At 40.7% G+C, this 62,338-nt stretch overlaps 1 protein-coding gene across 10 annotated transcripts; it reads right to left on the reverse strand.

Annotated features, from left to right (window-relative positions):
• Positions 1–4,842: 4,842 nt before the first annotated feature.
• On the reverse strand, positions 4,843–60,392 carry FBXO38 (F-box protein 38). Of its 10 annotated transcripts, none has more exons than XM_084884645.1 (22): positions 60,283–60,392; positions 52,537–52,727; positions 47,467–47,600; positions 44,311–44,474; positions 43,938–44,103; positions 39,831–39,968; positions 38,643–38,780; positions 36,056–36,149; positions 34,932–35,062; positions 31,144–31,314; positions 28,996–29,138; positions 27,961–28,165; positions 24,134–24,253; positions 22,299–22,478; positions 20,298–20,801; positions 13,974–14,074; positions 13,662–13,764; positions 9,619–9,785; positions 8,235–8,380; positions 7,536–7,639; positions 6,974–7,087; positions 4,843–5,400 (listed from the first exon to the last, which is right to left on the reverse strand). In XM_084884645.1, exons 2-22 carry the CDS (start codon positions 52,662–52,664, stop codon positions 5,222–5,224), a joined length of 3,330 nt encoding a protein of 1,109 aa, XP_084740771.1. In that variant the 5' UTR covers positions 52,665–52,727; positions 60,283–60,392; the 3' UTR covers positions 4,843–5,221. The 10 variants fall into 10 exon arrangements, with proteins under 10 accessions (XP_084740771.1, XP_084740767.1, XP_084740772.1 ...); XM_084884641.1 differs by having other exon boundaries at positions 20,073–20,801; XM_084884646.1 differs by having other exon boundaries at positions 13,974–14,071; positions 20,298–20,804.
• Between the last annotated feature and the right edge of the window lie 1,946 nt (positions 60,393–62,338).

Genomic DNA, 62,338 nt, shown 5'->3' on the forward strand with positions numbered 1-62,338 from the left:
GTATCTTGCACTCTCTTTTCTTCTGGCACCCCCATAATTCTGATGTTGATACACTTGAAGTTGTCCCAGAGGCTCCTTACACTATCTTCAACTTTCTGGATTCTCTTCTCTTCTTGCTTCTCCAGAGGAGTGTCCTTTGCCTCTTTGTATTCCAAATCTTTGACTTGATTCTTGTGTTCCTCTAGTCTGCTGTTTGGTCTCTGTAAAATATTTTTTATTTCAGTCGGTGTATGTTTAATTTCTAGTTGGTCCTTTTTCATATCCTCGAGGGTCTCATTAAATTTATTGGCCTTTTCTAGGAAATTCTTAAAAACCTTATAATCGTGGTTTTGAACTCCATATTCAGTCTTTTGTTCTCCATTTCTTTTGTTTGAGATCTATTTCCTTGTCTTGGCATTTTCGCTGCTTCCCTGAGTTGATAGGTTGGCTTTGTGTGTTTGGTTTCTTATATGGCCCGGTGAGTCAGCCTCCCTAATTACCTGAGGTAGACACTCTTGGTGTTTCCCTTTGTGGACTCTATGTACAGCCTTGTTGTAGTTTCCCACTCTGCCAGCTTTCCTGTGGTTTTGGATGATGTCTGTTCTGTCTTTTAGTTGTTGTTTTTGAAATTGTTGTGAGAGGCGGCAGCTTAGGCGCTTACCTAGGCCGCCATCTTGGTTTCTTGGTTCCCTGGCCTTAAGTCTTGATTGTTGTTGGTATCCCTGGGAGGAATTGACCTCCAGGCCAATTGGATGTGAGTATCAGTTGTGTCTACTCCAGGATACCTTATGTTTTGGAGACAATCTTATAGGATCAGACTTGCAAATTTTCAAAAGCCTCTGTGCTCAGTTTGGATGGGGCAGAGTCTCAGGGCTGAGCCGACAGTCTTGGCTTCCTGTCAGCCCTGCCCTTGTGCACAAGCCTCAGACCTCTGCCTTCCGCAGCTCCCCTGAGTGAGTTTCCACCTGATAGTCCAGAATCCCTTGTAAGAGCATGGGTGCCCAAGGGGCTCGCCTGGATTTGGGTTGAGTCTCTTGTAGTCTGGAGCTTCTGACTCCTTCTGCTATGGAGCAGCTGTGGTAATCTGCGATCGGGCCTCTCTGTGCGTACTCACTCATGCGCTGCAGCTCCTGGCTCCCCCGAGTCTCCCGGTCTCTAAGTCTCTGAGTGCCTTTCTCTACATTCCAGATTCCACCTGTATGAGCACAAGGTTTCGGCCGGGGTTGGGGTTTAGTGTAGTTAAAACTGGGGTTCAGTGCTACCGGGGGCTTCCTTTCCCCTCCTGCCAGCCAGGCACTTGGCTGCCCTTCCTCTCTGCACGAAAGTCTCCCTACTTCAGTGCTTTGTGGTTCCCCTGGTCCATGAGCCTCTTCTTCTTCTTTCTAGTTGTAGTTTCCCACTCTGCCAGCTTTCCTGTGGTTTTGGATGATGTCCATTCTGTCTTTTAGTTGATGTTTTGAAATTGTTGTGCGAGGTGGCAGCTTAGGTGCTTACCTAGGCCGCCATCGTGGCTTCTTGAATAAAGCACTTTTGATGCTTCTCTTGAAATTATTGCTTTCTTTGATTACAAAATCTGCATTATTAACTGGTTGTGTTCCATAAGATGAGAAAGGTTGAACATTGCTGAGTTAGATTATTTGGGGACAGTGGAAAACGAGGTTTGGATTTAATCTTAAAATGAAGGTTGGGGATTTGTATTATTTTGAAGTGTTTAAAATGTTCTATATTTTTTTCTAGTCTTCTACTGATCACAGTTCTAACCTGGAGAATAGAACACACTCTTAGTGAAAAGGACGGTTAGCTGAGTTAAAAGCAAGGTACTAAAGAGATGACTGAATGTGGTGTCTAACATTCTTCTTAATGTAATCAGAAGAATTTTAAAAGCCCTGGAAAAGACTCGGCAGAAAGACACTATTTAGTGTTAGGAAAACTTGCTGGCACCCTTCATTTCTGTGGACATTAATGAGATGGAGGCAGCCCTGGGAATCAGGCACCTGATTTTGTGCTACCTGGTCTTACCCAGTTCCTGACCATCAGTGAGCTCTTCCCTCCCTGGCCTTTAGTTATCTCCTGTAAATGAGGGGGTTGGACTACATAAGCTCTCAGGGCTCTTACCCCTCATCCTATATAATAAAAGCCTAATATGCTAAGTGTCTGGTAGTCTGGTCAGCGGTTCAACCAAAGCATAATATGCTAAAGCTGCTCAACCACTTGCTGTGACTGCACTGATAGCCAGAGGGCAGACACTCTGACCAGTAGGTTAGCTTGTGACTGGGGTCTGGCCGATCGGGACTAAACAAGATGGGCTGGATAACCCTAGAGCCCTCCCGAGGACCCTCTCTGGCTGGCCAATCTCCTACCCTCCCTGCCCTGCTGATCATGCACCAGTAGGTCCCTTGGCCTGGCCTGAGCCCTCTCACAATCCGGGACATCTCAGGGGATGCTCGATAGCATGTTTTGGCCCAATCCTGCTTAACGCAGGAGCTGCCCTCTGGTGGTCAGTGCGCTCCCACAGGGAGCACTGCTCAGCCAGAAGCCGGGCTCACAGCTAATGATTGCAGCAAAGGTGGCGGGGGCCTCTCCTGCCTCTGTGGCAGCACTATGGAAGTCCAACTGACAGCTTAGGCCTGCTCCCCCAGTGCAGAATTTCATAGACTGTAATTACATATTCCAGTCACACACCACTTAACGAGGGGCTTATGTTCTGAGAAATGCATCATCTATCACTTATCACTGTGCAAACATCAGAGTGCACTTACACAAATCCACAGGGTACAGCCCTACTACTGCAACTGCAAGGACTAGATTTTCCTAGACTGGCAGCCCAGGGTTGTTTACACCAGCACCACCACACACAATTGTTTTGTGCAAGTTTCAGCCTATCAGTAACGAGTGTTGTGGTTGGACCTGAGCTTGTGGTTCTTGATTGCAGAAATAACCATCAGGTGAACTTGAAGATGAGGTTTATCACAAGGCCCGGATATTACACAGGACACTTGGGGCCACATGGCAAGTCCAAGGGTAGAAAGAAGACGGGGATGGGGTTCTGCTTTAATTGGGCTTGAGGGTGGGGGCCCAGGGTTTTGAGGGCTCATTCTCTATTGGTGAATTTAAACCGTAAGCAGGAATATAGCATGGAAGACACAAATCAAGTAGCCCAAATGGTTCGTTACTGCTCAACGAAGATCTCAAAAACAAAGGCACTTCAGAGTGGGGGATGTGGCCTGGCTCCTAGACCTCATCCCATTTAGGCATCTTTGAGATGGATGCCTCTAGTCAGGGCTTACACTGCGATAACGTATTGGGCTAAGACTTTATTAGATGGCTGACATCAGCAGGGGACAGGAATGTTTTAGCTCCATCATAACCTGATGGGACCACCAGTGCACATGTGGCTCGCTGGGACTGAAACATCATTATGCAGTACATGACTATGTAAAAAGTTTCTAAGATGTCTCCCCCAGACCTTCAGTTTAAAGCACATTCCTTCTCTGCATGGTATTTGCTATTTTTCTTCACAAAGAGGGAGTCAGGTCCAAGGCAAGAAAGGTTTTTAGCAAACTTTTTTTTTTTTTTAGTGAAATATGAACTTTTAAAAAATTTTTTTTACTTTATCGATTAAAGTATTACATGTGTCCTCATCCCTCCATTAACCCCCAAACCCACCCCCTACTCATGTCCTAACCCCACCCCCTGGTGTTCATGTTTATTGGTGAGGCTTATACGCATGCATACAAGTGCTTTGGTTGATCTTTCGCCCATCCTCCCCTAGCTTTCCTCTGAGGTCTGTCAGTCTGATCGATGCTTCTCTGCCTCTGGATCTGTCCTTGTTCGTCAATTTGTGTTGTTCATTATATTCCACAAATGAGTGAGATCATGTGGTATTTGTCTTTCTCAGACTGGCTTATTTCACTTAGCACGATACTCTCGATTTCCATCCATGCTGTTGCAAATGTTAAGAATTCCTTCTTTTTTACTGCAGTGTAGTATTCCATTGTGTATCAGGGGTCCTCAAACTTTTTAAAGTGGGGGCCAGATCACGGTCCCTCAGAGAGCTGGAGGGCCGGACTATATGAACTACTAATTCCTACTGTAACACCTTGGCTGCGCTCACTGCCCAAAAACCCTGGCGGGCAGGATCAGACTCCCCTGGGGGCTGCATGTGGCCCGAGGGCCGTAGTTTGAAGACCCCTGGATAGATGTACCAACGTTTTTTAATCCACTCATCTGCTAATGGGCACTTAGGCTGTTTCCAAATCTTAGCTATGGTGAATTGTGCTATGAACATAGGCTCAAAGTTACTAGTTATCCGAGAGGTGCAAATCAAAACGACAATGCGGTACCACCTCACACCTGTCAGAATGGCTATCATCAACCAACGGCAAATGTTGGCGAGGATGTGGAGAGAAAAAAACTCTATTGCACTGCTGGTGAGAATGCAGACTGGTGCAGCCATTGTGGAGAACAGTATGGAGTTTCCTTAAAAAACTAAAAATGGAACTCCCTTTTGACCCAGTTATCCCACTTCTAAGAATATATCCCAAGAAAATAGAAACACGAATCAGAAAGGATATATGCACCCCTATGTTCATAGTTTTTAGTAAACTTTTATTTTTATATTCAAGATAAAGCATATACACAATTGAATGTGGAAATAAATAACTAGAAATGCTTTGGAAACTTTTCCATTTCTCTCTCCAAACTCAGTTGTTTTATAAACTCATGAGTCTTTTTACTTGATTTTAAAAAATATGGCAACTATAATAGCAAGAAAAAAGGAACCACAATTTTGTACAGAAACGTGTAGCCACTTGACGATAGGGTTTCAGCTTAACAACAAAAAAAAAGCACACCAGACACAAAGACTCTTCAACAGATTTACTCAAACTGTTTCGCTCGAGAAGAAAAGGCACAGATTTAAGGGGGTGACAGTGATTATGAAGGATACGGTAAATGGAGGCTCAGCCAGTGACTTTATAAACTAAGTCAAGAAAATGAACTCCTTCCAATGATCTGCCTTCATTAAAATGAACTTTTAAATTAAGCTGTATAAACATATGATATAAAGTTGGTACTCAGGAAGTGTCGTTGTATAGCTCCTTATGTACAAATCTTTGTATACAACGTCAGTGTTCCTTATGCATTTCCTGTAACACACTGAGCCGCAGTCCCGAGTCTCCGGGCCTCTGGCAGCTGCACGGCCCCTGGCTCTGCTAGATAGCAGGGAAATAGGAGGGCTCAGTCAAATGTAATCATCTTCGACCGGCTCTCCATTGACATCACAGTAGTGGATAAAAATTGCCACCACTCGCTGAAACACCCCCTTCTTCATCTGACGCATCTCTGAAATTTCTTCTCCGATTGTCTCCATACAGATGTCTGCTGACAGCTGCCCTTTCCTGCGAGGAGCATAGATGGTGCCTTGGAAATTAGAAAGAAAAGGGGAAACATTATTATCAGATGCATTTGGAAAGCCGCTCAATTAAGCTGACCCATGAGATGTGCCTCTATATGGTCACGCACTGCCACTGAGAAAGGTACCGCTCATGGACTGGGTCCCCGTCAGTTTAGTTACATGCCCCATTTGATGCTAAGACAGCACGCATGCTTAAAGGCCGGGAATGCCCAGAGAGACTAAGTCAGTCACAGATGTACATGAGTTTTAAAACCCACTTACTTACCAATTAGTTTTTGAAAACATTCTGCAAGTAGATATTCTAGTATGCTTACAACTAGGATCTCTAGAGAGGCCTTCCAGAGACCTTTGGGACAAAGCTGAGGACTTGGCCAGCCTGCAAACCAGCCCCAAAGGGCCCTCAGCCCCACACCCAGGATAGCCACGTCCCTCAGCAGGGAACCCTACCCTGAAGGGTGTGTGGCCAGCTTGAAAACAGCCCTCAGCCCTTAGCCCAGGCTGGCCATGACCCCAGCGGGGACCCTCACCCTGATGGGGGCATAGCCAGCCTGCAAATGGCCCTCAATCCTTTGCCCAGGTCGGCCACAATCCCAGCGGGGACCCTCACCCTGATATGGATGTGGCCAGCCTGCAAATGGCCATCAGCTCCCTCATCCAGGCTAGCTACGCCCCTGAGCAGGGACCCTCACCCCAACGGGGGTGTGGCTAGCCTGCAAAGGGCCCTCAGCCCCTCGCCTAGGCCAGCCATGACCCCAGCAGGGATCCTCACCCCAATGGGGGCACAGCCAACCTGCAAACAGCCATCAGTCCTTGCCCAGGACGGCCCTGCCTCCCAAGGGACCCCATCCTGATCTGGAACCCCCATCCGGCCCCCACCCGTGCACCAGGCCTCTATCTATACTAATAAAAGGGTAATATGCTAATTATATTGGGAGACCTTCTGGACGTCCTTCCAGGCAAAGCCATGGTGGCGGGGCCAAGACAGAGGTGGTTAGGGGCAATTAGGCCACAGGAGGGGAGGCAGTGAGAGCGAGCAGGCTTGGCAGGCAGGTGAACGGTTAGGAGTCAGCAGTTCTGGACTGCGAGAGGGATGTCTGACTGCAGGTATTGGGCCTAAACCAGCAGTTGGACATCGCCTAAGGGGTCCCAGATTGGAGAGGGTGTAGGCCAGGCTGAGGGCCACCCCTCTCCCCTCACCATGCACGACTTTGATGCACTGGGCCACCAGTCTAAATCACAAGTTCCTACATACTACCTAACAAGGAGCTGCTCATAAGTTAGTGTGATGGGAACACATTGGAAACAATATAGTTAACAATAAGGAGTAAAAACATAAACAGGTAATAAAAAAATCTAGGTAGAAAAATCTGCAGGAATCCTTCCTACCAACCTTCAGAGATCCCTAAGATTATTTATTGCTGGGAGAGAACCAAGCAATAACAGAATACTGATGAAAACATTTATATGGGAAGTGATTCAACAGCCACACTGCTCCCAACTCCCAAACAATCTGTAAGTATCTAACACAGCAGGACACGCTCAAGCCAGCGAACACAAATCAAGTCAGGTCATACTTACTCTCTTCATCATCTTCGAAATCGTATCTGGCGAAGCTGTTGGGTTCTGCTGCCCGTAGCGATCTCAACCAGGGGAAGTCAGAAATCATGGAATACGGAGCGCCATCCACAACCCCTGCAAGGAGACAGAGACAGACAGTGCTACTGCTGCGGAGGCAGAACGTGAATGTGCTTCTGTCCCTCCTGGCTGAAAAGCACTGGACCAGTGCTGGTTTTGCTCTAGCTTGGTCACGGGATCTTGCTCACCCTTTGCTGTCATTAAGCCTCAGTATTTTTCTCTCTATATGTCTAAAATAAAGAAGTTGAAACAGGTGCCCTCAAGTCACTTCCAACTCTCAAACTGTAGCAAGTTTCCATTTCTTTCTACTCTTTGTGTCCACACAGTTTCTGATTACCTTAGGGACAGTAAAGACTCAGACGTTTACCTGGTTCCTGCTACCTGCAGACATTCTAAGCCTCATCCTTCTGCCTAACTGTGAGGCTCCCATCCCATCTTCCCTAAGGCGTGTCTCTCCATGCAGTTAGTCAACAGCTCTTCAGCTTCCCAACCATTAACTGCTCACCTTCTAAAGTATAGATATCCCGGCCCCAGGGGTACTTGGGGTGCTTCTTCAAGTCATCTTCAGTTCGTGAGGCTTCGGGGAAGAATTCATACTTAATGAGCTCTCTAGAGGCAACAAGAAAAATCAAACAAGTTATAAAACTGGAAATAATGTTGAGATGTGGGGTAGAAAGGAACTGTCAAAATTGTGCCAGGCCCAGATTCTAATGAACATCTCAAAAATTAAATATTAAATACCTAACGGAAGAAGGGTACACTCAAACTAGAGAATACATATCAAGCCAGGTCAAAAAAAAAACTTTACTATCTTCAAAATTATATCAGGTAAAGAAACCACTCTCCAATCAAATAGCTTGTGTGTGGTACTTAATGTTTATATATCAAATGCCTAAACATCAGTTTTAAGATTTTTAATCTGACCTCTTTTTCCATGCCTTAGGGTTAAAGAAATGAAGTCAAATATTCATGTACAGTCTGTTCTTGGAATTTTTTTTACATTTGAAAATAAAAAGCTGCAGATACACATGCATGCTTTTTAATTTTAAGTCCTCATTTGCTCAGTTGCTCACATTACATTTCATGCTTCAGCACCTAAAAAGCCCCATGAGATCATTTAAAATGAAGAATGACTAGGCCTTGTTCCCATGGCCCTCCCTCGCAACAGGAACGACTGAAGAGACTGAGTGCCATGGTTACTTACTGATTGATGTTTGCTATGGTGTCCATCCAGCTGCGAATGCGCACCTTGTTGCGCACATTGGGAGGGTTACTGAACTCATGGATAATACAGATGTGGTAGGGGTAGGGGCCACTAAATAGCTTCTGCTCCAACGTCAGTGTGTCCACCTATGGAAGAGAGCAGAGTGAGCTGTGGGCCAGGGAACAGAATTCCTTACAACTCTATTTCCTAGAGCTTGGACAATCTTTCCTGGGACCTACATTTTAAATCTCTGGCTGGTTTGAAAATCAAGCATCACATTCAGCCCCGAACATAGCTTGCCATGCTGGGGGTGATGCTTAGCAAATTATTCTGTCTTGCAAGCTAAGCAACTTACATTTCTCTGTTAAATAAATGCCTATTAATCAGAGAATCCAGAATTAGGTAACTGATCCCAGGAACCCACATCTGAATATGTCCTCCACAGGCTCAAGTATTGATTGCATCATAGACTGAGTGTGCGGTACCAGATGCCCTATTCAGTCTGGCTGTGGCCTATTCCAGCTGCCTGCCCCCTCGCAGCCTGTGTTCCCACTGCTTTCTTCTCACGGAACGCCTCCTCCTCACCTCTCCTTATGAAATCCCATCTGCCATCTTAGTGATATTCACGCCCACCTCCTTCTCAGAAAGACCTGAAGGAAGAGTCCTTTTCAGGCCCGGAATATTAGAGACACTCAACAAGCAGTTTGTTCAAATATCTCTTCTGGGGCCAGACTCTGACACTAATGATTCCTTTCAGCTTTCTTTAGGCATTGAGCACAGTCTTACATATAATGTTCACTTTATTTTTTGTTTTACTGAGAAATAATTGGCACACCTCTCTGTATAAATTTCAGGCACACAGCATGTTGGGCTTGGTTTATGATTATTATGAAATGATAGGTTCAGCTAACATCCATAATTTCTTATAGGTACAATAAAAAGCTTACTCTTCATAATAATAAAAATAATAATTGCTACCGTACTACATGCCAGCAACTGCTTAGCATTTCACACGTCTGAAGTCTGAATTAACCATCACAAGAATTAGGTGTTTATTCTACTTTTACAGACCGAACTAAGACAGAAGTTAAGTAATCCGCTACAGGTCAGTGAACCAGGATTTGAATCGGGCAGTCTGAAAACAGTCGTGTTGAGTAATAGCTGCTCTCATCACAGAACTTGCTAAAAATCCACAGAGATCTAGCAGAGAAGCATTAAGTGAAGATTGGCAAAATCTTCTAGCTAGGTTAAAAGAACGCTGCAGAGTCTAAAGAATCATCTCTGTGGGTTGAGCATGTGAACATGCCGAATCCACAAAAGTTGAAGACTAAGAAAAAATGTCGCTGCAATACATGTGTCATCAAAAAGGGGCCGAGCTTGGTACCTGCTGCATTGGGCGTAGGTATATGATGCGGTTTCTCTCAGGAGGCATCCGCAGAATCTGGTCTAGTACCTGATCCATGTTCAGTTTCTTGCATTGTGCATAGTCAAATCGGTTTACAAGTGGTGCACTTTCTACTTTTAAATGTTTCAGCACCCTGCACCTGGTAGCTACAAAATGAAAACAATGGTAAGCTCTACAAATAATTTATGCAAAGTAATAGAGCAATGTATGGCCTACTTGGTATCATCTTTGGAGGATTGGCCCAACTTCCTTAGCATAAAATACCACAGATGTAATAAACATCTTTAACAAAGGTCACGTAATGTCACAAAGTACAACTGACAGTTATCACAATAATTTGAAAATGTGATTCCATCCTGTTTAAAAGAAGGTGGTCATTCATATATATGCTAGAGGGATGTTAAACTCTTTTTCTATTTAAGAGTTTACTGGCAAGTAATCTTAAGACCCACAGAATGAGTTGCATAAACATAGGAATTATTGAGGAAACATTTACGGAAAAGAATGAATGATGGGATTATTAAATTCCAAAATATTATGGGTAATGATCAAACAAACCTGAAATAATTGACATAAATTACCTTACAGTCACCCACAGAAAATGAGAAGAGTTGATTTTAACTCCCACTGCAGGTATAAAAGCAGAACCTTAAAAGACCCAAAAGTATTTGTATGTTGGTCTAAAGCTGGACCACTAGCCACCTGCAGCTATTTAAATTTAAATGAATTAATATGAACAACCCAGTTCCTGCAGCACTAGCCACAGTTCAAGTGTTCCACAGTCACATGTGGCCGTTGGCTATCATATCCAACAGTACAGGGATAAAATAGTATGCCACGTTAAAAAAAAAACAAACAAAAAACAAAAAACAAACAAAAAAAAACTTCTTTTTCCAATCTCAACTTTCAATCTGTTCCATTTTATCCCAGATTTAAACCTGGTCCAACTCAGGAGATGATACTATAAAACTATAAGGGTGATATGCCTCATCTTAACTCTTTTTCTTAATTGATTTTTTTTTTTTTACAGAGAGGAAAGGAGAGGGATAGAGAGTTAGAAACATCAATGAGAAACATCGATCAGCTGCCTCCTGCACACTCTCCACTGGGGATGTGCCCACAACCAAGGTACATGCCCTTGACTGGAATCGAACCCAGGACCCTTCAGTCTGCAGGCTGATGCTCTATCCACTGAGCCAAACTGGTTAGGGCTGATCTTAACTCTTTAAGGGCATCTTCTATAACACCTTTGACCAAAATGTCATCATCGTCCTGAGCAATCTGGCCCTGTCACGAACTTGATGTTTGAACAATGAGCAAGTCTCCAGCCTTTCAGACTCATTTCATCCTTCTGTGACATGGCAGGACAGGAAAGGAGGAAAGAAAGAAAGAGGATAGATGGTGATAAGGGTTCAATGGTCCTCTGCTGTAAACCCAGACAGGGCGGGGTCGGTTCTAATCTCACTTAGTCATCTCCACCACCATAATTTAGCTGGTGTCTAGGGACTGAGCTACTAATCTAAGGTCCTCTGTCCCAGGAGCTGAAGAACTATTTGGTTTAAGGGCAAAAGGCTGAGCCTGAAAGTCACGTGATCCATCTCTACTTCACAGAAGATACAGGGAGAGTCCAGTGAAGAGAAAACCAGTCAGATTCTCAGAGCACTCATAGTAGAAAAAGGAATGAAAAGTCAACCCCCAGAGAAGAAGGGTTAAGAGGTAGATTCTCAGACCTCAGAGATGCAAGCACTGCTACCTTAAACTAGGCTGGGTCCCCCTGCTGTTACGATTGTCTGAGCTTTTAAAGGGCTCCTATCCTATTTCAGGAGGATACCACAATCTATATATATGAAACCAAATACCCAAATAGACTGAACAGAACTGACCGGTTGCTATGACATGCGCTGACCACCAGGGGTAGGGCGCATGGCCCATGGCATGCGTTGGCCACAGTGGAGTGGTAAAGCAGGTGAGGGGAGGGCAGGCATCAGGCCAAGGCAGGCCACCGGTCGCTGTCATTGGGACAAGCCTCTGGGGGTTACTGAAAATTCTTTGCTTCTGTGCGTCACGGTCCTGCCCAGCGCAAGCACCTGCTGCGGGCGCTGGCCCGCTCACACCACTGTCGGCGCCTGGTGCCGGCCCCAATCGCTCTGCACCATGAGCAGGTGCAAGCAGGGCGGTGCTGTCAGTGTGTGAGATTGGCATTGGTGGGAGCAGAGCTGCCAGCAGACGGGATCAGGGGCCATGGTGGGAGGGGCCAGGTAGGGGCACAGAGGATGGGCCAAGACCTGCCCCTGTGCCTACTGCAGCCTGCGGTGCACAGTTCCTTTCAAGGTGCACGAATTAGTGCACTCAGGGGTCCAGGGTGGGGAGAGGACGTCCCTCAACCCAGCCTGGGCCCTCTTGCAGTCCAAGAGCCCTCAGGGGATATGCTACTGCCACAGAGGCAGGAGAGGCTCCCACCACCACTGCTGCGCTTACCAGCCATGAGCCTGGCTTCTGGCGAGCGGCACTCCCTATGTGGGAGCGCACTGACCACCAGAGGGCAGCTCCTGCATTGAGCGTCTCCCCCCTGGGGAGTCAGTGTGCATCATAGCAACCAGTTGTTCTAATGTCAGGCTGAAACCGGCTCTCCAACATCTCCTGAGGGGTCCTAGACTGCGAGAGCGCGCAGGCCAGGCTGAGGGACCCCACTGGTGCATGATCAAGGCCAGGGAGAGACGTGGGAGGTTGGCTAGACAGGGAGGGACCTTAGGAGGGCTCCAGGGTGTGTCCAGCCCATCTTGTTCAGTCCTGATTGCCTGGACCCCAGCAGCAAGCTCACCTACCGGTCGGAGCATCTGCCCCCTGGTAGTCAGTGCACGTCATAGCGAGCGGTCGAGTGGTCTTAGCATATCATTAGCACATTACACTTTGACTGGTTGAATGGCTGACCAGACAACTGGACACTTAGCATATTAGGTTTTTATTATATATGATTAGATGTTTCAAGACCTCATTGGTTGGAACAGAGAAAAGTATCACCTTTTCAGGGTGAAAATGAATCTAGGGTTCCCAGGTCTGGTGTTTTCTAGAATTCAAAAGAGTGGTTAAGAGTTTAAATGTTTTATTTCTCCTTTCTAAGATTCACCTAGCAAATGATAAAATGTTTGGTAAGGATTTTCTTGTTCTGTTTACTACCAGTATTACAGAAGTACAAAGAAAAGAAAGCCCCTAATTATTTTCTTTGCCATACTACTGTAATAGAAATTAACATTTACTAGGCTTTTACTACAGGTCAGACCCTCTACTGTATGTGTATGTGTTATGTACATATACAAACCCACATATCAATCACTGCATTTAACCTTCATAAGTGCTTTATAAGGTAGGCATAATCATGCATACTTCACATACTGGGGGGAAAAAATAACCCACAGAGAATATATAACTGTCCCATGGCAAGAGATGAGTCAGAACCTCATAATTTTGCATGGATAGATATCAAAAATATAATTTTGAGTGCAATGGAAAAAATTGTTTAGATCATGTAAAGGACATATCATGTACCTAGAATTTTAAAAGCCCACACAAAATAAAATCCTATTATTTTTTCAGAGATAAACATGTATACAAGCATATACATGCAAGGATATGTATTAAATTCACAAGCATAAATGGAAGGAGCCGATGGGATGGCAAAGTGGGGCAGGGAGCATGGGACTATAAAAAAAGCGGGGCCTGGAATAATGACAATATGCCAGGAACTGAGGTTATGTTTCATCATGTCAACCAACTCCAGAGCATTAGGCACTCACGGCCCTGTTACCGCTTCCCCACAAACACTTGCACACAAAACATGTCCAACATCACAAAGCTAGCAAATGGCAGAGACAGGCCCCTCACAAATATTACTGAGTAATTATCTGAGAACTACAGAACAAGGACAGAACTAGATATAATCCAACATAACGATTCCTTTATGAGTCCTTAATTCTTTAACCTCCTTCATGATGCTCTTGTATGACATGGGCCCAAATACATACCATGGATGAACATCATCTTGGGACAGTCTTTTAGTACCAGATCTGTGATTCCACAGTTGGTCATAGTGACTCCAACAAGATTTTTGGACTTTAACACAAGGACCTATGGAGGAGAAAATTTTTTAGGTTAGATGTCTTTTTCTATACTTTCTTTGGAAAACGTATATGTTTTCATTGGCACAAGTGAGAAGCCATTGTTACCAATTCCTTCTATTTAGTGTACAAATAGTATATAAAGATGGAAAATTTAGTTCCTTTACATTATTCAGGACCTTGGCTGGCCTGAAAGGTAAGGGAGGGCTTTTTCTTCACCTGCACATGGTCATCCTCAATCACAGGATCACTGGTACTGGTGGACTTATCTGCTGTCCGCTTCCGCTTCATGGTATGCCGTGTCTTTGTTTTAGCAACTTCTAGAGAAAGCAAGAGGAAAATGGTCCCCAAAGGAATACAGTCAGTCCACTACTTCCAACTGACTGTTCCCAAACAAGATCACCTTCATTACCTCAAACAGGGTATCCTTTTCATCCCTGGGGCATTCTGACAATCTAAGGAACATTCCCATTTCTAGTCACTCAAACCATCTGGAATATTATTGGTGGATTAAACATACCAGTTTCCTGCTAGACAACTGTAAGTTCTCGACTACTGCTTAATACATGCATTTCAATGCCTGACATCTGCAGCTATGCTCTGGCTCCACCTGTTCAGTTTTATTCCACACCATTGTCCAAGTCATCTCCCATTGCCAATGCCTCTGACACTATTAACCATTCTAGCTCCATCTGCCCAGAACAACTTTCCAGACTTCACTTTTGAAAATACTACCCTTCCCTGAATAGACCATCTCAAATGCTACCTGCTCTAACATATCACCTGGATTTCCAAACCTGTTTTGTTTCTCTATTTAAACTTAAAGCTCTTTGAAGGCAATATTACTGCCTTATTTCATTTTCGGATTGTCAGCTATTAGCAATGAGCTAAAATGAACATTCATTGAATGAATGGCACTCAGCATTCATTGAATGAATGAATGCATTAGAGCAGCAGTCGCCAACCGGTAGTCCACAGATCACCACCGGTGGTCCGTGAGGGCCGAAAGGTTGGCAACTGCTGCCATTAGATACGGTAGGTGGAATAATAACGACAGCAAATATTTACTGAGCACCTTCTCCATGTCAGACACTTTTTAAAGGGTTTCTTAAACAGCCTTTTGAGATAGATTTATTATTCTCCTTATTTTACAAATTATGAAACTGAGACATAGGAAGCTTGTGAAGGTGTAACTGGTGGAACCAGGAGCAAAACTCAGGTAATCTAGTGTCAATCACTATGTTACAAAAACTTGTAATTCTTTATCTCCCAAACCCTGGTTGGTAAGGCCCTAACTCATTTGCTAGTATTGTTATATTGTTTAACTTGCAAAGCAAGTAAGATCTTAAATACAAGTTCTAAGTTTATTTCTAAAACTTAACAAGCACATATATATTCTAAACAAGACTCAGAAAGTCAGTCCTACTTTTTGATATTCATTCTGTAGCAGAGCAGACACTGATGAAAGACTGAGCTTCAAGAATCAAATCCTACCATATTGCTCTTTCACACACCACTACTAGACTACAACACTCCACTTGGTAATTCTTCAACTTCAGACATGAAAGATTCCTAAGAAAGGTAGGGAAACAAGGTGCAAATGTTGCAAATTCCCAAAGGCTTGGGGTTAGATGGGAACTCTAAAGAGTTGGTCCAAGTGTGTGTTTTTGACATACCAGAACCTTTCCTCCACCATCTGAAACCTTTGGGGAATTTTACCATGCAAAACAACTGAAATCAGCTGCTTTGGAAGAAGCTTAAAAGGGAGCCCAAGAGTTCTTTCTACCCACCAAACTTCCTAAAATGACCCAGAACCCAAGCAAAGCCCAGAGGTTCTGGGAAAACATAAAAACTATTTATCTAGGCAACCCACTGAAGGCTGCTTTCCACAGTATACCTGAAGGCCGCATCCCACAGTATTCCATTCCTTTGTGACAATGGTCAGAGCGAAATCTTCTATTAGCATTCTCCTTTCACAATTTTCAAACTCTCACGTTCCTGGATTGCTCTCTCCCCTCCTCTTTAATTCATTAAAATATGTGGTTCAAAGTTAAATTTCCTGCTCTCTAGAGTGCCCACATTGGCTGCTTATGTTTCCTAAGAAAAGTTATAAAACTAAATCACACTTTATATACCGATTACCTTGAAAAACAAAGGCTTCCCAATGTAAAAGGAAAACAGAGTTCACCCTGTTATTTTCTTATGCCACCTTCTTTGTTTAGGAAAAAATGTTAGTGATTTCATACCTCACAGCGATTTCCAACCTTACTCATCTCATGACACATACAAATATCTAAAATTCTGCAGCATATCAAAAATGTATTTTTGCTGACAAAAAGATGGGTATAATTCTGTATAATTCTGATTCATTCACACTAGATGGCTAGTGTGTTGTTGTCAATTTTAACTTGACAACCTTAGGGAAAAGAGGTCAGTGTCCCTGACCAAATAGGTATTGCTTATTTTAAAAATCCTTGCTACACTGGTTAAAAATCACTGATCCACCTGTACCAACATACTTCAAATGGTGGTTCCTACCACTGATTAAGTTCACAATTATTCACTGAGCCCCATTATTCTAGAAGCTGGACTTATAATAGTGAACAAGCAGACATTGTCCCTGCCCTCATAAAGCTTATAGTCTATTGGAAAGACAGTAAAACACAAAATTACAACATAGTGTAGTTAACATTAGGTTAGAAGGTGCTACAGAAACACAACTGGCTTGCTAAAGCAAACCAATCCAGTGTTAAGTGTCAAAGAAAGAAAGTATTTTATGAGAACCACACCATATCAATCCTAAATGTTATTCTTTGACAATCCAATTAGTCAATTTTGTGGTATTTATTTTATAAAGTATTATACAATGAGGATAAAGAAAACTTAGAGGTTTTTATTATCAAAATAGGAATTCACAAGACAAATAACTATATTAGCTTCTAACATAGTTTTTACACTATATAAGGTCATAAATTGAAAACTAAATAAAAAACTCAAATGTTTTCTTTAAAGTAATTTTTTAAAAATCCATAACACTCAATCAAGTTTGTTCCTTTACCAGTTGGATTTTTTCTCCTTAAAACTTTTAAAGCATGATGACTGACAGACATAAAAAACGTGCTAGATTAAAAATAAGAAGAAAGCCATCTAAAAAAACTAGTTTTCCTCTCCAAAATATCTAGATAATATTAATAGCAGCACTTTGACATTTCTCCAGAAAACTGTTATTGAAAGTAAATAATCAACCAAAGGACTTGTATGCACGTATATAAGCATAACCAATGGACACAGACAGTATGGGGATGAGGGCAGGTGCTGGGGGGTGGAAGCATCTGGAGAGAGATCAAAGGACACATATGTAATACTTTCAACAATTAAGATCTTAAATTAAAAAAAAAGTAAATGGACATTTATATTGTGTGTAAAAAATAATAGAAAATAATTAACCTACTATTTACACATCAACTACATACATGAGAAGTCTTCTCAAATTAAAAAAAAAACACAAGATAACAAATGTAATTTACTTAAAAAAGTAAAAAGCGCTGTAAGAAATCTTTTTTTTTTTTTTTTTAAATTCTTGGGAATTATTTAAGAAAAAGTTCTAGTCACAAATAAGTCAGAAGGAAACAGTAAGAGGGATAGCAGAACACAAAACAAAAAAGAAGCCAAAGTCCCCTATCTCCCTGTAGTTAATATAAAGGATCTATGCTAAAAACAAAAATAAAACAAACCAAAACCTCCAAAATGGTAACTATAAAATTTTACGGGAGACATTATAGGAGAAAATAATAGGACAAAATAGGAGAAAATAAGTTTTGAAATAGGAAATCTCAGTGCTGCAAAAATGACAATAATCTTTTCAGTCAATGTAACAGAAATCCAAACCAAACCAAGATTTGCTTTTAGAGCTTGACAAAATTATTTTAAAATACAACTCTAAAAATTAAATGATAAAATATGACTAGTCAAGGAAATTTTGACAAATAATAATGAAAGAGGATAGAACAATAGAATAGAATTGAATGCCCAGAGACAAACTTAATTGTATCAAAGAGACAAAAGAGCATTTCAAAATAGTGACACGAGAATGGATGTCAATAAATTGTACTGACATAACCTGGTGACAGTTTGAAATAAAATATCTAGTTCCCACAGATTAAAATAATTAAAATAATAAACAAAAAATGAATTAAAAAATGCAGAGATGTGAACAATTATTTGAAATAGTTGTAGGAAAGACCTTCCATACCATAAAAACAAAGGGAAAAAAACATAAAAGTAAACACATAGATCTGACTTTACAAATGAAAAAATTGAACAACAAAAGTGTCCTAAAGGGGAGTTTCTATTTAGTGGGGAGTTGCTGTGTGTGGGAAGTTTCTGTGTATGGGCACAGAATTTCTGTTTCGAATGATGAAAAGTTCAGATGGATGCTGGTGATGGTTGCAAACATATGAACACACTTAATGCCAATGAACTGCATATTTCAATGGTTAAAATGGTAAATTCCATTATTCTTAAAAAAATATCATAAAGCATTTAAAATTCAAGCTTTAAATTCAAGGAAAATTCAAGGAAAAAAGTATTTTCATCATATGACCAAACTAGTTTTTGCAAGGCTTAATGAAATCTTTAAATAAAACTCATATATTGTATATGTTTTAATATGTTTCTGCTACTATGAGAATTAGCACGTAATTAAGTTCTCATATTTATCTTATAAAAGCTTATTTTTGTTATTTTAATTCCATATGAAGCAATCAGGTCTACTTAGAATATAAAAAAAACCCACAATTCTATGTCTTGCGGGCGATTGAAAGATTTTTAAATTGAGGGAAACTTGGGTAAAATTAAAATATATTACTGTGGCCTGGAGCACGAAATTCGTGCATGGACTAACCACTCACCTACCTGCCTGATTGCCCCTAACCCTTCTGCTTGCCTGCCTGATTGCCCCTAACTGCCCTCCCTTGCCGACCTGAACTCGCCCCCAACTGCTCTCCCCTACACGCCTGATCTTGTCCCCAACTGCCCTCCCCTGCAGGCCTGTTTGCCTCCAATGCCCTCCCTGCTGGCCTGATCTTGCCTTCAACTGCCCTCCCCTGCTGGCCTGGTTGCCCCCAACTGCCATCCCCTGCAGGCCTGATCTCCCCCCAATTGCCCTTCCCTGCTGGCCAATTTGGTTCTGATTGGTTGGTTTCTATGCCAGTCAACGTCAAAAGCTCTGCCTCCTAGGTAGCCATTGGCTCCTCACAGTTCACCCAAATTTGGTTCTGACTGGTTGGTTTCTATGCCAGTCAACATCTCCAGGCCTATCTCTGGGCCTGTTTAGAGAGGAGGCGCTGATCAGCAACCCCTGCTGGCAAAGCCCACAGAGAGAGAGAGAGAGGCAACAGCAGATTAGCAGCTGCCATGGAGACTGCAGATCAGACCCTGCCTCTCTCTTCGGGCCTCTCTCTGGGCCTGATCCACAGCCCCCTTGGCAATCAGTGCTGGGTCGCCACACCTGCAGCGGCGGCAACCCAGCACTGACTGCAAGTATGACATCCAGTGTTCAGTGGAGCCTTCAGTTGGTCATTATGGACCCTGGGTTTTTATATATTAGGATTCATTGATGAATGAATTAAGTCATGAGCACATGACTTAATAAAGACAGAGGTAACTTAAAAATAAGAAGGTCTGATATAAATAGAATTATGACTAAGAAATGTGCTCACCCCATCCAACTCAATTCCTTAGTGTTCATATTATAAATATTAATGAAATTATATATATGTTTGAGTATAACTTTACCAAAATAATCCTTAGCTAAATTACTTACCTGCTTATATCCTGGCAAATGTAACTAGAAACAAAACTACACTTCAGAAAAAATTACTAGGTAACTAGTGGCAGATAGAGGGGTATATCCATACATGTTCCCACAGCCCCAGCAACTTCAGGTCCTTACCTTCTGGCTAAGGTTCAAAATTTCACCACAGTAAGATTTCCCTAAGCATGGAATGGCAATAGAGGGTTATCTATTGGGGCTTACACATCGGAATCAGTATTGTGTTTAGGGGAATAAACATGGTAATACTTTTTTTCTTAGAAACAACTTCTTGAGTTTGTCTGGGTTGGCTGCTTTACAAGCTGTTTTACACACCCTCCCCAACCCCCATCACTGCTGAAAATTAGCTCAAATCTGTAGGATCCCAGAACACCAACATAGAATTCATTTGCCCCACTGGATTTATGTAGGAAATCGTGTGGAATGAGCTAACGCCTTTCTCCAGTCCTAACCTGCAGTTGCTAGTCCTGGCAGCATTGTCATACCTGACTCAGATACCAGCGGTACATGAGAGAGTCTGCTCCTGGCCCTTGTTAGGGGCCTCCGAGGGTAGTCTTCATTAGACTGCACGTCACAGCTCTCAGGCTGGGAGCTCCCCCTCCTGTCCTCACCTGTAGCCCCAGAGCCACTCCCATTAGTCCTCTCATCATGTGCTGGGCCTGAAGACCCCCCTTGTAGCAGAGTCCTAAAGGAAAAGGCGGATCTCGTACCATCCGGGCCATTCACAACACAGGCTCGGCTGGTTGAAGGACGTTCCTCATCAGAACACCTGCTAGTTCTCCTTTGGGATTCCTGGGGCCTGTGACAGGAGCATCTGGGGCAGACAGAACTCTCTGCATCTCCCTCCTCCATGGAGTCCTCTGACCCAGCAGGGGAGCAGACACACTGCCTGGACACATCCGCTTCTGCAGGGCTAGGCTCGGAAGAGCCGCTGCTGTTCACCGTCCTTACACAGTCAGGGCTTTGAGAAGCAGTGCTGAGTGAGCTGGAGTTTCCCACTGTGCTGGCGGAGGTGCTGCTGCAGCTGGGATACACATCCTTGTTTTTTTTCTTTTCAGGAATATCCCTAGCTGCTTTCATATCGGCTTTGATCTGCTCACTGGTGACCTGACAGCCTTTCTCACAGCTGCTTTCCTCGAGGGGAAACTGCTTCGATTGGCCCATCTGATGGGAGTTGTACCTCTTTCGAAGTGGAGTCTTGCCTTTTCCACTTACTGCTTATAGAAAAAGAAGAATGGCCCAAGGGAAAAAAAAGATTTCAGTACAAATTCTGGACAAAAGGCAAGAATAAATTTGGAACAGGAAATAATGTACACTAATTTTCCTAAAGTATAATAGTGACATCACTCAGTTACTAAAAAATTCTCTATGGTTCTCTAGTGCTTTCCAGGTTTATATTCCTCAAGGCTCAGTATGATGATTCCATACTTACATTCTATTCTTCTCCCCTCTGTATACATTCTATAACCCAGCCCAAACTTTTCCCCAACTATATCCCTGCCTTACTCCCTCAGGGCCTTTGTTCACATCAATTCTTCAGCCTTGGACCTCTTGTGCCATCTGTTCTGCACCCCCACTCCCATACCACTGTAATACACTCCCTGTGGTATTATTATACATGTTTCAGACCTGACACTTAAACCAGGCTAGAGGTTCCCCAGGGAGATCATGCCTTATTCATTTCTATCCCTCGTGGCATCTAACACGAGCACAGTAAGGCTCAATGAATATATAAAGGGTACATAAAAACAAATCATGTTTTATCAGGCTGGCAGAAGACCTAGTTTCTACATTTAGAAACTGAACTTTCTAGGAAACCTAAGTTAACCAGCTAGTCACATTACTCCTAATTTTGGTTTCCATTAAAGCTCCTTTCAACCACAGTGTAAAGATATCTGATTTTCTTAAAAGGCATAAAATAAGGATTGTGTGATTAGTCAATGGTGAGTAAATTTCCCAAGTCTAAAGAACTGAGCTTTCCATACACAGAAGTGTGTGTGTGTGTGTGTGTGTGTATATATTTATTTATTTATTTCAGGTTTTGGGTTAAATGTATAATGAACTATGCATTCAAACATATAAAGGAGAGAGTACCCGAGAAAAAAATGAGTGGAGAATTTTAAAACCTCATCCTTTGCTGAAAGTGGTAAGCATATGGTTCTGAGAAATAATAGGGAAGGAAAGACAAGGAAGTAAGAACCTAAATATTAAGAAAATTACAGTTTTCTGATGAAGCAAATGGCAGACGGCTGTGGACCAGATTTGAAGAGGCAGGGGATTATAGGAACATACTTAAAAGGATTCCCCAAGCACCAAACCAGCCACCAACATTCACTAAGCACAACTGGACAGGTTATGAGCTGGGGAATGTCTGTGTGTTCATTGCTCTGCATGGTTCATTGACTAAGCCCTCTCTAACCCCACCCCCTGATATCACCACTCCTAAAAGCCTAGCAGTCACAGTCCCCACGTCTGTCTTTTCTTCCCAGAGCCCTGACTCCACAATATTTTTGTTGTGCTCCACTCGCCCTAGATAGCACACCGGGATTGCACTCTCCCTTGGGCTACTGCCTTTCCTGCTCCTGTCACATTTCGTAAGGAAAGGTGAACTGCACCGCAAGCCAGGGTGGGGCACCTTATATAAATAAAGGCCATGTGTGTTGGTTCTCATGACTCTCACTAGTAGGTCAGGGCATGACAAAATTTCTCACCTGACAATTCCCTGGACTGCTCTGACTCTCTCCTTTTTTCTTCCCGCTCAGAGTAACGCCGAGGACCATTCTTAGGAATCCAGACTTCTTGGAGCTCTAGACTATCTTCCTCATCATCACTCTCTGAATCATGAACAGTAATTGGAGTTGGTTTTACTACACGCTGAAGACCACTGGGTCCTAAAACAAAAAGCACAGGTGTAAGTTATTTTTTTGCCCAAGAAAAACTCTCATTCTAAGTATTGTTTCTAGGAACTTGGGCTCACACACATGCTTTGGCTCTATGGAGCCTCCCTTATCACTCATTTTTAAATGGAATATACACTAGCATGAGATACTGTGAAAGTACTTTAACTCTAAAGCATTATATAAACATTAAGTATGATTAATATGTCAACAAACTTTATACATTTCTAAAGACAAATTAAAACAGATTATATGGCCTCTCCCTACAGGATCTTCACTATTTGAAAATGTCACATAAGCCGTCCTCACCATTGTTGCCCAATGGTTACAACATCGGCCCATACACCAAAGGGTCTTGGATTCGATTCCTAGTCAAGGGCACTTACCTGGGTTTCAGGTTCACTCCGACCCACATTTGGGGTGCATGTGGAAGTTAACCAGTCAATGTGTGTCTCTCAGCATTGATGTTTCTCTTTCTTCCCCTCCCTCCCTCCTCCCCTCTCTCCTTATCTCTATGAAAAGCAATGGAAAAAACATCTTCAGGTGAGGATTAATTAGAAAAGAAAAAATAATGTTTAAGTCATGCTAATATAATCAAAATAACAGTCATGATAATCATTTTTAAAATAGGCTGTTTTTCCAATTTTGCAAATGTACAAAGAAGGCAAAGGAAATGAAGATGAACCTCAGACACCTATGGGACTCTCCGCATCCTTAAAGGAATATAGATCTATCTCATTGGATGCACCTAAAGGCTAGCTGCACCGTTACAGTTTGGTTGAATATTTACAAGTATGTAAAGAATGTTTAACCTGCTTAGCACTACACACAGTAAATCCTTAGCTTCTATGAGCCAATTTTCTCTGGAGAGTGACTGATATTCGCTCCATCAATAAAATGTAAGCTCCAAGGAACCTCGCCTATCTTTTTCCTGTTAATATTGTAAAATTCCTAGCAAAGAATAGGCACTCAATATTAGTTAAGTGACTGCATCTGTAAGACACTTAAAATAGGGTAAAACATATTTTCAACTCAAAGACAAGGTAGCCTTCCAATAGATCAGGAGTGAAATAATTTTAGTTATAATATCAATTCTGTCCCTTGCTCATTGGCTGAGTGGTCATGGGCAAAAACTTTCAAACTTGTGGAAGAATATTAGTTTCCCTACTGCAAAATGAAGGATATTAGATCATCTTTAAGGGCCTTTGACTATAGCCTGCCATAGTCAACCAGAGCAAAAGATTAGATCTTGATCTAGTTACTAAACCAGGTCAACTCTCCATTGCTTCCCCTCAACACCAAAATGAAGGGAGAGGAGAAGCAAAATATTTGGTCAGGTCATTTATTTTTCCATCAACAATTTGAGTGCTTTCTTTCTCTACACACACACACACACACACACACACACACGGCATGTACCAATAAAGTTGTTGTCACAGTTACAAAAAATTAAGAGCAAACTTTAGTAAAATATATATACAAGTAGCAAGGACAACCCTAATATAATATAGTCCTCAATAATAATTAACAGGATCATTAGCCGAATGTAAAAAAATAAAATTAAAATTAAATTAACCATTCTTAGTGCTTTACTTCATTCGTCTGGCCCTAGTTTTCACAACCATGACTGTGGGAAGTCACATGGTTACCTGCTTGTTCCTCATCAACATCCACGGGAAGAACTGCCTGACTGTGAGCTGGAGTTTCATGTCCACTCTCAGCCATCACCTCTCCATCTTCTCGCACCATGTCTTCCATCTCATTCAATGCTTAAATAAAAATAAACAAAGTCAAACCAGAAAAGGTCTAAGAAAACCACAAAGGCAGCCCAAACAGGGCACCCCTGAGAAACGAACACGCCCCTGATTATTAGGCCCACTTTGGAAAAATATCATAAAATTGTGCTTCACTATATATATTAACTTTAACAAGAAGTGGCCAACTGTTCTGTAGGAGAGAAGGGATCACTTGGTGAAGAAAGCCCATTACTGTAAGATGAAAGCAGGAACAAAGGCACACAGCTGAGAGAAAACACCATTTTCATTCCTGAAGATGCTATCAGAGATGGCTGTACTAGGCAACTGTTTGTCTCCCTCGATTTGGTATTAGATCATCTATTAGATGCTATTTGCTTAGAGGGAGACAAACAGGTAGGAAGAGCCAGCTAATGGAACACAAACAGGTAGGAAGAGCCACCTACTGGAAGACCTTAGGATCATCTTATAAGCAATTAATTTCATAATACCTGCCAGCTAATCCAGGATGTTCTGGGTAGGCAAGCTGAAACTGTGTTTCCTTTCCTAAGCCCTAGAGCCTCTGGTATCATTTTTGGCTAATATGTGGCAAGGGTTACTAACAAATACACTAAGTACATTATTGACATTTTAATAGTAATCAAATGTTTAATTTGCAACAAAGTCTTCACTACAGCTACTAGAGCCTATCTATATATATAAAAGCCTAAGCAACCGAACAACCGGTTGCTATGACGTGCATTGACCACAAGGGGACAGATGCTCAACACACAGGATTGGGCTCCCTCCTGTCTGGATTGGTCCTGCAGGGATTGGGCTAAAATCAGCTATCCATCCAGATTTCGAGAGGGTGCAGGCCAGGCTGAGGTACTCCACCCAATGCAAGATTCTGTGCACCGGGCCTTTAATCAATAAATAAAAATGTGTACTTTTATATTTTTTTCCAGAGGATAAGCACAGTGAACAATTTCAGAATGCTAAGCTTCAATCAGTTTACTATAACTACTAAAGTTTTAATCAGTTTACCAGTCTTAAGATAAAATGGTCACTTTTCTAAGAGGACCCTAAATAAAAAAATTGCTAGCTTTGCTAGCTTTTTAAAATTAAATCCAAATCCCTCAAGTCAGTATTCAGGGCACTCAATCCAGTACCCCCTTAATCCCTAAATCTGTGTGCCTGATCTCAGTTTGAGTCAAGATAATACCAATACTATCCTACACCTTTACAGCTCAGGCTCAACTCAGAGGACAGCAGATGTCCACCCTGTTCATCACTATATCCTCAATGCTTAAGATGTTCGATAACTACTGCTGAGAAATCAGCCATCCAACCAAAAGAGAATCTGGTTCCTTATAGAATCTCCTTAAGAGACAAGCCAAATGAATACAAGCTGATGAAGCTAAATACAACAGGGTGATAAAGAGTAGATGGCTTCTGGGGTTGGTCCAAAACTCATTAGAGGCCCATGTGTGAAAAGTTTTAAAATTCTACATTAAGAAAAATAAACATGTCAATCCAAATTTTAATCTAACTTTACAAATAATGCTAAATTTGCACCTAGAGTTGAAGCATCAATTTTAGTCATACCAACTAATTCTCATTGATCCCTTTTAATTTTGAATCTTTGTGCTACTTTTTTTTTAATTGCTCAGCCTTTCACAGCACAAGATCTCTGATTTGATAAGACTGTACCTCAAATATTTGGTTTGTGTGTAAGTTCCACACAAACTAAAAGCTTAAGTTTCTATGTTAGTATATTTGAGTTCCATTGTTCTCTCTTAATGTACAGTGTTCTTGCACATATTTTGATCCTTGCTGCCTTAATTAGGGATTCACAATGGAAGGCGTTTTCCATTATGCACTGAGAAACATATGGCCAAGTAAACTTTCCAGTGGAGTCTAGAATCTGTATGGTAAATTAACACCAACCACAACTGGATTCAGAGGGTTTGGGTGGTTCTGTACTACAGCTGCTTTCAGTTTCCCATGGATGGTCTGTGTTCTCTGAATTCCAGATCCTTATGGTGCCGGTGACCAGTATGATGACACTCAGGGACCACAAGACAAAGGAGATGATACCTAATCTCACCTCACTCCCTCTCCTTAGTTCCTAGCACCTTCTGCTCTGTACTTTCTTTCTTTTTTTTTTTTTTGGGGGGGGGGGGGGTGGTGGTGGTGGTGAGGAGGACAGGGGTTGCAGCAGATATTTAACTGTAGGTTTGAAATGCCTAAGAGTAGTTAGGTGGAAATAAAACAAATAAAGCAAGATAAACTGCAATATTTCAAAAAGTAAGAAGATCAAGGCTGGCACAAATGGTTTAGAATTCATTAGTTGATATAGAAGCCATGAGACTGAATGAGCTCATGTAGAAAAAAATATTTAGTGAGATCAAGAAAAAATGTGGAATAGAGCAAATGGTGCAAGGAAAGAAAACTGAGCAGGCATGTCCAATGAGATAGGAGGAAAACCAGAAAAATGGTTTCAGAGATGACAAGAAAATATCTCAGGAAGGTACAAGTGGGCAACAATGACAAATGCTGCTGAGATGTCAACTAAGATGAAAGTGGAGAAATGACTACTAGCTTTTGTTAAGAGTTACTATTGACTTTCAAGAATCAAAATGGAGAGTTCTTTAGAGAATGTGTGAGGTAGGAAAGGGAAGACAATGTCTACAGATGATTCTTAGTTGAGGGGCTGCAAACAAAAGAGTGACCCTAAAGGAAGTCATGTTCTATACACAGTATGCTTTCATTATCAAAGCAGTTATATACCATCAGGGCTCTTGTTCTCATTAACTACTGTGCCCATAAGAATGGGTGAGGGGGCAACAGATAGATGGCTAGAAGAGATTCTTTCCTAGTTCTTTTCTTTTTTAAAAAAAATATATTTTTTATTGATTTCAGGGAGGAAGGGAGAGGGAGAAATAAGACTGAAATGTCAATGATGAGAATCACTGATTGGCTGCCTTCTGCATGCCCGCTACTGGGGATTGAGCCCACAAACCTGGCATATGCCCTTAATCAGAATGGAGCCAAACCAACTAGGGCTTTTCTCTAGTTCTTAAGGGTCAATTGGGGAAGTGGAAAAAATAATTTCACTCTATCCTCACTCACCAACAGAGGGGCAGATGAAGCCTACTAACACATGGGTTGGCACACAGCAAGTGTTTAGTCAATATTAAAGAATTGGAAGAAAAATTATATAAGCAAAACCCAATAGGTCTTTATTAGTTCATGTACTTAATTTGCTGGGTGGTTGTGAAGACTTAAAGATGAAAGGTATGTGGAAGATGCCAAACACAGTGTCAACTACATCACTGGTATTTCTTTTTCTCAGCTCTGGGCATGTGGAAGCTGAAGATTCCACATCTATTGTTCAGGGACACATTAAGAATTGCTCTTTTGCCCAAATCATGAAAGTTAAATCTCAGGTAAGCCAGGCCTCAAAGGAGCATTGAACCCTACTTCCCATAGCATCTACAAGTCCTTCCCATTTTGTAAGTAGCCTTATAGATTTTGTGGACAAGACGCATTACATGGAGAACTTGAAACAAGCAAGCGGACAGGCAAATTTCATCCATCCCTTCATTTACCTTGTCAACTTGGACCATAATGTGTAAAGTGACAAAAGTGAAATGGAGGGAAGGACAGAATAGAGTCAGAGAAGTATAATCCAAAGTAAAAATCATCTCTATCTGGAGCTCACAAAAGATCTGGGTTACCGTCGGCTGCAAACTGCTGCTCTCCTGGTTGTAGATCCGGCTGGAAGTCATTATCCTCATCTGAGTCATCTGGATGATTGTTGTCATGGATGTTGGCATTATTCTGGGCATTGTTATCATTGTCGTTGTTAGAGTTCTGGTTGCTGACAAGGGCTGAGGACACCCCAATTCCAGTGCCTGCACTCAGACCAACTCGAGCACAGCCCTAAGGTTAAGACAAAAACCACATACTTATATCCCTTATTTCATCTCTACATAAGGATATTTATATAGCACTTTATTTATTAAATGCTTTTACATACACATACAAGAATTCATTTAAGGCTCACAACACTTCAAGCAAGATAAATTGTTATTATGCTTGATTGTCGGATGAGATGCATGATGGAAGAGAGCTGCCCAACAGCACATGACCAATAAGAGGTACAGCTGGAACTTGAAACCCAGTGTTCTGACCTCAAATCCCACTGACTCAACAGTGGGAATGTAACTGACATTAAGAACTGACAAGACAGAACATATTTAGTTGAAGCATTAATTTTTTTTTTATGGTGAGAGTATAAATTTTATTTGTTAGGCAGTTTTAAAATAACATTTTGTTCAACTGGGCAATCTCAAATTTCCCAGGATATACAACCAACTAAAAAAGACAGCAGCAAAGTAAGACATTTCCAAATAAATTCATAATCCTCATTTATATGTTGGGTTCCAGATTAGAGATTTAATCTCCCAAATATTGAGTAATAATTTGTATTAGCCCAAATTTCTGTGTTTGCTCTTACTGTACCGTCAGTTTATATAACTGATGAAGATAGCTTTTCCACTTTTTTCTTCCCCTCTTCTAGAGATCCCTTAATACTCATGTACCAGAAAGAGGCCTTGTATTATTCTGACTTTTATACCTTCACTGAGTCTGGCAGTAAAAAGTCCAATTATAACACTGTAAAGGTATATTATTAGGAAGAAAACACTTGTTTTGTTTTCTTCTTTGGGTACCAAAATAAATGAACAAAAATTCTCTCAAATATGATTTACTTTGGGTGGTTCACGAAACATCTGGTCCAATGAAATAAACTCCAGGCTCGGCAATAATTCAATAAACTGGCCAAAGGAGTCCAGCTTCAAAGCATGGCACCGCACTAAGTTGATATCAACCAATCGTGTCCATCTTGAGTGATCTGTTGAAGAAATGGCCAGAGAGAATTTAAGCAACACTTTCTTCATTACTGATGAATTTTGCTATAGATCACGAAGACTTTTGAATCTGGTTTCTTTAAATAATTTTTCTCTTATCTCTACAACTTGATAACTGTAAACTATGATCATTGTGCCTAATTTCACTGTGGGAATCTTTAACATGGGACCAACTTAGCCTGGATTTAAACGTGATCCACTCAACAACCTACATATCTATTCAACAGTGGGATACTAAAGAAATATTGGTGCATTAATTTAACAGAACATTATGCAGCTTTTAAAAGAATGAAGAACTGAATATGCTTGATTTGGAAAGCTCTCAAAACATTCCTAGTACAAAAGACCACTAACGGACTGCATACATAGCAGGGTCCTTTTGTATATATAAATCATTTTCAATGCTATACATATATAGGCTGCAATATGCCCAAAATAGTCTGCCCAGAGAATATACAAGAAACCGTTGATGGTGATTACCTTCGAGGAGACTTTTCTTTTTGTACCTTTCTGTACTGATTGATATTGTTTATCAAGTGCATGTATTATTTTAGTTTTTAAGTGTTAACAGTTCTGAGTGATGGGATTATAGGCCATTTTTAAATTTTCTTCTTTATACTCTTCTGTATTTAAGAAAACAAACAAATCAAAAACCCAATAAATGTTATTTTTTAAAAGTGGTCTACACTTCCTAAAGTTTGGATTTCCCAATAACTTCTTGGTGCAGCTGGGCCAGGGATTTCATTTCTGGTGGGTGAGACATGGTCATTCTGAGTGATTGATTTCAACTGAGGCCCCAGAGCCCCAAAACAGGCCTGAAGACAGGCTTTGTGAGGAGCTACAATATCCCTGGGAGGTGGCTCAGACAGCAGAGGAGGCAGTTCTGCAGGTGTTTGTGAGGGGGCAAGGTTTGATTAAAGAGGATATCACAATGAAAATTGTCTAGTTCTGAATTTATTTACAGGTTGAGAATTTAAGTATTTAAGAAGGATCTTTAAAGAAATAAATAGTGTTACACTCTTGGGGAGAAAAATCAACTCCCCCATAAGGAAAAATACCAAGTACAAAAGTCACAGGGGGGTGAGGGGAAAGAGAGATCTGAAATAACCTAGAATTTTAAGGTGACAAAAAATGTCAATAGCCGGGACCGGTTTGGCTCAATGGATAGAGCGTCGGCTTGGGGACTGAAGGATCCCGGGTTCGATTCCGGTCAAGGGCATGTACCTTGGTTGCAGGCAGATCCCCAGTAGGGGGTGTGCAAGAGGCAGCTGATCGATGACTCTCTCTCATCGATGTTTCTAACTATCTCTCTCCCTTCCTCTCTGTACAAAATCAATAAAATATATTAAAAAAAAAAAAAATGTCTATAGCCCTAACCGGTTTGGCTCAGTGAATAGAGCATTGGCCTGCAGACTGAAGGGTCCCAGGTTCAATTCCAATCAAGAGCATGTACCTAGGTTGTGGGCACATTCCCAGTAGAGGGGTGCAGGAGGCGGCTGATCGATGTTTCTCTTACATCGATGTTTCTAACTCTCTATTCCTCTCCCTTCCTCTCTGTAAAAAAATCAATAATATATATATATGTAAGTTAATGTGTAATATGTCACCTAATTAATGTTAGATATATACCCACTTTGCCCTTTCAGATAATATGCCATTTGAAGGTAATTCAGAGAAAATAACTATAATATCCCAAGCAACAATTTCTAACCTTCATTGTCTGTGCCTGGCCCAAAGAAGTATATATAAAGATCAGGGCACTTGAATTCATAACCTGGACAGTACAAACTTCTGAACAGAAATTGTCAGGAGTTCAAAAAGGCACTGAATATACTTCTTTCTTTGTTATCAAAAGTTCCCAAAACTTGTATTAATAATCCAAGTAAAATATCTACATTTTATATTACAAATGCAATCCATAGCACACACAGAAAACAAAGAAACATATTATCTCAACATAAAACACAGCCAGATTTAAGCCTACAGTACCTGAAATCCAATTGTATGGATTATGTAGATGGGGGCAATTATAAATTGCCAGATATTTGATACAGGAAAAAACTTCATTGACTGCCTTCATCCCTATATCGGTGATAATGCCAGGATTTTCTACCACATCGGCCAGACCGTACTTCACCAGATCTGCATTAGCCATTCTGCCTAAAAAGAAAAATACTTTTTTTTTTAGAAAAAGGGTTAAGTGTCGAGGATCATTGCCAATTCTCTATCTTAGCATCCAGTACAATCACTCTCTATGATCATTCTCTGTCATGTGCCCATCATCGTTTTCAGGTTCAGATATAGTTTTTAATTAGGTGTATTGTACGAATGGACGTTAAAGTAAGAATTTATATTAAAAATTAAGGGGGGGCAGCTAATAGGAAAAATCATTTCCAATTATTTATAAAAGGCAAAAAGCAAGCAAAAATTCTTAAAGCAAAACTGACAGATGCATTGTATTAGTTCAAATCTATGATGAAGTTTTAATTTTATCTTTTAAAAGAAAAATAATACCTTAAAAATATTACTCTTTCACAGTGTGAGGATGTTTATGGAGCTGGGTGTGGCCACATATAGAGAAGAATAAACTTAGGGAATTCAGTTTCATTTTTAGAGCCCATGTTATTGGTTGGTAAATCTGTATCTGTCCCCAAGGCATGGACTTCTAACTCACACACACCCATTCTCTCTGCCACTGAGCTCCTACAGTCTTATCACAGATGAGGGGGTGGATATAAGTTGAAGAGGTCCCTGCATTCTAGTTTATGCCACTGGAAATCACATCTCCTCCCACGTTCCCTGTCAGTGTTTCTTTATCTTCCATCTACTCTCCAGGATGGTCCAGCTGAACAGTATCTAGGTCACATTTCCATTTTCAATGTCCAGCACAGGGCTGGGGAATATGGGAATTCAAACAACATCTCTCCCAGTCCTTGTAATCAAGTGACACAAAGCACAAAGGAAACAGTTGCTCTGGTGAAACTGCCCTGCATACTACAGGGATTTATACCTTCAGTTCGGAACATGCTTAAAACAAGCAACCTACTCCACAACTCTTCCAATTTTGCTTTCTACATAGTTCACAGTCTCTCTCCGATAGCATCCTTTCTGGGCCTTTCTTGCAGGTTACCTGAACCCATCCTATACCATTAAGCTAAGCAATTTTGAACCCATCCTTTACCATTAAGCTAAGCAATTTTCTTCAGTCTTCTGATAAAAAGCTTTTTCTTGTCCACTGGACTTAAAACTTGCCTCTTCTCTCCTCTGATCAAGTAAATCTTGAACTGGCTCTGTTCCTTGGGTGCTGTCTGAATAAACAGCCTGATATGAGAAATCCATGGCCCACATTCACTCCTTTGAGACTACTAGCGGATTCCTGGGGTCTCCTGACTGTAACACTCTTTCAAAACCCTGAGGACATCACCAAAGACTCATTTTTGTTTCTTTTTTAGTTCAGCTCAAAGTTCTGCTAAAAGTTACCATTACTGAATGCTTTCTAAATGTGAGAAATTATAAAAGCCCATGTTTTCTCATTTGTTAAATGAAGATAAAACCACAACAAATAAGAAAACATAGACTAAAGTAACTTGCTCAAGGCCCCACCATTAGTAGGTAGGCCTCAAGTCCATCTCCTATTCTCTCTTCAAAGTTTCAGCACTAAAGATCACTTTGTACTGCTTCTGGTTTTCAATGAGTGTTTGGTCCCTATCACATTCACAGGAAACTCTGAGATCATCAATCTATGTAAACAAACAATGCTTCTCTAAGTATTCATCCTTAGGTCACTTTTCTTATATTCCTAATACATAGCACCTGCTTTTCAGCATGTCCATTTCCTCAATCTGGCACGGTCACTTCTACCATAAATGTCTGAGAAGAAGATTTTTGTCTCTTTTTATATTTTGCCAGATTCTCTGAAACAAAAAAAAGTGACTCAAGTTTTACCAGGGGCCACCCCCACCTCCTACACAGATGCTTTAAAATCTAAATTACTGAAGCTGAGATTTAGTGACAGAGTGTGACCAGTGACCTCTCGTTCCTCTCTAAATAGAGGCACTTGGATCCTATTCTGATGCAGAAAATTTTAGGCTGCCTTTGGAGAATCAGAGAAGAACAATTATACGAGAGAAATGGATGAACTGCAGCAAATATGAAGAAGACAGCTTATAAAAAAGGTCAGAACTAAGAGACTATTACATATGAAAAAGACTGTGAAACAAGTTATTTTGCAAAGTATAAGATAATAGTAGCCAAAGGTAAAGTTCTTTCTTTGAAAATGTGTAGGGAGGGACAGAAACACAATAGAGAAATATGCCCTGGTCAGGTAGCTCTGTTAGCAAGGTTGCAAGTTCCATCTCCAGTCAGGGCACATACAAAAGGCAATCAATTAATGAATAAATAAGTGAAATAACAAATCAATGTTTTGAGTTTTGGGGAAGAACAAAATACAAGATTATAGAAAGAACACTAATTACCAAGTTAATAATTTTGTAAGGTTACTACACAGATATTACCTCATTCAAAACCAGAAAAGTTTAATATCAAATAAAGCAGGTCCTACAATGTCATTCATTACAATGTTGATAAGATACCACAAGAACTTTATTCTTGTTTATATCAATTAGCCTATGTGAAATTAGTTTCATTATACAAACATTGTTTTGCCATAGTTCCAAGAACTTACCAAAAATGTTATGAAGGGACTTACTGTACACTAATTTTATATGAACTTACTATACTAATTTAGCATTTTAAAGCTACGTTGGTGAAAAGCTGATCTCTTTCAAAGCTATAAAGATTAAGTGAGTCCTGTGTTAAATTGGCTGATTTGATTGTTTTAATCCTTCACCTGTATTAATGAGAACTGCAACAAAGAAAAAGTTTAAAAAAAAACACCTATTACTATGCTAATTATTAGAAATGGAAAAAGGACAACAGTCATGCGGTTTGAACTGGACTGTCCTGACCAGAGGAATTAAGCCTTCTATGGTTTTCTACAACACAAATTAGATCCAAAGGAAAAAAATGCCATCTGGAATGACAGTGAACAGTGTAAGAAAAACTTGTTGCAAATTACATGGGGAATAAACTAATTCTTGCAAAAATAAAAACATGCTGGTGTTCTTGCATGTATGACTAACGTCATGTGGGAGAAAAGTTTGAATAACGAATTGACATGCATTCAAACCCAAAGGCTAAGTTCCCCATTGTAAATACATTCCAGAAAATGCTGTGAACAAGCCTTCCAACAGCAATCATCATTAAATGAATACTGACCATTATGTGCTCACACTATCTGGGAAATCCAGTAGCCCCAGCGGGCTAATTATGGAAATGAAGAGCATGGGCAGGGAATGGGACCTCATCTGAGAGGACCATCAAAAGCTTCAAGAAGTGTGGCAGATCAAATTCAACAAATGGAACCAAGGATGACATTCTGTGAAAAAAATGAAGCAGAATGGGAAAGAAACTTGGGCAGCAAAGCGGAGACAATATCAAATGTAGATATGTAGATAAGGATTTTTTTTTTTTTTTTTTTTAGTATACTGATAATCACTACATTTTCTATAATATGCTAAATTCAGAGGCAATATTGAAAAAAATAATCACTGACACTTCAAGTTTAAATTAAAAATTTCTTTTTTCAAGAAGTGAGAGCACCTAAGAGTTTAAGTTGTCTTATATTCAGGAAAATATGGAACATCCAAATTCAGGTTTCAGTCAAATAAGTTCCCTCCAGAAATCCTAAAGAATAAAAAAAATGGGATAAGTCTTACTCTGTAGCAAAAACTCATCTACATATCCCAGATGAAGGGTTTCAAACTGGGGGAACTCCAACTCTGCCATTTTTAGGGCAGAAAAGACGCCATCTTTGGTTAGGGAAGGCTGGATTCGAACTTCATGTAACCTATGGACAAAGATAAAATCACAGTAAAATACAAGCAACCAGAATCATAGTCTCTTCCTAATATAAGGCTCTAAAATAAGTTTATCTTACTAAAGTGTCAAAGGCAAACAACTTTTTCCCCCTCCATTAAAAAATACTAGAGATGTTTCCTTTAAAGATACATATTGCAAAGTGTGGGCAAATCTTAGGTGGTGCATGGAAGTTCCTATTAAATAACAATGAATTACACAGTAAGAATCTTATATCCTTCCCAGTGCTTTCTTAAACCTGATTAAGTCAAGTAAGAATCTGGTGCTGGTATTTTTTTAACTTCTTTTCTATGCTAACCATTACATCCCATTTTAACAAAGAGCATACAGTTCTACAGTAAGTAACAATACCTATTTATTTAAACTTAGAAACAGTTTTGCTTTATTCATTTTCTTAATATCCAACTGATAAAATGAGTTTTGTTTTCGAATAAATTGAAAAACTAATTGATTCAATTTAAATAAAATATTAAAGTACACGTAGAGGTAGACTTTTTGATATAGCAAATAGTAGATGTGGCATAGTGATAGGAAATGTGTTATAAGGTCAGAAACTTGAAAAGGCTGATTTTAAAACAGATTTCCCAACAGCAAGTAATGTTTCCAACTAACTAAACTGATTCAGAAAATCATTGAAGTTGAGACATGCTTCCTGAGAGGGCTGCAGGCACCAGAGAATCAATGCTGACGCCTGTTAGACGCTCAGGCACTTCTAGAGAGCTGACTGCCTTTCTCTGATGAGACCACATCCTTTCAGAGATTGCTGGATCTGAAAGAGCTCAACTGGTCATCAATTACAAGATAAGACTACCACTAAATGATAACCCTGCTGTTATTTAAAAACTCCAGTGTATCTGAATTCTGAACAAAGCATGATCAAACTTTTCACACATATTCCCGCAAATTTTTGTAAAACAGGGAAATACATATAATTCTAAAAGACGCAGGTGAAGAGAAAACTTACCTACGAGCAGCAGTGATGATGAGGTAACCAAGGTCTACTTCGAGAGCATTTTTGCAAGCTCCCAAAACAATGGTATGCAAATTTCGGAAACCACCTGGTTAACAAAAAAAAAGGAAGAAAACATAAAACTTTTTATTTGACCACAGTGTTTTTATTAAAGCATTCATTCTCATTTTAAATGATAATTATTTTTTAAAAGAAAATCTAAGTTGTTTTCCCATTCAAATGAGTATCTCAAGATGAATTGGGACTAATAGTTATCTCCTAAGATAAAAACAGATACCTTCATTCTGAAAAGACAGTCTGATGGCGTCTGAAAATTAGTCCAATTATTTCAATTTTAAGTAAGAATTTTCAGAAAGCCAGAGCTGATGAGGGAATTGTAAATAAAAAATCCTGACATTTTCTGGCAAAACTCTGAACCTTACATTTATAAGCAATAAAATCAATACTACTTTATTTTTAACTGGCTCTGGCTATGTTTCTAACTTGTAAATAGAGAGGGGGGAAATATACAAATTATTAATGTATATAGCTCAATGAATTTCACAAAAGACTGATTTGTTTTGAACTTCTTATAAATAAGACTATACAGCAGGGGTCTTCAAACTACGGCCCACGGGCCACATGCAGCCCCCAGGGGAGTCTGATCCTGCCCGCCAGGTTTTTTGGGCAGTGAGCGCAGCCAAGGTGTTACAGTAGGAATTAGTAGTTCATATAGTCCGGCCCTCCAGCTCTCTGAGGGACCGTGATCTGGCCCCCACTTTAAAAAGTTTGAGGACCCCTGCTATACAGTATGCATTCTTTTGTGTCTGGCTTCATTTATTAAACATTTTGTTTATGAGATTCATCCATATTGTTGCCTGTAGCATTAGCTTGATCATTCTCATTGTTGCACAGTATTCCATTGCAAGAATATGTTACATTTTAATTTTCCATGCTATTGCTAATAGGCATTTGGGTTTATTTCCCTGTTGGAGCTTTTATGAACGTTACTATAAATAATTTTGAACACTCTCCTGATGAATACTGTATGTATTTCTGTTGGATTTGAAGTATTATCATTATAACTATTAATGACTAGAGGACCACTGCACGAAATTCGTGCATGGGGGTGTGTGTGTCCCTCAGCACAGCCTGCACCCTCTCCAATCTGGGACCCCTAGAGGGATGTCTGACTGCCCGTTTAGGCCCAATCCCAGTAGCATTGGACATACCTCAAACAATCCAGTCGGACACCCCTCTCACAATCCAGGACTACTGGTTCCCAACTGCTCGCCTGCCTGCCTTCCTGATTGACCCTAACCGTTTCTGCCTGCCAGCTTGATCACCCCCTAACCACTCTCCTGCCAGCCTGATTGATGCCTAACTGCTCTCTTGCCAGCCCGATTGCCCCTAACTGCCCCCCCCTACTGGCCTGGTCACCCCTAACTGCCCTCCCCTGCAAGCCTGGTTCCCCTCAACTGCTCTCCGCTGCAGGCCTGGGTCCCCCTCAAACTGCCCTTCTCTGCAGGTCCAGTTGCCCCCAACTTCCCTCCTCTGCCAGCCTGGTTACCCATAACTGCCCTCCCCTGCAGGCTTGATCACCCCCAACTGCCCTTCCTTGCAGGCTTGGTCCCTCCCAACTGCTCTCCCCTGCTCGCCATCTTGTGGCAACCATCTTTGACTACATGAGGCAGCCATTGTGTGTGTTGGAGTAACAGTCAATTTGCATATTACTATTTTATTAGATAGGGTAATGTTTATTTGTAATCAATGATACTTGATGACTTTGCATTTATACCAAGGTTGGGGAACATCTGGTCTGGCCCTGCCAAGGCATTAGGGGTGAGTTAATTAAATGTTTAACCAAATATAGAAGGATAATCTTTAAGTTGATAATTTTGTATGGCCCTCAAATGATGTCATAAATATTTAAATGGCCCTTGATAGAAAAAAGTTCCCTACCTGATTTATACTTTGAATATCCAAAGTTAGATTTTCAGTTCTCAAGTATTAATTATCTGGCTAGCTAAATTTTTTGGTATTTCTGTTTCAATGAGATGTGATTAAAATGGAGATGATTCTATTACATATCATTATTTAAAATATAATTAAGATGACCTAGAGAATAAAATCTTTACTTTTTTAAAAGCCATAATCTAATGGTTGGGTCTATATCCAAGTGATAAACATGAAAACATTTTATATACTATTAATATAATTATGTTATTAATAGCTGAGTTCTTCTGGTATCCAAGTCAAAAAACATCTCTTAAAACCAATGAGCATTAGACTTCCTTGTTAACATTTCTCTTGTTAACATTTCTCAAAAACAATCTGAATGTAACAGATATATTAACTAAAGTATTAACAAGCCAGAAAACATGCTTTATCACTCTATTTAAGATTTAACATTGCATAAAATGGAAATGAATACTAGCTTGTGCTCATGGTTACTTACTCTCTATGAAATATACCAGACAGAAAGTGCCATTACTGACAAGCAGTTTCTTTTGAAAAGACTCAAATAGAAATAAATAATACCTTAATGATTTTTAAAAACTGATTTTTAAAATATTTAGTAACTAAAAAAACCCACAAATACCTGATCTCCAACTGTCTTCAACTACATGTTGGATAAGACCTCCAAGGAAAGGAACTCGAACCATTTCTAAGTGTTCCAAGTTTCGGGCAGAGGCCAAGCCTGTTACCAAAGGGACATATTTCAAGGAGTTTGTGGGACCTGGGAAAAAAGAAAAACAAAATTCAATGAATTATATAAACAACCTTAAAGACAAACTTTCAAGTCAGCAGTTGAAATAACATAAATTCTATGTTGGAAAATAAGAGCCAAATAGTTGGCTCTTTGCCATTTAAACTTATTAGAATGAAAGCATTGGCCTATTAACCATATACTTAGCATAGGATTTGTCAAGAACATTGGATAGGCTTTTTTTAATGTTTGTTTGTTTTTTAAATAAATTCTCTGAAGACTTGACATGGAGATAAAACTAACATGAAAAAAATATAAAAATATAAAAAGGCAGGCCATATCAAGTACAAAAAATAAGATCTTCTATACTTCATTTTAAAAAAAGAAGAAAGAGCACAGAAAAGGAAGTAGAAAGAGGCAGAACTTGAAGGATATATACAAGTAAAGAGGAGGAAGTGTGTTACTCAGGACATATATACAGCATAAGGAAAGCCACTGAGGTGAATGGTGGTATGGTTGTAGACAGTACGTAGGCAGACCTGACTATAAAAGAATGTGTATCTTGGAAAGGAATCAAAACAAAAGGATATCAAAAAGGGCCCTGGTTACTGCGAAATTTAGAGCAAAATAGTTTGCACCTGACATACTCAGGAAATGGAGACACTGAAAGTTTTTGAACGGAAAAGCAGTATCATAAAAGCAGTGTTTTATACTTTAAAGTACATTAGATCAACTATTTACATTCAGAATGATTAGGCGACCAGAGACAAAGAAAGCAAACAGAAATCTATTAGAACAATCTTATAAAAAAGGAAGTATGAACGTGCCTGTAAGAAATACTTAAGAGACATAGTGACACCCCACCTCCCCCCCCCTTTTTTTTTTGCTAAAAGTCAGACACAAATCATGTATCTCCTGTCTTCAAAACAAAAAAGTATATTTATCTTCACAAGGTAAGTTACAAAACACATAGTATAGTAGTAGCAAAATATAATTTTGTTTATGAATATAGCTATGGAGTTTGCTTTGGGTTATTTTTAGAAGAACATGTCTAATTCCACCATGACTACGTCCCATTACCTGCACAGTTCCTCATGACGAAAGTTCGCAAGCTGATGCAAAGAAAGTCTTTGAATGGCTGTGGCTTAGTGAGTCTTACCCACTTCATATAAAGGTGCCTTAACATTGGGATACAAGGAATTTCAGGAACATTCACACCTAAAACATACATGTGAAAAAAAAATAAGAAAATCACCAAGAAACTCTGTATTCTGTATCTAAGTTCAAGTCTATTTTCAAGTTGATAACATATCCTTCATAAATATCTTCTTCAGAACAAATTACCCCATTAAAGTCTATCAAGTTTGGCTCACGTAAAACAGTCTTGTAAAACACAATTTAAACAAACCATAAATAGACTAGTACTTTGTTATTTCTTGAGTAAAAGCACATGGGAAGATAGGATTCTAAAGGTATTTTTATATGTTATACACATAAGTCTTTCTCATAATACCACAACCCTTCCAGGATACATTTGCCCAGTGGATATAACATAAATATAGGTTACTGAAAGCAAAAAAGCAAAAATAAGAAGATACAGAAACAATATACAAAATTATTATTTCACTACCAATATCCACTATCCTGCCAGTGGGAAAACTAAACTTCTCAGCACAAATGCAGGCTAGCTGGCTTTAAAAATCATGGTTTCTGACTGATATCCGACACAGAGATTAAAGCTGTTCTTACAAATATATGAATTGTAAGAATTTGTAGATGTGTAGTAGGAGTCAGTCAACATAATATTAAGATAGTGAGAAACCTGTCAGTCATTTATTTTAATACTAGAGGCCCAGTACACAGATTCATGCACCAGTGGGGGTCCCGCGGCCTAGCCTGCGGACATCCCCGGGGTATCCCTGATTTTGAGAGGGCACAGGCAGAGGGACCCCACTGGTGCACAATCAGGGTGTGGAGGGGCCATAGGAGGGCACAGGAGGGCTCCAGGGCATGTCCAGCCCATTTAGCCCAGTCCCGATCGTCCAGCCCAGTCCCGAAAAGCTGGACCCCAGCAGCATGCTACCCTACCGGTCAGAACATCTACCCCCCAAGTCATTGGTCGGCAAACTTATTAGTCAACAGAGCCAAATATCAACAGTACAATGATTGAAATTTCTTTTGAGAGCCAAATTTTTTTAAACAAACTTCTTCTAATGCCACTTCTTCAAAATAAACTCTCCTAGGCTGTGGTATTTCGTGGAAGAGCCACAATCAAGGGGCCAAAGAGCCACATGTGGCTTGAGAGCCACAGTTTGCCGATCACGGCCCTAGGTCAGTGCACATCATAGTGACCGGTCAAACAGTCAGAAACTTAGCATGTTAGCCTTTTATTATATAGAATTTCAAATTGATAGTTATTTTATCCTTCTGATTCATAAGTGGCTTAAAGCTGGAAATCATACCCACAGAGGACCATGTATGGAAGAAAGGGGAGGGGATCTATGGTGTGAAGGAAAGTCAGGAAATATAGAAGAAAGAAGACATGTAACTTGTACATTCTAAATGGAAGGAAGCAGCTCCAGGAACTTGCTCAAGAGTAAACACTGCAAGCTACAGAATAGCCAAGGAAGTGACACAAGTCTCAGAGAAATCCAAGGGTCCAGGGTTATGGTATTTCATAAGCAGCAGCTGGCTAAATCAGTTTAATGTAACTTTTAAACTTGAATCAGTAGAAGCCCTGCTAGCAATGGTAACTAGAGGAAGCAATATTAGAATATTTGAATGACTGATTCTTTAAAAACTAAGTTCTACTGTATTGCTAACTTCTTAACTTGGTACTCCCAAATAAGCATGGTTAACTTAACTTTGAATGATGCATACACATTATATTAGCAACAGATAGAAAATAAAACTGAGGGTGAGACCAAAGGAAAAAAAAACAGGAAGCAAGGTACAGATTGAAACTCAACATGAAAAATACAAAAAGATAAGTATGGTATTTGCCATGATGACAGTAGTTCTAATTAGGAAACCCAAGGTAGCAAGGATGAGACAGATGCCGATAAGACAGTTACATCATCTGCCCAATCTATATTTTGCCCAAAGCCATTCTATACACAAAGGACCTGTCATCCCCAGCATGTTCATTAATTTACTACCCACATTTGTATAACGATTACAGTGTTAAACTGCTGAAATAATCAAGTGGTTTAAAGCATTTCAATTTACTAAGTACATATATTTTTGCAATGAATTATGACAGGAATCATGAAAAACATAAAAATATAAAAAATACAGTCTATGTACAGAGCTTGTATTTTAACTTCAGATATTATAATGTTATCTAAAAACCCAATTTCAAACTAGATATCCAAGTCCTTAACCAGAACCACTCCTTGATCTTGTCAATGAAGGGATGCTGGAGAGCTCTGCTCTTCCTCCATAATTATGCACATAAGTCTTATTTAAGACTTACTCCTTCCCTGACAAGTTTGGCTCAGTGGATAGTGCATCTGCCTGCGGGCTGAAGGGTCGCAGGTTCAATTCCGGTCAAGGGCATGTACCTTGGTTGCAGCACATCCCCAGTAGGAGGGGTGCAGGAGGCAGCTGATCGATGTTTCTCTCTCATAGATGTTTCTAGCTCTCTATCCCTCTCCCTTCCTCTCAGTAAAAAAATCAATAAAATTTTATTTAAAAAAAAAAAGACTTACTCCTATCATCCCTGCTGCTCTCCCTTCTTCTACACCTGACCCAGTTTCAGAAATTTCCAGTTCAGGACCATCCCAAAATACCTGAAATAATTCTTGAAATACAGCAGATACTCAATATGTATATTTTAAGTAAAATAGTTAACAAATTAATTTTAAATGCCAGACTATAGTAACAGGAGTAATCAAAATTCCCTTCAGCAATCTAAGCCAAAGAAGACAAATTAGATAAAATACCTGCCCTTATCATTTACTTAGGTTGAAATTATAACAATAAAACCATAATATACTAATTAGACTGGACAGCCAAACAACCTTCCAGACATCATTCCAGATGAATCCATGGTGGCAGGGGCTGAGGCAGAGTGGTTAGGGATGATCAGGCAGGAAAGTGAGAGGTTAGGGGCAAGGCAGGCAGGCAAGTGGTTAGGGGTGATCAGGATGGCAACCAAGCAGTTAGGGGTGATCAGGCAGGCAGGTGAGCAGTTAGGGGTGAATAGGCAGGCAGGTGAGCAGTTAGGGGTGAATAGGCAGGCAGGTGAGCAGTTAGGAGTGAACAGGCAGGCAGGCAGAGTAGTTAGGGTGATCAGGCAGACAGATGAGTGGTTAGGGGCAATCAGGCAGGCAGGCAGGCAGAGTGGCTAGGGTTGACCAGACAGGCAAGCAGACGAATGGTTAGGAGCTAGTGGTCCCAGATTTCGAGAAGGATTTGGCCTAAACCGGCAGTCGGATATTCCCTGAGGGGTCCCAGATTATGAGAGGGTGCAAGCCAGGCTGAGGGAACCCTCACCCGCATGCATGAATTTTGTGCAGTGGGCCTCTAGTTGGGATATAATACCAACGAATATTTAGACAGAGACTATACACTGTAATCACTGCAAATAAGGTGATCTGGAAAAGACCAGCTTTTTCCCATTTCTCAGAGAAGCAGAGAAGTGGTAGAGTTTTCCAATGACTCTGGGTTGAAGAATATAGGGGCACTTTCTGCTTGGAGAAGATATGAGTAACCTCAGATCTATAAAATTTTTATTATATAAAATTATAATAGATATATGTACCTATTTGATAAATTAACATAAAAAACATTCAGTTCCTGTTTCACTGGACACAGTGAGTACCATATGGGATAGTACAAGTATAGGACATTTCCATCATCACAGTAAGTTACACTGGAGAACTCTGCTCTAGAGGGCTGAGCTAGAATCAAGAGGTCGATATTAGAGAACAATGGCAGGATTCTGGCTCATTGAAATGAACAAACAAAAAAAACCCAACAACTTCCAAAGCTATTCAAACTATCTTCAAAAAGGAAATAGAGTCGTTGTGAAGCAATATTTCTCTCATCCCCCATCCCATGCTTTTTAATAAGAAATTTTTATACAAATCTCATAAGCTTATCTTTGCCACCATGAATCAACAAAGACATTTCTAAGGAATGGCATTTCAAGGAGTCACAATGACCTGAGAAACATGTACTCACCAACTAAATGTAAAGTTTGAATTTTTGCTCCTATAGGAATTTTCAGTTTATTTTCAGGAGGAATTGGAAATGCTCCATTACGATTCCGAAATTTCCCCAAAATATGAACATGCGGCATATACGTCCAAATGGATTCTACCAATTCCAAATGAGAAGTCTCCACACCCTAGAAAATAATGCCAAAGCAAGCATAAGAAAGACTTTTAATTTAGCACCAAAAGCTTCTATTTCTGTATCATAAGATGTTAAGCATGCAATGAAACTTAAAAGTTTGCTATAGATGAAATTTACATGTGAGCGAACATGCGTTATTATTCTTTTTATTTGTTTCATCAATTAGTTGATGTCAAATGTTCAAACTAGAGGTACTCACCACTAAGTTTGGGCATGCCTGCAAAGCTTCCAGAACACCTGGAATGCTAAAAGCTTCATGGCCACGCACCCTCCGCCTCTCAAGGTATCTAGGGTGAAGGCCATATAGCTGTTCAACGTCTGGCATCTTCTTCAATAGTGTCAGAAAACTGGAATCTGTGAAGCCTGAGAAGTTCAAAGATATTTAGAGACTAGTTCATTTTTCTGTTTGTCAGCATTTGTACTTTTGCTCCTCCCCAAAAAGTACTCTCTGGTACATAAAACCTCAAGGGGTCCACAGACCCTACAACTAAAAAAAAAAAAGAAAAAGAAAAAAAAATGAGTAAGATAAGCTCCGCATCTTCAGAAAGCTAAATCCCATCCCAAACTAGGTTCTTTTAGTTCTAATAACTACTCTGTCCTACGTTTAACTTTCATTCTTTAAACATTTTATTTATTTTTAATAAAGATTTTATTTTTAATATTGATTTTTAGATAGAGGAATGGAGAGATAGAGATAGAGATAGAGAGAGAGAGAGAGAGAGAGAGAGAGATAACACCAATGTGAGAGCGAAACATCAATGGGCTGCCTCCTGCAATGCTCCCTACTGGAATCCAGCACTTAACCTGGGCATGTGCCCTGACCTGGAACCTCCCTGATCCCAAATCAAACTGACAGATGCCCAACCAACTAAATCTGAGCACTACCAATGTCCACTCTCTTTCATTGTACAGTACATGCTGCCTCTCACTAAAATGTGGGTAAAATTCCACCTTCTTCACAGAGACGGTGTGAGAATTTAAAGAGGTTGTATATGTAAACCATAATATTACTATATAAAAACCTCAGTTAGCATTATTATAGAATCAGGATTTAAACTCCAGAGACAGGCCAGACAACATTAATAAGCAATTAATGAGATCTTATTCTAGACTAGAGACTGCTTGCTGCTTTGATTCTTTTTATATTTTTTGCAGGGATGGAAGCCTTGGGCTCACAGGTATTTATCCCAGTCTGAAAGAAGTCAGCAACATACAAATTCTTCTAAACTGTTTAAAATGAGAGCTCTCCTATGCTGCTTTTTATATAGTGCAAATTCCTGCTGGTCTAACCTCCAATAAGCAAATCTATTGATAATATAAGGAATGGCAGTCATTTTCATATTGCCCTAATTTCTTTCCTGTTATAAATGATCCCTCTCCAGAGTAAGATGAATGCTTCCCCTTTAGGATGATTTCTTTCAAGTATTTAAAGACAACTGTTCTAGCCTCAGGTCTTTGCTTAACAAAAAACGTTTAACTAACAATGGCCAACCCATAAGAGTTACAGGTGACTAAAGACTCTCTGGAAAGGATATGGTTGCCCAAGCTGTACAATATTCCAGTGTTCCAGAGGTAATCTGTCCCATGCCACATAATAGGACAGAATAAGACAATTACCTCCTCAGCCCTTCACATACCCTTAAGGCTCCCCGATACCCAGCCCCATCATATTTTCAAAATATCAGGCTCTGGATACTTTGATGAAAGGTGGTTAAAAAAAAGACATTTAAAATTGCTAAACACAGTAATCAAAGGGCACTAATTAATGGATTGATGTTAACTGGGGGGGGGGGGGGGGGGGGGGATCCTGATTGGCCCTTAATTTTAACTCTTGCCTTTCAGATATGTTTTGCTTTTACAAAGTCATCAACTTCCATTTTTTTTTTAAATATATTTTTTTATTGATTTCAGAGAGGAAGGGAGAGGAGAAGAGAGAGAGGGAGACATCAATGATGAGAGAGAATCACTGATCAACTGCCTCCTGCATGCCCCAAACCAGGGGTCTTCAAACTACGGCCCGCGGGCCACATGCGGCCCGCAGAGGAGTCTGATCCGGCCCGCCAGGTTTTTTGGGCAGTGAGCGCAGCCAAGGTGTTACAGTAGGAATTAGTAGTTCATATAGTCCGGCCCTCCAGCTCTCTGAGGGACCGTGATCTGGCCCCCACTTTAAAAAGTTTGAGGACCCCTGCCCCAAACTAACATTTGAGTCCACAACCAGGCATGTCCCCCCACTGGGAATTGAACCATGACCTCCTAGTTCAAAGGTCAATACTCAACCACTGAGCAACACCGGCCGGTTCAACTTTCTTTTCTCATGGTCTCTTTATCGGAGTTCCGTTTCTTGTGGTTAGACTACTAACTTTGAGTTCTCTACCTGCAGGGCCAATGTCTTATTTGAAAATATCCAAGTCCTAGTATAGGCTTTTAAAAGTGCTAAATAAATTCAAGTTCTATGCTGGGACCGGTTTGGCTCAGTGGATAGAGCATCGGCCTGCAAACTGAAAGGTCCCAGGTTCGATTCCGGTCAAGGGCATGGACATTGGTTGCGGGCACGTCCCCAGTAGGGGGTGTGCAAGATGCAGCTGATCGATGATTCTCTCTCATCGATGTTTCTGATTCTCTATCCCTCTCTCTTCCTCTCTGTGAAAAATCAATAAAATAAAAAATAAAAAATAAAAAATTCAAGTTCCAGAAGTGCAACTTCTGTGGCCTACTAGAGCAGCTTTACAAAAATTTGTAAATATTTTTTTAACCACAGGGCGCCATTGAAGGGGTATAGGAAATTATGAAGAACTGCATTGCAAAAAAAGGACACTTTATCTAATGTGATAAACATATTTAATTAAGGTAATAAAAGGCTCATAAGTATTTTCTAATCATATATTTGTAGAATAGGCTGATATAGTTCCTTTAAAGAATAGAAAATGAAAGCAACAGACTATTAAAACAGGAAAGCATCAGGCAAAATGTATTTTTGTAATAGATTTTTATTTATTTCAGAGAGGAAGGGAGGAGAGAGAGAGAAAAAAACATCAATGATGAGAGAGAATCATTGATCAGCTGCCTCTTGTATGCCCCCTACTAGGGATAGAGCCCATAACCCGGGCTCATGTCCTTGACTGGAATTGAACCTAGGACCCCTCAGTCCGAAGCTCTGACCATCGAGCCAAACCAGCCAGGGCCAGGCAAAAAATGTATTTTATCAAACTAATCCAACTTTAATAATTTAGCTAAAACTCTGCCTCCCTACTTGCAAGATGATTCCAATTGCCTACCTAAAGACAAAAGGATATGATGACAAGTTACCTTTGATGGAAACTTAATTAATGCTAGTTTCCAGGTTAAATCCACTTACCACTTGGCATGTATTCCCACCAGCGCCCAGCACAGAGATCCACAACCCTCACAACTCTCAGATACAGGGTCACTGCTTCCTTTAGTTTCCGGGAAAGACATTCCATACACATGATATCCTGCAGAGGGAGGTACCTTTGTGAGAGAAAGAAACTTGTATTTATCAAGTTGTAAGGACTTCCTCTCCCTGATGGGTGATATTTTTCCTTCTCCCATTCTCTTACCCCTCAAATGAAATAAGACCTTAGGAATATTCATAGGGTTTCAAGATTAATAGGCATATACAGCTTTTTACTAAAAACAGGTAAGTCAGCACTCAAGTATCCAAATAAAAAATATTGAGCTTCCTCCATAGGGCATTTAGTAGAACCTGCCTTTCTTCTTTTAAGTTTTTAAGGACAAAAAAATCAAAAAAAAAAAAAAAAGGTATGAAGAAAAAATCTTAATACATTTCAAAACAAGAGAATGCAAATAAGATGAGAGTACTGATCATTTTGAACATGCCCAATATTATTTTACTAGAGGTCCAGTGCGGGGGCGGGGGGTGGGGGGGGTGGGGGGGGAGCACGCGTTATCCCTCAGCCCAGCCCGCACCCTCTTCAATCTGGGGCCTAAATTGGAAGTTGGACATTTCTCACAATACAGGACTGCTGGCTCCCAACTGCTCACCTGCCTGCCAGCCTGATCAGCCCTAACCACTCTCCGGCCAGCCTGATTAATGCCTAATTGCTCCCCTGCCAGCCCAATCGCCCCCAACTGCCCTACCCTGCAGACTTGGTCTCCCTCCCCATCCCAACTGCCCTCGCCTACAGACCTGGCCCCCCTCAACTGCCCTCTCCTGAAGGCCTACTCCCCCCTAACGGCCGTCCCCTGCCAGCCTGGTTGCCCCAACTGCCCTCCCCTGCTGGCCTGGTCACTCCCAATTACCCTCCCCTGCAGGCTTGGTTCATCCCAACTGCTCTCCCCTGCTGGCCTGGCCGCCCCTAACTGCCCTCACCTGCTGGCCTGATCGCTCACAAATGCCCTCCCATGCTGGCCATCTTGTGGCAACCATCTTGTGATCACATGGGGGCAGCCATCTTGTGTGAGGGCATGATGGTCAATTTGCATATTACCTCTTTATTATATAGAATAGCTTTTCCAGATCCATTTTCTGTAGTGGCTAAAAAATTCCTCTTTGCTCTCTCAACACCCCCAAGAAACTATTTTCTTAGATATGTACAGTAATTTTATAGTATATAATTTTCCCTAGATCTTTTACCTTTCTGATTACACACTTTGATAAAAGTATTTCTTTCTTTTTTTTAATACATTTTATTGATTTTGTACAGAGAGGAAGGGAGAGAGATAGAGAGTTAGAAACATCGATGAGAGAGAGTCATCGATCAGCTGCCTCTTGCACATCCCCTACTGGGGATATGCCCGCAACCAAGGTATATGCTCTTGACCGGAATCGAACCCAGGACCTTTCAGTCTCCAAGCCGACGCTCTATCCATTGAGCCAAACTGGTTTCGGCTGATAAAAGTATTTCATAAGCATTAAGTGAGAACACTATCTGAATTCAATTCCTCTTTTCCAACCTCATTTTATTTTCCTTCTTAAAAATTTTCAATTAACCTTTACTTTGCTGTTTCCAATAATACCAACATATATTTTGTAAGATCAGAAAATATTCTCTTTTCAACACCCTTCCATACACACTTATATTAGTTTTTTAAAAAAAACATACAAGCTACCCTTTATGGAGATGGTATCATGTCACAGATGGAAATCATTGCTTCACAACTTTTCAAGGTAGGCTATTCAATGTTTGCCATACAGCTCTCCCCATCCTTTCTTTCCTTTTCTGCTCTGCTGTGTTCCCTATCCCTCTATCAGTTGATTTTGGCCAATGTCAAGTCCAGGCAAAGGCTTTCTGAATCACCTATTTGAATTCTTCAAAGTCCCTCATTGATTCCTTTAACCCTACCCCTACCTACACTTCTCAAAATAGTCCCTTCATTAAATTATCTTCAAATTCCAACTTGGTGTATCTTGTTCCCTGCTAGAATCCTCATTGATAAAGTAGGTGTTATAATTATTCCATTTTGCAAGTGGTGAAATTGGCTCAGAAAAGAACCTGAAAAAAGTCAACAGCCAGATAAGAGGAAGAGCAGAGATGTCAACACAGCTGGGTATGAGTCTAATTCCTAAAAATTAAGCTAATTCTAAAAGAAAAATCCAACAATGTCTGATGAATATTTCTCTACTCCACTTTTTTCCTACCTCTATCTCTTCTCACTTTCCTTTTAAAACTATTTAAAGAGAATCAAATCAAATCATTTTCTTTACAAAAAAAAAGTGTTACTGCTAATTTAATTTACAGCCTCCATAACTTTAAGAGAAGCAGGACAATTTTCAGAAACTATATAACTACACATTTTATAAACAATGAAAAATATTGAATTTTGTTTTGCCACTAAAACACTTTCCCCCAAATCATTGTTATATAAAGTATTTGCCTCAGTTAATATTATATTCCCTTTAAATACAAATAGATCAGTAATCACACGAAGTTAATCTTACATTTGCCCTCAGAAAAATAAATGTTATTTTTTTTCTTCACAGATAAATAGTCAATGGGCTGGAGTTCAAAAGGCAGAACAAATACACTTTAGAAAAGATGTGTTTAACATGGCACACACAACAAAGATTAGGTTTCTTTTAAGGAAGCCATAGTTTTACTTATTTCATGAAAACTTGTTAAGTAGTTATCAAAAACTAAAACATGGATCCTCAGATAAAAACTTTAGCAGCTTAAAAATAAATTTTTTAGAATGAACAGCTGATACCAAATTTAAGTATTCAGCTTAGTTCACAGTTCTTTACATTCTTCCAATTTGCTGCATGTTTTTGCATTATAACCAGAATAACATCCTTGTGCTTGACTCCAACCCTTCCATATTTAAGTATTCTATTTGAACTGTATAATGTTATTTGATCCACTCTTAACTTAAAATACGATCCAATTTGTTCATACTATGTCCTTCCATCATTCACAAATGTCTAACTCACATGCCTAGAAACAACTTTATCTATGATTTCTTCTGGAATTTTAATAGCTTTATTGTTTATTTCATTGATGTACTTAGAATTTAGTTGTCAGCTATGAGATAAGAACATGCTTTTATTATTTTCTCCAAATGTTTTTCAGTTTGTGACATCATCAATGAATAATAACCCACAGTGCTTTTCCTCAGTGATATGAATACCAAGCTTACTATAAACAAGATCCTCACATATATTTGAATTTACATATGGAGCCTACATATGGAGTTTATCTATTTTACCCTACTGCCTGGATATCTTCTCCAATTCCGAATCTTTAATTATTGTATATTTTTAAATGTATTTGAATATCTGATAAGGGTACACTCTTTTTTCAAAAAATTTTGGCAATTCTAATAGAGGTTTTTCTGTAAGATGAACTTCAGTTATGTTAAAAAAAATCTGTTATTTTAATTGAGCCCCTATTCCCAGAACTAAACTAACAAAAACTACACTATGACACAAAATAATGAACTGAAAACAATAAAGATTAACACATATTTATATTAAAAATTAAAGTGTCAATGTTTCCCTACAGTAATTCTGCTACTTTTTAAAAACATCTAAATTTATAAATATTTAATAATTTTAAGAATTCAAATCATTTCTAAGTCTTCATATGGAAATTTCCCCTAGTAAATAATCTAAAATAATTGAAAGTCCAGATGCTTAGAAAAGTTCACTGCAATTGTGTAAGACAAAAACTGGAAACAATCCAGATGTCAAAACACAAGGGGTAAGGTGATTATCATGTCATAGGAATAGAACACAGTGACCAAAATGACAATTATGAAGACCGTGTAGCAATATGAAAAAAGTCGTAACACAATCATAACCATTAACACTTCCAAGCATTTAAATCATGCAAAGTGTGAGGTGCTTTAAATCTCACTGAATCTTATATAATAAAGAGGTAATATGCAAATTGACTGTCATGCTCTCGCACAAGGTGGCCGCCACAAGATGGCCAGCATGGGAGGGTAGTTGTGGGCAATCAGGATAGCAGGGAAGGGCAGCTGGGGGTGACCGGCCGGCAGGGAAGGGCATTAGTGGGGGACCAGGCCTGCAGGAGAGGGCAATTAGGGGCAAATAGGCCTGCAGGGAAGGGAGGGCAGTTGGAGAGGACCAGGTCTGCAGGGGAGGGCAGTTGGAGGCAATCAGGCCAGCAGAAGAGCAGCGAGTCATCAATCAGGCTGGCAGGGGAGTGGTTAGGGGTGATTAGGCTGGCAGGCAGAAGTGGTTAGAGGCAATAGGAAGACAGGCGAGTGTTTGGGAGCCAACAACCCCGGATTGTGAGAAGGATGTCCAACTGCCGGTTTAGGCCCAATCCCCAAGGGTCACAGATTGGAAAAGGTGCAGGCTGGGCTGAGGGACATCCCCTTCCCCAATGCACGAATTTCATGCACCAGGCCTCTAGTCCTTATATAACATCTTTAGTAGTATATCTATCATTGGTCCACAGCTAGTAAATGAGAGACTCAAGATTCAAACTCAGGTGTCCAACTCCAGAAACAAAGCATATTAGAATTTGTTTATTGAATGGATCATGACTGAACAGGGGAAACTAGAAAGACAGGTTTTGTTGTTAATGTTGTGGCGTTTTTTTTGTTTGCTTTGGTTTCTTTAACTATTGTTATAATGCAATTTGGATAAAAAATATTTTTAAAAAAATATTTGAAAAAAGTCCATCACAAAATAACTTTCATGTGTGCACTTCATATAGTAATAATAGGTATTATTTCACAAACTTTGGATTCAACCACTTACATATATCTGAATACTGAGCAAAAATATGTTTGTCAATGTGGATTATAGTAAAAAAAAAAAAAAAAGTCAGAAATGTTGCCTTATGTACACAGCGCTGTAATAACAAAAGTCAACAAATCTTTTAGTCAAAAAGAATTCCAAGAAGCCTGGAATGTTAGCACAGTCTAGAAAATAGTTGTCCAATAGAACTTTCTGCCACAAAAGAAATAATCTTACCTAAAAATATGGCAAAGCACTTCATGTGAAAGTTGATTCATATAATCTTTTGTTTCCTCTGATACTGTTTCCTCAGGGACCTCATTGTTTATGAGACACCTTTTAACACTTTTCTTTCGTGGTCCCATTGCTGCGTTATCTCCAATATAGAAGAGCAAATCTCCCCTCTTGGTTACTTGAATTCAAAGTACCTGAAAGCAAGCAGAGAACAAAGGAGACTAAAGTAACAAATAAGATGCAGCAATTATCCCTATAAAACCTAGATACAAGTAAAACAACATTTACTTTAAAATACAGACAAAGGTAATTACAATGGTACAGATCACATTCAAATTAATAAAATGATTACACAAAAGGTACAGAACATAGTTTTCTGGAGAATAGTACAGTATATACAGCAATTATTTAGAACTAGTGACCCAGTGCACAAAATTTGTGCACATTAAAAGGGGATTAATTAGAGGAAATAATTTAATATTGCTATTTGTCCTTCCTCTATAATAGAAGTATCAGAGATGAAAGAAAATTAGTAAAATGTATATGAAAACCTTCTTCTTGTCAGAGTCTGGGGCTCACCATGAGACCCAGAGTCAAGTCCCCACCCACCCAAATGCACCTCAAAATCATGTGATACCCAGACCCAGCTGCCCACACCCCCCAATTAGGCTAGATCCAGACCTGGCCAGTCCCACCCTTGTCAAGCCCTGCCAGGCGGGGGCATAGCCTCAGGTCCCTGGCCCAGTGCCAGGTGGGGGTGGGGGGGGGGGGCGGGAAGCATGGCCTGAGATCCTTTGTCAAGCCCTGCTGGGTGAGGCATGGCCTGAGGTCCCCCGTCAAGCCCTGCCAGGCAGGGGCATGAAGCCTCAGGTCCCCAGGCCTAGCACCGGGAGGGGGTTGCAGCCTCAGGTCTCCCATCAAGCCCCGCTGGGCAGGGGGTGTGGCCTGAGGTCTCCCAGCCTGGTGCTGGGGCAGGGGGAGCAGCCTGAGGTCCCCTGTCAAGCCCCATTGGGGCGGGGAAGGCGTAGCCTCAGGTTCCTGCTGATTGCTCGTTAAGGCTCCTTAAGGAAACTTGGCCTCAGCTGTGGGTGAGCCAGCTTTGTGATGGAGTGATGGTCAATTAGCATATTCCCTCTTTATTAGATAGGATAAGCAAAAATCCAAGGAACCAGGAGTCTTAGATTCTAATTTGTACTCTGTTGCTTCTTAGCTAACTTACTCAATTTCACCAAGCATCAATTTCTTCAAATATAAGGCAAGAGCTCTCACTTCCCAGTCACTTGCTATTCTCATCAACTGTACCATTATATTGCTCTTGCATCCAATGCCACTGGTTTTCAGCCTCTATCAGCCCTCACCTGGGCTACAGCAATGGCTTCCTAAATGATATCCACCACTATAATGCCAGGGCCTGGAATAAGGTCTGCCACACAGAAGGCCTATAATATGTAATTTCTGAATAAATGCTTACCATACCATACTCCACACTGAAGCTAGAGCTATCATTGTACAACATCCCTCTGATTGCTTCCTAAGTGAAAAGGGCAAGATATTCAATTTGCATAAAAGAAAAAGGACAAATATGTTAGTGTTGGCAGGATACATGATAAAATATTAACAGTAGTTACCTCTGGGGAGTAAGAATAGAGGTTTAGGAAAGCAGGAAAGAGACTTTTACTTTTCATATTCTTCTCCATTGTTCGAAAAATTTTAGATTGGTCAAGCGTAGTTCTTAACCCTTTTCACTCCAAACCATTCTGGACATTGGCTACCAGCTACTCGACGCTACTTTGCGGCGGGTGCGTTGAATTAACTCAATTCCCCGTAATCACTAATAAACTGCAATGTCCCCTGAGAGGGGACATCCGAGTGATATGCTATTATAGAATTCCGATGTCCCCTGAGAGGGGACAGCGGAGTGCAAAGGGTTAAAAAACAAACAATGACCAAATCAGCCTGCAAAAAATCCTAGTTTCTAGGATAAAATCTTTCCACTGTGGTCTCAAACCACCTTTCCCATCCTTTCAATCCTACCACTTGCTCCTCAGGACACTCACTCCAGCCGCACAACATCCTCGGTTCCCTCAAACCATCATTGATATTTCACCCCTAATAAGCTATTGACTCCCAACTAGAAAGTCCTTCTCTTCACTTCCTTATTTTTTTGGCCTAAGAAACCACTAATTTGTGTGTTTCCTTTAATCTGCCTTCAGAATCTAGTTTAAATGTTAAGTCCTCTGTGAAAACTTCTCCCTGGGAGCTTCTACCATAGCAACTTGTGTAATGTTTTATTCATTAAGTCTCTGCCAGGAAAAGGAAAAGAAACTCAACCTCCTGCCTCTAGGTGATAACAAGTCCTTGGCTCATAATAAATTCTCAAATGTCTGATGTATGAATATCCATCAGTCCTTCCATTACTCATATGCACCCAGTAGCTTCAAGGCTGCTAAGAACCCTTTCATGTTCCTATTTGCTACCACAGCACTCAGTGACCTCAGCAGCAAGCCTATAACCCTGCAAACATGTAATCAGATGTTACTCCAATAAGGACACATCACAAACAGCTACCCTGCAACATGTAAATGACTCAACAAGACTATTAACTAGTACAGAGCAATCCAACCATGGGTTAATTCTCTAGCTATCACATTTTAATGTTTCACGTTTAAAAGAATCTCCACAACTCTGCTCTGGCTGGGAAGCTCAGTTGCTTAGAACAGCAATCCCAGACCAGTGGTAGTCTGAGAGGTCCGGAAGGCTGGCGACCGCTGGATTAGAGCATCATTCCTATATGCCAGGTTGTGGAGATTCTGGGTCAGAGTACATAAAAGAAGCAACCAATGAATGCATAAATAAGTGAAGCAACAAACTGATTTCTCTCTCTCTCAAAACTCAATAAATAAAATTTTTTAAAAATCTTCACAATTCGGTTTACTCATACCATGTTGACACTTTATCCTTTAAATAAAAATCCTTCTTAGCCAAATCCACACCACTTCATAATTTACCCCCTATCTACAACCCCACCTTTTATTGTCCTTTTATATTTGGCAATGCTGTGCTTTTGTGAGTCAGATTTATAGCTCCAATGTACAACCTACATTTGGATTTTTAAAACATGACTGCATCTTAAATATCATCGAGTTTATAAAAGTCCACTTGTTTGGAACTTAGAGAAATATTCATTCACAGATATAACATTATGCACATCATATAGATGTCAGGTCTCCAGAAAGCCCACAAAAATCTCTTTAACCAACATTAAGCATTAACTCTCCACTAAAGGGCCTAAATTAGCAAGATTAACAAAATTTTAGGTGAGATTATATGTGCACTTCCCATATTGTGCCTAGAATTAGACTTGGTCTTGTAAGCTACCTTCCTGGCAATACGTAGAGTAATGACTGCCCCCTTACTCTAAGCCTTTGGTGGGGAAAGGACTTGTGGAGGGGTTTAACAGGTCAGGACCTATAGACAGGAAGTCCATCAGTCCTCTCTAAGCAGGTGCCCCTGGAAAAGCTCAGGACATAAAAAGCTTTCCCATTAAAGATGAATTTATCTTCCCTCACATTGAAGAAGTCATTGATCTCCCCTTGCCACCACTCACTCTACAATGGACACCAAATTGTTTTAATTAAAGTTGATTCATCTTCATTTACGTGAAGTACAGCTAGGCCATGCTAAGCATTTCATCCCAGGCAATGAGTAACAGAAGCCTGAGAAGAAAATACCAAGACATGCAAATTCACGAGTGACGATGTGGTCTCCCCTGTCCATGCACAGTCTCTCTTACATACTTTTATTTCAGTGGAATGAGGATAAAAACAAGTGAAAATAGGAAATTGCTATGACTACCCTTCTATATCTTCATTTCTTCCTATCCTTACCTCCAAAATATCACCATTTGCCACTTGAGAAGCTCAACAAAAGTAGGGAAGGTCTAAAGCAGCAGTAGGTTAAAAGGGAAAGAGGAAAGTGGAGAAATTTCAGTTATCAGCAGTAGATAAAGATGATGCATTGGAGGTGGCCTGCAGGAGACAGGGAGGTTAGGGAGAGGTGAGTGTGTGTGTGTATATATATATGTGTATATATGTGTGTGTGTGTGTGTGTGTATGTATATATACACAACAGCTTGCAGCACTAGGTCTTATTTCTAGGATTAACAAGTTCTGGGGGCTTAGAGTCTAAACCTCAAAGAAATGTCATTCTGACAATTTTATAGAATCCTAGAATGTTAAAAGTGGAAGGGGCTTTCAGAGACTACTTAGTCACAGCGTTGTTAATTTTTTCTGGGCCACAAACACATCTGAGACTATGATGAAAGATGCATGTCTTCTCCCCAAGAGGTAAACAAATCATACACAGACTCATGTGTGCTGAATTACACACATACATCTTCAGGGATACATCAAAGATCACCCAGAGGTCCCTACCCAAGACTGGCATCCTCAATTCTCAGATGGATAAACAGTACCAGAGAGGATAAGTCACTTGCCCAAGGGTATATATTAAGTGTCAGAGCTCAGGTTTGGATTCAGACTCCCCAACCCACACTATATACCCTATCAAGTCAGTCCTCTGCACCTTGGCTGCCTCCCTGCACTCTAGAGATATGCCCCGGTGCTTGGAGATGGGCTTCTGGATGCTGTGATAGAACTGCTGCTGACTGCAACTCTCCTCCCACCTAAATTAGGCTCCCACACAGCAGTCTACAATAGCCCTGGGTATCCTAGTCATTCTGGAGCTGTCTGTTTAGCAGATCTGAGCCACAGGAAGTATTATTTTTGTCCTGGAGGCCCAAGAACACTCTAAGTAGTAAGCCATTGTTATTTGTGAGTATTCTTTAAACTAGAGTCCTCCCATAACATAATTTCTCTTAGACATGCAAGCTCTTCTCCCAACCTGTCCAATTCAAAGCTCCTCCCATCCCAAGCAAACCTATACTATCCTCTATTCAATTCCTTTTGGTTGCTCCCAAATTTATCCCAATCTTTTAATCCTTAGCCCTCAAGGCTTTCTCCTATTCTTGTTGGGAAGCATCAACATTTCCTTGCTTTAAAAATCAAGTTATTTTCCTTTTAAGCCTCCATTTCCATAATAGAGGTTTTAACACATTTTGCACAATTCCCACAACTGCTGATACCTATAAAGACCTACATAAATGTACTCCCTTACTCTCTAAATGTTACAACTAAAAACCTTCCTATACCTGCTCCATCTTGTCAACATCTTCTTCCATCCCTAAACTATTCTAATTACTCCCTTTCTCAGATCACACCAGACCCTCCAGGACATGTGTTTGTCTCTTACTACACACTTTGTAGGGCAGAGATTAAACACCTTACAACTAAACAGAAAACTAAGGGATTTCTTTTACAAAACATCCACAATTCTGTATTAATTTCTGTTCCCATAGCTAATTAATAACAATCCTCTGGAGAAACTTCATAATTGCTACTACCCTGTTTCCCCGAAAATAAGACAGTGTCTTATATTAATTTTTTTCTCCACAAGTTGCGCTAGGTCTTATTTTCAGAGGATGTCTTATTTTCGGGAAAACACGGTATCTATCCATCCATCCATCACTTAAGTGACCCATCCTTAACTCAATTATTTATTTACTGCCAACTAAGTGCTAGATGGTGACAGACTTTATCCCCATGAATCTCACAGTCTCAGAGTGGAGATAGACTTTACCACCAGTGTCGTACAACTCAGTCATTTTAATTATTATATCTTACTTTTCATTATTCTCATCAAAAATACCTTATCCTAGCCCTAGCTGGTTTGGCTCTGAATACAGTGTTGGCCTGTGGACTGAAGGGTCACAGGTTCGATTCTGGCCAAGGGCACATGCCCAGGTTACAGGTTCCACCCCCAGTGTGGGGCGTGCAGGAGGCAGCCGATCAATGTTTCTCTCTCATCGTTGATGTTTCTCTCCCTCTCCGTTCCCCTCTGAAATCAATAAAAATATATTTTAAAAAATACCTTCTCCCATATAAAACTACCCAGTGTCCTCATCATTCTATCTGTTCAAGGACTTCTCTGCCCTTCAGGCTTCTAATGCCTTTCCTTAGTTTCTATGGGCTTCAGCTTACTCCTGTCAAAGTAATCATGCTGTCAATTAATTTGGCCCCATTTCTCACATTAAGGATTTCCAATCTCTCCTAATGAGGACAGCCTCTCTTTCCTAAAGAAATACCACACCACATCCACCAAGCTGCTTAGATAAAAAACAAAGCACAAACAAAAGACCAGAATTATAGTAAAGAAAGGGGTTAAGAATCATCCAGCCCAACCCTTCATTTTCTAGATGAAGAAAGTGAGGCCCAAAGAGGTAAGCTGGGTAGCCCTACCTCATAAAGTAAGAAAATACCGCCGCTAAATGCACCGAGGATCCAGGTCTTCAATGCTAGTTCAAGCCCAGCTTTATTTTGCTATACATTTTACCTTACTGAAATAGTTTTTCTTCTTCTCCTATTCTATGCCTTAGAATCTTTTTTTTTTTTTTTTTACTAAAGTGTGTACTTCCATGCACACAGTAATTTAAACAAACACACACAAAAGTCTATTTTTCACCTAAAGTGGACAGATGATTCACAGCATTGTATATTTTAAAGAGAGGAAAAGAGCTTTAGGAATCACCTAAACCAGTAACTGTCAAAAATGAAAGTTAAAAATCACAAGCACAGATTTTTCAATCTATATGACTATATGTGTACCCTCCAAACCCACCCTTTCCCTCCCCCAGAAAATCATGGCCTTCTAGAGCCATTCTTCATTCTTCAGTTGTGCTGGGGTTATGGGAAAGGGAATTAAGAGCCAGTGACTTGACACAACACTTTCCTTTGCCAGATGAGAAACCTCAAGTCCAGAGAATGGTATAGATTTGCTCAAAGCAAACCGGTAAGATTTTTACGACACATAAACAAGGTCTCCTATTTTTTAACATTTTACACTGCTGATACTGGTTTATAAAACAAAGTCTTCAGGGCAGAGAGCCCCAAAGGGAGCACAGGAACCTTCCTAGGAGCCCAGCTACCCTTGGCTAGCTTGGTGTCTGAGAAGAAACACGGTAGACATCCCTTATCAGTGACCTCCTGGCTATGCAGGATGCAGGAAAGACATGCTTTTCAGGTCTGTCTTCAAGGAAAGAGAGTTGAGAATCCGATTTCCTGAGCTAGGAGGGCCATCAGAGGCATCCAACACATTCATTTTACAGATAAGCAAACAGTGCCGCAGAAAGGCTCATGGATCTGGGCAGTCAGTAAGACTGGAACTCGGGGCTCTGGACCCCCGAGCTGGCGACCACTCAAGGATGTATTCGTCGGGTCCTGCTCAGGTCATCCCCTCCGTACGCGGACGACAGGCCTTTCTTCAATCCCCTGGCTTAAGCACCGACTAAATATTAACATCCTGGAATTCGTGATGCCCAGAATGAAACAAGTCAGGTGCCCCTACTTGTCTAGGCCAAACCACCCCTATTTTGTTCAAGGAAAGAGCGTGTTCCGAATGCTGGTACCTTGGGCCAGGTTCAAGCGAGGAGGCAAACCCCACAAACGGCCTAGGAGGCCGAGAACCACAAGCCCAGCCTCTGCTCTCCCGGGAGCCATAGGCCCAAAAGGGGCCCGAGACCCACAGCCGGGAGGTCGCGAGCCCGGGAGCCGCCGTCCGGCCGCCCCCACCCCGCCGTTCGCGCCCCGGCTCCGCGGAGCGCCTCCCGCCCGCGGGCCCCCGGCCACCGCCTACCTACGCCGGCCCGCCGCCTGTTATTGTGGTCGAGAGGGAGGGAAAACTGCGACCGAGGCTTCCCGCGGCCCCCACCGACGCGGCACTTCCGCTTCCGCCGCCGCCCGGGCACTTCCGGAATGTGGTCATCCAGGCTGGGCGCGCGCCGGCGTCCATGTTGGATGTGGAATGTAGGCGTCAGGGCGCCGGAGCCATGCTGAGTGTGGCCTCCCAGCCCCTCCCTCCCTCCCTCCCACCCCCCCCTCTCTCTCTCTCTCTCTCTCTCACACACACACACACACACACACACACACACACACACTCCTGTCAACACACTCCTGACACGTGACAGTACCGGACGGAGGTGGGTCAAGGGAGAGTTCCTTCCCTCCCTGCAGGGAGACCACAATCAAGCGCTTCACCTGTAAGCCTCGGGTGTATCAGGTGAGAACGGACATCTTTACCGTACCTACTTAACGAACCACTGCAGACGTTAATGCTAACACGTGCATTATTATTCTGTGCTGATTCTGTGGGTTGGCCGGTTCAGCTGGGCAGTTTTAGTCTGAGTCTCATCCATTTGCGGCCGGAGGTCAGCTGAGACCATAGCTAACTGCAGGCAGAAGTGGGTGTTGCGTTGTTGGCAACTCAGGCTGGAAGCGCCCTTAGGGGCTCGGCTAGAGCTGTGCATCCAAATGCCTCCAGGCGACCTCTCCCCTGCTTTGGGGTTGTCACAGACTCTCCCTTGGTTTGGGGTTTTCACAGACGGGCTCTCCGGTTGGGTTGGAAGCATTCAGGAGCAGGGGGAAGCAACAGGACAGGGTTTATGGTCCAGTCTGGGAGTCCCAGAACCTACTTCTGTCACATTCTCTGGGCAGGGAAGCCACTAAGCCAGCGCAGAGACAAGAGGAGAAGGATAAGGCTTCACCTCCTAGTGAAAGAGTGGCAAAGAATTTGTAGCCATCTTTAATTCACCAAACTACCTCATTTGTTTATTTATTTTATTTTTTAGATATATGTAGACTTTGTTAGCACAGGTATCAAAAAGGAAGGCTGGTAGCTCCACCAGTAAAAAGTCTTGCGTGCACATGAATGATGTTTTACATGATTTTTTAAAAATTGTGGTAAAATATAAGTAACATAAAATTTACCACTTTAGTCACTCTCAATAGTACAGTAGCATTGAGTATACAGGGTGGGGCAAACGTAGGATTACAGTTGTTAGGACGTGAAACACAAAGGTTATTCTTGTATTATTATTTATTAGATTATTTTCCATGCAACTGTGAATCTACTTTGCGCCCCCCCCCATATTTACATTGTTGTACAACCACATCACCAGGCACCTCCAAAACCTTTCCATCTCCCCAAATTGAAATTCTGTACCCACTAAAGGGCAACTCCCATTCTAATTCCCTCCTCTACCCTCTACCCCCATTCTACTTTATGTCTCTAGGTATCTCATGTAAGTGGAATCATACAATATTTGCCTTTGCTGTTTTGCTTCTTTCACTTAACATCATGTCTTCAAGGTTCATTTATATTGTAGCGCGAGTAAGAATTTCCTCTATTTAAGAATGAATAATATGCCATTGTATGTATATTCCACATTTTGTCTACTCATTAATGGATAGACATTTGGGTTGCTCTTCCACTTCTTGATTATTGTGAATAATGCTTCAATGCATATGAGCAAATCTCTCTTCTAGATCCAGCTTGCCATTCTTTTGGATGTATGCCTCAGAGGGGGTTGCTACCTTTAATTTTTCCATAACATCTACACCATTTTAAAATCTCACCAACAGTGTACAATGATTCCATATTTTTTTACATTCTTGCTCTCTCTCTCTTTTTTTTTTCTTTTTTTTTTTTTTTGTTGTTGTTGTTGTTGATGATGTTTGTAATCCGCTTAGAACCATGCCTGGAATACAGCAAAAACCCCACAAAGATGAGCTGTTATTATTTGGTTATTTGGAGGCCTCTTTTCCTTCCTCTCTTCCCAGCTACAGTTGAAATTGCAAAGGCTGGTTTCTCAGCATGTGATATTTCTGAAGTACACTTTTAAAGCATCCTAAGT

This window comes from Pipistrellus hanaki (assembly GCF_964339955.1).
Source record: "Pipistrellus hanaki genome assembly, chromosome: 5".
Classification (NCBI taxonomy): domain Eukaryota; kingdom Metazoa; phylum Chordata; class Mammalia; order Chiroptera; family Vespertilionidae; genus Pipistrellus; species Pipistrellus hanaki.

Bases quoted from the DNA above. Each gene is read 5' to 3' on its own strand.
- FBXO38 (XM_084884638.1), bottom strand. From the start codon at position 52,664: ATGGGACCACGAAAGAAAAGTGTTAAAAGGTGTCTCATAAACAATGAG. The intron at 29,139-31,143 runs GTACTGTAGGCT...TTTCTTCAACAG, and splicing joins TCCATACAATTGGATTTCAG to ATCACTCAAGATGGACACGA. The intron at 20,805-22,298 runs GTGAGAAATTTT...TTTTTCTATAAG, and splicing joins GCAGTCCAGGGAATTGTCAG to CAGTAAGTGGAAAAGGCAAG.